Genomic DNA, 72,089 nt, shown 5'->3' on the forward strand with positions numbered 1-72,089 from the left:
AAGCCTTTCCAACTTGAATTCAATATTTACCCTATCTACCCTGGCTTTGGAATTCTTCAAATTAAATCCGGTAATTACCATTCGTTTCTGATAGAATATGTTACAAATTCTTTCAGAATATTCAAAACCATTCTGCAAGAATAGTTTATTCTGTAAGAATATTTTATTGTTGTATTCTATTATAATGCATTAAATCGTTTAATTTTTGAAAATTGATTATCTTTTCTTTGTGGATTTAGGTTTTTGAAGAGGCTAACATTGATGTGGAGAAGGAAGAAAACATATAGAACGAGAGTGTATTATACCAGAATGTGTTATGCTACAATGTTGTTGCTTAAAAATAATATTTTTTCAGAATAGATTACTGTTTTTGTTAGATTTTAATGTTTTTTTTCTTTCAGAATGTTGTTATTATTCAATGAATCACAATCATACAATGTAATTATTGTTATATTATTAGTTCAAGAACTGATTTGTGCATTCTTTCAAAATGTATTTACTAGTTTATGGTTGACATTCTGCCATTCCGACAGAATAAAATCGAAAAATATATTTACTAGTTTATGGTTCACATTCTATCATTCTGACAGAATAAAATCAAATTTTTAAATTTGAATTAATTTAAAATATTCAGATTTTTAAAAAATAAAGGAATTAATCATCCCTAAAAATCCGAAAATTTCATTTTTTAATATAAGTTAATTGACTAAAATGCTCTTATGTTGAAATTTGTGTGATTATACGGTATATGCTATCATATTCTACTATCATAGACCCTCAGATCATGATATTTGATTATATTCCATCCAATGGTCGAGATCTATGCATTTTGGCACACAGTAGTTAGTAAAAACTAAATAACTTAACTATATATATATATATATATATATATATATATATATATATATATATATATATATATATATATATATGGAAAAGTTCAATAGATGTCACACCCCAAAACCGAGAACGGCGGAAACGTTCTGGGGTGGAGGACGTCATGTACAGTATCACGACACAGTATAATAGTAAACAAATAAACAACATCATCCATTGCCTTAGATATATAATTTTAATACAAGTGTTTACTGTAGTATATAAGACACCAAAACATAAATCAAAATATAAGATGAGTCTTGAATGCGCTCCATCTTCTCAAAAGCTGGCATCGGTACCTATCTACTGATGACCTAAGAATACAGGTTATTTTAAAAGAGTTTATCAGCATTAAAACTGGTGAGTTCATAATTTAGTTTCTATTTTTGTATCAAATGTTTGAAACAGTGTTTGAAGTACGAGTTTGTAACCGTTTGTAGTAAAAGTATGTGAATGTTTGTACGTATTTGTAAAAGTTTGAAACTCCTAGAAAATCCTATATTTTCCAGCAAAAGTAGCCTTCTACCAAGGCACAACTGTTTTGTATGTTTGTTTCTTGTAAAAGTGTGTAATTTTCCCAAGTGTAACTATCATTATCAAAATATACTTTGTACATTAATGTTTAAGTGAAATGATCACCAAATAAATGTAAAGGGTAAATTAGTGTAGTACTGTAGTGTTGTATTATAGGAACTACTATTATACTAATTACCTTAAACCAGATTTATGTCAAGGTATTATGTGATTAATTGTACCATACTATCGACGGAAAAACGCGACAATGTAAGTTGTAAAAAGGTATGACGTTTGGCACCCGCAGACCTGCAGGTCCGGCTGTAGGTAGCAGCAAGGTGTAGGATAGTCAATCCAGTATAAATCTATACGCAAACTCACGCTCTCCCTCCACGAGATTCTGGCTACAACTCGGGCCATGACAATGAAGGCATGCTCCGATACAGTGGATCACATTTATGTTAACGTATTCTTGTATATGTAATGTATTGTTACTCATCATAGTATCGTTGTATATGTTCTCATTCTAGTATAGTTGTATATGTTCTCATCCTAGTATAGTTGTATATGTTCTCATTTTAGTATAGTTGTATATGTTCTCATAGTAATAAGTAATGACTCATGAATGAACTAACTCTTTTATGCTTCATTGAACTAGAAGTAGTAAGTAGTATAACTCTAAACTATACCTATTATAGTTTGTTAGTAAACTTGTTAAATGATTAAATGTACTGAACTGAGATAAAAGTCTTTATATCTATACATATATACATAATATATAAGTAAGGATTCAACGACACTCGGACAAACAACCAGGTACTTTAAGACCACAACCAAACAAGGACAGGAAGTAAAGTGGGTTATCTCTCCTAAGTCCTTCAAACCTTATTTATATAACTATATATGTAGTAGACATGGTTTTAACAATATATAAGTTTAAAAACTGTAAAGGAAAGGTTTAGTAAACAAAAGTGAATTTGATAAAGAGTTTGACATGTAAAATGGTTTGATAAACAGTTTGAAGTCATTTGTTTGGTAAAACAGTTTAAAGCATGAAAAATCCATTTGCATGTTAGTTATTAATCACATGTGATTTATATAATAACTAACATGGTTAAACTTGAATCCCCCCCCCCCCAATAAAGTATTTAAAACTTTTAAAAGCATTTCAAAGGTTAATTAAGGGGGTATGAACTCACCTGTAGTGAATGGTTTGGATGAACGGACTGTATAGGATGCTAAGTGTCAAGTGAAGACTTGTACACACTCAATGATCCTAGTTAACATATAATAACACATATATGTATCCAATTAGTCTTTTAAAAAACTAATTAACAAAGTTAAGACATCCTAGGACATGTAAAACACCTTTTATAAGTGCTATAAGTCATAAGGATTGCATCTAAGTGTTGTAGGACATTGCTATTGAGTTTAGGGTTCAAAGAAAACCCCTTATGGGAGTTTACAGTTTTATGACCATCACTCATTGAGTTTACGGTCATAAACTCATGGGTTTATGGACGTAATCTCATTCCCGTTTGACTATGTGTTGTTTTGAAGCTCTACAAGTCCTTAGAAGCATTTCTACTTGAAGTATAAGCCTATGGAGGGGATTAGGGCACCATTTCACTCCTAAATGGAGTTTACGGTCCTTAGACCATTTTCCTTTGGGTTTACGTAAACCCATATGGTTTATGGTCTTTTGATGTTTTCAAGCCCTTAACTCATCAAGGAAGGGATCTAAGCAAGTTTCCAAGGCTTAGGAGGGACTAGGGCACACTTTGGCACCCTAATTAAGGTTTACGGTCCAAGAACATCTTGGACCATAAACACCTTGATCTTGGTGTTTCTTAGGTGATTTCTTGATATATGGAAGTGTAGCAAGCCTTAAGATACTCTAGGATAGAAGTACTTACAAGATAGAGGCTTGAAAAGGTGCTAAAAGTCCAACAACACTAGTGTGTGTTCTTGGTGAAACTTGAAGATCTAACCTTTTGGAATGATTTCACGGTTGGAAGTGTGTTAGATCACTAGATTAAGTAATATATCAACTTATTAGGATTAGAAACACTTACAAGTTGAAGATGTTGAAGAATTGTTGGATGATACTTGAGAGAGTTTTGAGATTTGGATCTTGGTTTTGTGAAAAATGGCAAATAATGATTAAGTGTCATATATATACCCCCACATTAGGGTTTACGACCGTAATAAACTTCGTTTAGGCTGTAAACTCTAAACTCTTGGAGTTTTGGAATAATATTGTTGCACAATAAACCGTAGGGCATCCTCTCTCCTGATATTTCCTGAAGTACTAAACTTAAAACCCTCAAACTTAATCCAAAAAGCTTGAAAGTTAGCAGAAACTGTTGAATTCTATTGAATTGAATGGTTGTACAGAATAGAAATTTCGGGTTGTCACATCATCCCCCTAGAAGGAATTTCATCCCGAAATGAGAAAATAAGCAAATAAGTAGTTACAAATAACTAAGTAAAACGACGAGGATATTTCAGTTTCATCTGATCCTCTCACTCCCAAGTGAATTCAGGTCCTCGCTTGGCGTTCTAGCGAACATTCACTATCGAGATACGACTTTGTTTCGTCTTCTTAACCTCACGGTCTATGATCTCTACAGGTTCTTCCATGAAGTTGAGGTTCTCGTTGATCTCAATCTCGTCGAGTGGGATTACAAGAGTCTCGTCGGACAGACACTTTTTCAAGTTAGAGACGTGGAATGTAGAATGCATGTTACGAAGTTCGTTGGGTAGATTGAGTTTGTAAGCTACAGGGCCGATTCTAGCGAGAATCTTGAAAGGCCCTATGTACCTTGGATTTAGCTTTCCATTCTTTCCGAAGCGTATCAAGCCCTTCCAGGGTGAGACTTTCAAAAGAACATGATCTCCCACCTGGAATTCCAAAGCTTTCCTGCGTTTGTCGGCGTCGCTCTTCTGTCAGTCTCTAGAGGCTTTCAATCGTTCACGAATCTGAACAATCTTCTATTTTGTTTCCCGAATGATTTTCGAACCTGTGAGAGTGCTGTCAGGAACTCGTCCTTTAGCTAACTGGGTGTTACCCACCTCAGCCCAACACAGAGGGGATCTGCACTTCCGACCATATAGTGCTTCGAATGGAGCAACCTTGATACTCGTGTGATAATTGTTATTGTAGGAAAATCCGACAAGGGGTAAGTGAGTATCCCATGCCTTCCCAAAGTCGATCACACAGGCTCTCGACATATCTTCCAGTGTTTGGATGGTTCTCTCACTTTGTCCGTTGGCCTGAGGATGGTAGGCTGTACTCATGTCGAGCCTCGTCCCTAGGGAACTTTGGAGTGACTGCCAGAACCTCGAAGTGAACCTACTATCTCTATCGGAGATAATGGATATAGGAACACCGTGCAGTCGTACAATTTCCCTAATGTATGTTCTCGTAAGCTTCTCCATCTTGTCAGTTTCTTTGATAGGCAGGAAGTGTGCAGACTTGGTCAATCTATCGACGATGACCTATATGGTATCAAGTCCACCCGTTGTCTTGGGCAACTTGGTTATGAAATCCATAGTGATCCGCTCCCACTTTCATTCTAGTATCTCCGGTTGTTACAGCAAACCAGAGGGTTTCTAGCAAGTAAGGCATTTACTTACGAAGGTAGCAATCTCTGCTTTCATGTTAGGCCACCATTATAACTTTTTAAGATCCAGATACATCTTATCTGAACCTTGGTGAACGGAATACCAAGTGTTGTGTGCCTCGGTCATGACCAAATCTCGGAAACCACCATGTTTCGGTGTCTAGATCCGGTCCATGAAATATAAGGCTCCGCCACCCTTGGCTTCTAAATTTTTATCCATTCCTCTAAGAGATTCACCCGTCACGTTTTCAGGCTTCAAGGCTTCAAATTGAGCCTCCTGAATTTGTGTAGATAGGTGTGAATGGATAGTCATCGTCAACGATTTGACCCTTTGACCAGAATATTCTTTCCGACTTAGGGCGTCCGCTACTACGTTGGCTTTACCCGGATGATAACGAATTTCGCATTCGTAGTCATTGAGTAGCTCGAACCACCATCGTTGTCTCATGTTGAGCTCCTTATGATCGAATATGTGTTGTAAGCTCTTATGATCTGTAAAGATCGTGCTCTTCGTACCATACAGGTAGTGTCTCCAGATCTTCAAGGCAAACACAACTTCCCCCAGCTCAAGATCGTGTGTGGTGTAGTTGACTTCGTGTGTCTTCAGCTGTCTCGAGGCATAGGCGATGACCTTACCTCATTGAATCAGAACACAACCGAGTCCTTGGTTGGATGCATCGCAGTATACAACAAAGTCTTCTATCCCTTCGGGGAGGGATAGTATCGGTGCGGTGCATAAGGTTTTTTTCAGCGTTTGAAACGCTCTCTCTTGCTTCTCTTCCCAGTCAAAGGCCACTCATTTCCGGGTCAGTGTAGTAAGAGGCTTCGCAATCCGAGAGAAGTTCTGTATGAACCTGCGGTAGTAGCCAGCGAGATCTAGAAATTGATGAATTTCTGTAGGCGTATTCGGTGCTGACCGGTTCTCAATGGCCTTAATTTTGGATGGGTCCACGTGGATTCCCTCTTCGCTAACCACGTGTCCTAAGAATATAGGATGATGTTATGTTAGCGACACCAATACCAGCCCTTCTCGGATTTGTATCCAGGTTTATTGCATGTTGATATGCTTAGTGACCTGTTAAGTCAGTATCCTGGTATATAGGATGATGGTATGTTAGTGATATGTTAGGTCGGTATCCTGGTATATATGATGATGTTATGATTAGTGATCTGTTAGAATGGTCTGACTATTGTATATGCTAGCATTTGATATTTATGTGTTGATTGTGTGATTGGGGATGGGTTGAGGCGGTCTTTGCTTTGTGCTCTAGGCCAACATACCCAGGGCGGCTCAAATAGACTGCAGACCCGGTAAGGGCGCACTAGTCAGGCCGGAGGCCCGACAAGCGCTCTGGATAGGCTGAAGGCCCGCGAGGCGGTCCACACTTGTCGATGGCTCGGAGAGTAGTCCAGATAGGTTGATGGCCCTGCGAGGCGGTCCAGTCAGGCTGATGGCTCATTATGCGTGTTGTTTATTTATTTTCTATGATATGGCTATGATTTGTATGACGTTAGTATTTTGGAGGAACTCACTAAGCTTTGGGCTTACAATTTTGGATTTTGTTTCAAGTACTTTGGATAAGCGCGGGAAGGCAAATGCATGATCGTGCACCTTCTCACATTTTTATGACTTTGTTTCTGGGATACTCTGATATGAAACTATTTTGAAAACATTTTTGTAATAAATATTGGTTTTTGAATGTTTGAAAAAGTTTTAAATTGGCTTGAATTTTGTGAATGTTACATAAAGCAATACTAAATTCAGCTTAACTTATAAAAATTTCTAGCAAACGGTCGGAAATTCGTGCGCATAAGTTCAACTCCAAATACTCCTTTTTATTGGGCTCTCTGATGTCTTAGCTCTTTGCTAAAGTGGTCAGAAGCGCAAAAAATCGGGGGTTGGGGTTAGTGAAAAGTATCTAGAGGATTTGAAGAAAATGTGTGAAAATGAACAAGATTTTGGTGCTATGTATAGGTTGTTGGGGAGGGAAGCGTGTAGCTCGCTTGACATAGTCGTGTTGTTCCCTTGCCTAGGCGGCAAGTCTTCGATTGTGGTCCTGACACATGGCGTTGTTTGGCTAGTGTTACGTTGCTCATGTCGGGTAAATTCTCGAATCTTCGAAAAGTCACATCTTTCGCAGACAAGCTCTGTTTTTGATGTTCTTTATATCCCTAGTTTCGTATCAACAAGTACTACAACTTTTCTTTAGACTTCTTCAACTAGTATGTGCAGATTACACTGTAAAAACTACTTCATACCAGCTCTTTTATTAACGTCCTTTATAAATGCGGATTTGTATTTACGAGTACTTTAACTCTTGTGTACATTGCTTTGGCTATAAAGAAAACAATCTTCATTCCACTTTTTATGGGATACGTTGTTGTCTCGAGTTGAACGCGAAATTTCGAAAACTATAAATTTCTCATATAAAGTCAAATTTTAATTATTTAGAGTAAATTACCGAAATCGTCCGTGTGGTTTAGTCAAAATTGCACGTTTGGTACCTAACTTCTTTTCTGCACTCGGATCGTCCATGTGGTTTGATTTTGTTGTGTTTTTCGTCCCTATGGTTTGGTAAAAGTTGCATGTTTGGTCCCTAACTTTATGTATGTAAGGGACGAAAAATACAACAAAATCAAACCACAGGGACGATTCGAGTGCAAAAAAAAGTTAGGGATCAAACATGTAATTTTGACTAAACCACTGGAACGATTTCAGTTATTTACTCAATTATTTATTTAGCCCGGTTTGTTAAGTTTTAGGATAAGCTATTTTACAATTATTATATACACATAATATGTGTCTACTCCATACATTATATATATATATATATATATATATATATATATATATATATATATATATATATATATATATATATATATATATATATATATATATATCACGATTATATAAACACATAATATGTTTGAATAATTATTTATTTCACAAGAAAAATTATATTGTCAATTGGCATAAATAATGATTACTCAAATAAATTCTTAGTGAGAAACGTAGACGTTACAATAGATATGTAAATCTCTTTTAAATTCTCTTTCATTAAGAATTACAGAATCATCATTCTAGGGGAAGTAAACCACTCAAGAATTTCATATTTCTTTTATGTCATAATTGAATAAATAATTCATAAAATCTAAATAAAAATAATCAAGGAAGACCGATTCCATGAAATTTTGCTTGGTCTTTACTAGAAACTTGAGTAAGGAGTATATATTTTTGGAGTTTTCTAGAATTTAACAACGAGAACTGCTTTCTGTTTCTTTTTTCGGTGTACCTACTTAAGTTGGATGAGAGGAAACTATCACGTCTGATCTTGAGGGGGGGGGGGGGGGGTATCGTATCCCATTTTTTTTTGCTAGGCCCATAGATAAAGAATGTACTGTTTTACGATTACAAAGTTTATTGGAATATGAAACTCAACCTTGGAAGCACAAGATCCCAATTTTTTTACTACCTGGAGCTTCAATACATTTCGAAATCGAGAGATGTCTACCAGGGTGGTTCTATCATACAACAATTAGCCGATTTAGATTTACAAATCAATATTGACTATTCTTTGGTAGAATGGATAAAATTAGAGGAATAAGAACCCACATGAAATGAATGGGAAGATCGAAAAGTTGGAAGAATAAATGATTTTTTGCTTAGACACATGGAATTAGCTATTACAAAACCGAAAAGGAGGTGACGAAATTGCATATGAAGTAGTCTCGTCTACGGTTTCAATGATTATTTTCTAAAAAATCGAAAATTTTGGCTAATTTTGGTAAAGTTATTTAAACAAAATGGATAGATTTGTAAATGTCTCTAATTTTAAAAGTTTAATTAACAAAAGATATTTAAAACACCATACCCATGAGCTTCACATGCTACACAAGAAACATAATGAAAAGATGGTGGTTGAAGGTTCAAGTAGATAAAATGAAAATAACATCATGTGGTCGTCGATCACATGATGTAGCTCAATGTTTTAAAAATCGGTTAAAACCAATTGATCGAAATGGTTGGATCGGGAGCCAGTTAACAGAGCGGTTCAATTATCACCGGTTATATATATATATATATATATATATATATATATATATATATATATATATATATATATATATATATATATATATATATATATATCTATTTTTGAACCGGAATAAACCGGCTAATTTTTACAAAAAACCAGTTAAACCGATTAAATTGAATAAAAACATATTGAAAAGAAAACCATTTGCATAAAAACATATATATATATATATATATATATATATATATAGCCGTTTTAAACATATTTTTGGCCCAAGACGAGAGAGGAAAAAAAGACGCTTAAAATATCCAAATTTCATTAACTTTTTTATAAAGGAAAACTCCAATAAAATCCCTACATATTGGCCTCATAATCGATTTAGCCCTTATATATATTTTTTATTCAATTAAGCCCCCAATACCGGTAATCGTATTCAATTTAACCCTTTGATCCGGTCAACATGTCATCCAACTTTCAAAAATTACATTTTCAGCTCAGATTTCAAAATTTATTACAAATTTGGTCCAAATTTTATATTTTTGGCCCAACTTTTAATTTTTTTTTTACAAATTTGGTCCAAAATTTACACTTTTTTGCCCCAGGTTTTATTATGAATTCATCCTAACTTTAGTTTTTTTTACAACTTTTTTTTCTCAAAAGTTCGTATCTAATATGTTTTTTTTCTTTAAAACTCATATTTATACAAAAAAAAACATATTTTCACATAAAAATCTTATTTTTTCTATATAAAAACTTTTTTTCAAAATTTTTTTGTATATGAAATATCTAATTATAAAAATAGGTTTGGATTATTTGTGAGATTTCTCTTAAAAAATCAATTAAGAAATTAAAAGTAACCCTAAATTATACTATTAAATTATAGTTTGTCAAAAACTAGTTAAACTAGTTACCCTAAATTAAAAGTAACCCTAAGTTATACTATTAATATAGATATTTTAATATGTATTTTATTTAGTGTGTATTTTTTTCTATGAGATTTTAATATAGTTGTTTATATGTATTTTTCAATATGTTGCATTTTCGTAAATTAAATCATACTTTCGATCATATATATATGACAAAAGGTATGTAAAGTTGTTCTAATCTCATATATATTACAATCCATATTGATTTCAGTAAGAGTTATAACTATCAACGTTTGTAACACTTTTTTACATTTGTTAAATGTCATTTTCTGCCAAAAACCTCCTTATCGACAAATGACAATTGTTCCATTCTGGATAGTTATTTTTTGTTATTACAACAAACAAAATTGACACAAGAATCCAATTTTACAAAGAAGCTTAAATAAAGAAATCCAAAGTGATGATAAACTATATGTATGAACATGTATTCAACGAGAAATAAAAAATATAAAGTTTTCAATATGTAGCTTCTTCTCTTACTTTAACTTTTCCTTAAATGTGATTAAAGAACAAATAAATAATATTAAAACGAGTGTAACTAGTTTTTGACAAACTATAATTTAATAGTATAATTTAGGGTTACTTTTAAGTTCTTAATTGATTTTTTAAGAGAAATCACACAAATAATCCAAACCTATTTTTATAATTAGATATTTCATATACAAAAATGTTTTTATATAGAAAAAAATAAGATTTTTATGTGAAAATATGTTTTTTTTGTAAAAATATGAGTTTTAAAGAAAAAACATATTAGAAACAAATTTTTGAGAAAAAAAGTTGTAAAGAAAACTAAAGTTAGGATGAATTCATAATAAAAATCCTAAAATTTGGGCAAAAAGGGTAAATTTTGGACCAAATTTGTAAAAAAAATTTAAAATCTGGGCCAAAAGTGTAAATTTTGGACCAAATTTATAATAAATTTTGAAATCTGGGCCGAAAATGTAATTTTTGAAAGTTAGATGACCTTTTGACCGGGTCAAAGGGTTAAATTGAATACGATTACCGGTATTTAGGACTTAGTGGAATAAAAAAAAATATAAGGGCTAAATCGATTATGAATTGAATATGTAGGGACTTTATAACAATTTTCCCTTTTTATAACTACTCAATAACTAAAAGAAAATTTATACTATCTTCTAACAATTTTTATAAAAGAAATTCATATATTTAAAGAAAAATATTTATTCTAGTTTTTTGAGATACAAAATTATTAATGAAATCTTCAAGATCGGTCTGTCTACCATTTCATTAATAAATTCCATAAAATTTTTGGGCCCATTTGAAAGATGGGTCCTGAACAATCATCCACATCGCCCACCCATCTGCATGTGCATGTTTAGGAAAATAAGGAAACAAATGAAAATTATAGATACTGATCACCATACCGGTTCAATCAAAAAACACTCTGAGACTGGGATAAACCATAACTGTAGAACAGAATAACGGTTACTATATCGGTTCAACTAAAAAACCGATTTTTAAAACATTGAAAGTTAAATTTGGAAGAATGATATGTATAGTTGACAACTTATATGTTTGGTTGTAATATATAAAGTATTCATTTCCCTTTAACTATATAAAAATGAAAATAACATGTATTACTATATGTGTAAGTAGTTTTTACATCACTAATTCGTACATTCATTAAAATGATGAAATAATATGAACATGATCAATATTGCAAAAGGTTTCCAAGATAACATTTCATGTTAATTGGGGACCGAAAGTAAGTTCCTATAAAACTTAGAGACTAACAGCAAGAAGTTTCATAATTTTCCTTGATCATTCTTGCAATTTCTTCATGCAAAAATGGCAAACGAAGGTATTAACCAAGAAAACTATCCCATCAAAACTATCGTGATACTAGTTCAAGAAAATCATTCATTTGATCACATGCTAGGCTGGATGAAATCTCTCAACCCCGAAATCAACGGTGTTACCGGAAAAGAATCCAACCCACTATCCACCACCGATCCAGACTCGACCCGAATATATTACAGCAATGACTCCGACTTCATCCAGCCTGACCCTGGCCACACATACCAAGAGGTTTACGAACAAATCTTTGGTGTACCATGGACAGAAGAATCATCATCATCTGGAATCCCTCCAACCATGGAGGGTTTTGCACAACAAGCTGAAAGCGTAGAGGTAGGGTTATCCAAGGTTGTAATGTCTGGTTTTAAGCCGGATGATGTTCCGGTTCATCAAGAACTGGTGATGGAGTTTGCGGTTTGTGACCGATGGTTTGCTTCGATTCCCGGTGAGACGCAACCAAATAGGTTATATCTTCACTCAGCCACTTCGAATGGTGCGATAAGTAATGATACCTCGAGGCTCATCCAAGGGTTTCCTCAGAAGACCATATTTGAATCGTTGGAGGAAAGCGGTTTATCTTTCGGAATTTATTATCAATACCCTCCCTCAACACTTTTCTATAGGTTTAAAGTTCTTCAACTCTTTCTGATGCCTTTCAATTTGATTACGTGTTGTAGATAATCGGAAAAGACTGATCTTTTCCATCTTTAACCTGTTTATTCTTTCATAGTTTTGTTTCAAACAATCATTATATACATAAATGAAGCAAGCTCACCGTTTGAAAATTGATTGTAGTTTTGTAAATAACAAAGTAACTATGTTTTTAACCCTTGTTGAATAATTGGCAGGAATCTAAGACAACTGAAGTACATCGACAACTTTCATCAGTTTGATCTCAGTTTTAAACAAGATTGCGAGGATGGAACGTTACCGAATTATGTTGTTATAGAACAAAGATATTTTGACCTTCAAATATTGCCAGGAAACGATGATCACCCTTCTCACGACATCTCAGAAGGCCAAAAGTTAATAAAAGAAGTCTACGAAGCATTGAGATCGAGTCCCCAGTGGAATGAAATCTTGTTTCTAGTGACATATGATGAACATGGTGGTTTTTACGATCATGTCCCCACCCCTGTCACTGATGTCCCGAGCCCTGATGGCATTGCGAGTCCTGCACCGTATAACTTTCAATTCGACCGTCTTGGAGTCAGGGTTCCGACTATTTTGATTTCTCCTTGGATCGAAAGGGGAACCGGTATGTGATTTTTTGTTATCAGAAAATTATTAGCATCTTTTTCATGCAAAGAGGAAACGTTTCTACTTGATTAAGTTGTGTTATTCATTTATCATCCTAGATGATTCTTTTCTTTATTCTAACTTAACATGTAAAGTATTCGTGTGAGAAATAACGGAAGTAAGCAACACTGAAATTTTCAAGAAATCACAACGGATTTAAAAGAAAAAATGAAAATGTTTTAAAGGCTAATAAATAATCTGAAGCTAAATTTGATAGTTATTAACAACTTTCAGAATATTAAAATATAATCAATTTGCTGAATAAGTATCTATTTAATCATGTATTTTACATTTAGGATGTGATTGGCAATGAACTTTTGAGACCTTTAAGGAGTTTGGGCTTTCAGTTTTTTTCTTTTTTTATATATATATATAAAAAACTCCAATTAATGAAAAAGTTTGTTTTACTTAAAGTTTTATATATTAGAAGACAACTACTCGTAATCTAAAAAATATTTCAAGTATTGTTTAGTGAAAAATACTTGTCTATAACGAATGTTTCAAACAGGCCGGTTCTAAAAAAAATTAAATATTTTTAAAGGTTATGGATTAACAAAAAGAAAAAGACTCTTATCTTTATTATAATTATATATTTTTAAATAAAAATATATAAAAAAAAAAAATTAAACCTTGTGCAGCTGCTCACTTTGTCCCTTCAACGCCCTGGTTTCAAATTTGAGTTTTTATTTAGAGGTTCTAATGTAAATTTGCATATTTCCAAACACTTTTATATAAAGGACACCTACGCCTCCTAGCTCCAAATAAAAGGTACAAACTACTAACTATCAATTTTCCCCAAACATACCTTCAAATTAAAACCAAGTATTCAAAATTCGGAAATGGACCATAACTTGAGGAAACTCAAATTTATGGGTTTAAAGTGGCAATCGAGCTGAAAGCTTTCCGTCCATATTAAATGGGCCTAAAATCTTTTGACGAATCAAAATTTATTTTTGTGTAAAGTTGAACTTCTTTCCGGGTCTTTTTTTTATTCTTTCATGCATTTATCCACAAATGCTTTAAAAATAAATTGGAATTTATTTTTGTAAATTAGGCATAAAAATAATGAACCTATCAATTGCTACAATATTTCAACGTACGTAATTAGTAATAAATTTATTTGGACATTGAATACTTGGTAATAAATTTATTACGGACCAATCATTTTAATTTCTCTAATAAAAACCATCAAATGAATATACTTTAAGATAATTATTTATTTTTAACCTCATTAATCTGGTTTTTTTTTTAATAATGGAAGGTGCACCAGTAGGTATCAAACCAAATTTCACAACCAGTGGCGGACGTAGAACATTTTCGTTGGGGTTGCACTAATTTTTTTTTTCCAAATAAATCTATATTAGTAGTGTCACTCGTGTTTTAAGTCGGTGCATCTAATAGAAAAAACATTAAAAAAACATTAAATTTCTTTTTTGGAGCAGTGGCCCGGGACCCCTGGGACACCACTATGATCCGCCACTGTTCACAACCCAATCCCGAAACCACTACCGATGATTTTTGGAATGTTGGAACCAAGTCCAAATCATGAACAAAATGATTTTTTGGATTTTGAACAGGTGATAAAATCAACCAGAGTTAATTCCAATAGTGATTACCTGTTTATAAATTTTAGAACTAATAATTAGTTAAACATTAGCTAGAAAGAAACCTAAGAAATAAGTGTTTAGTATGTCTACAAGGCACCCTTAAATTTATAAAGAGTAACTATTGGCTTTGTTTCCTTAAATTTACAAAGAAAAACTACTTTTGATGTAGGATAAATTGTTTTTGAGACTTCATTTTTTCACACATCCCATATCGGCAAGAGATTTGGAATGAATGAAGTAACAAAACTTATAAAGAAGAGTGAGAGCAAGACTTAACAGTTTACACCCAACACCATTTTAGACTTTTTATCTAAAATGAAGAAACTTGAAAATTTAAAAGATTAAATTACAATTAATGGGTACACAAAAGGTATCAATCCAAAATAACATAGGTCCTATAAAGCTTGTCATCGAGCTTTATATTCAAATGTTCTCAACTCAGCTTAAATCTTAGTTGATATTTACAAACTAATTTGATTTAGATATTTTGGATGACCCAAATTAAATAGAGAATATATTTTAAATGTAAAAAATGTATATAGATGGTTGTTTTCATGATCGGTAAAGTTTCAAAATGTTCATATCATAACAATTTTTTTATATTTCAACAAAACACATCTTTTGTATCACCACATAATTTTAGTATGGCGTATGGATATATATACACCTAACTTCAATACAAGCAAAGTAATAAAAGAAAATACATCGTCATCCATCTACGATTTTTCACATGGTTAAAAACTAAACATCAATTTTGTTGTTAATGGTATGCAGTGTTGCATGGGCCTTCAGGACCTTACCCGAGTTCACAATTTGAACATTCTTCCATTCCAGCGACTGTAAAGAAGCTCTTCAACCTAAAAGATTTTTTGACAAAACGAGACGAGTGGGCAGGAACTTTTGAAGGCATTCTCACTAGAGCCACTCCTAGAACAGATTGTCCAGGTACACTTAAGTGACATGATATTTTAGATTTATTTCACGAATTAAACCTACCAATTCTTGAGTGTCCTATCCATTAATTAGCTATATGACTTAATATATTTCTGTTTTATGTACTGGATATGCCTCTTAGCATAGATCATATTGGACTAGTTAGCCAAATGTTTCAAACACCATATAGTTCAATGTATATGTAAATTTATGTTTCTGATAACAGTTAGCTTACCTGAGCCTGAGAAAATGAGAGATGGTGAAGCAAACGAAGATGCCAAACTAACCGAATTTCAAGTGGAACTTGTACAGTTATGTGCAGTGTTAAAAGGGGACTATAAAGATGGCATTAGTCTTGAGAAGTTAGTAGAGAATATGAAGGTTAAGGATGCAACGGGATATATGGAGGTTGCATTCAAACAATTCTGTGATGACTGTAGAAAAGCTAAGGAAAAGGGGAAAGATGACTCGTATATAGTATGTGATAAAGAGTTATCGTCTTGTCTAATATGCACAAAACAGTTTGTCGGGAAGATATGTTCATGTTTTCTTTGTGAGAATTGAATTATTTGCAATAGTTTACTTTTTCAAAGTGGATATGGATTCTTAATATATATGATATATACAAGTTAATTTGGTGGGCAATTATGTACTCTCAATTCAATTTGGTGGACGTTTATGTCACTTTCTCACGTATGTGTGGGATGGTTTAAAATTCATTTATTCTCTTAAGCAATCATTTCAATCAACTTACTTTTAATGATTAATATTTTCCGTTTTGGACGTTTAATAATATACAAAAACTAAGGTCTCAAGGAGAAGAGCATACATACATTACGTCACAATAGGTATTTTTATATGATTCAAAGAATGTTTTATTTTTCGAAATACTCGTTAACATATTCTTGCAGAATGAACAAATTAAATGAATTATTATTATTTCATAAAATCATTTATTTAAATTAAAAGAATCATTTATCCCTTAAAATTCAGAATTTTCTTTTTTAAGTCTAACTTAATTGACTAAAATGCTCTTACAAGGATATTAGTGTTATTATATTCTATATGCTCTTCTATTGTAATAGTATCACTACAAGAATTTCGGGCTACAGCGGCCACAATAGTCGCCAATAAAGAGTAAGCTAATCGTTGGTAAAGGCAATAGCGGCGACACGTCGCCGGTAAAAAGTTGTTGCTACTGCTCTATCGCTATTGATCATATTGTCACCACTAAAGAGATTTATCGCCGCTAATGATACAATCGCCGATAGTACTTAGTGTCACCGCTAATGATATAGTCGCTGCTAATACTGTCGTCGCTGGAAAGTACCATAACACCTTATGAGCTACTTTCTTACCCTTGATGTTTTTATCGATCCATCGACTCTCTTTACAAACGGGACAAACTTGCATTGAATCATGTTATTTCCAAAAGAGAAAACAATCATTTTGCACATATGTATCGACTCATACCCTGGACCAATTGATTCCAATTTCTTTTTGGCTAGATAATGTGAAATGGAAACCTTGTTGCCTTCGGAAATGCTGATTGCAACAACTCAAGGAGTTGATCAAATGAACTATCATGTCATTTGTTGTTCACCTTGATATGCATTAACTTTGCTAAAACTCAAGGAAAGAAAATGTGCAACCAGGACATAATTTAGTTTCAACTTCTTCTAACAATTATACAAAATCATCATCCACACTGCTACCCCTTGTATTTGAGATTCCTTTATCGAGGTTGGTATCATTTTCTCTCGACTCCCACATCACATCGTCAATTAAATCGGTCATTTCGTTACTTGGCAAGACGAATGGAGGAATTAAAGATTCACCATGATAGATCCAAATTGTATATGACTTACTAAAACCATTTATAAATATATAACATTCCACTGCAGTCGGGTACTTGAAGTAATGGTTATCACATTTTTGACACGTACATCTCGATAAAAGCTTTGAGTCCTGTTTGGAACTTGGGACTGTTTTGTTGTGGATTACTAGTCTAACTTTTATCAAACGACATGATGTTGCTAAAACATAATTTTGTTTAGAGTTTAGCCTATGGAATTAGCATCGTTTCTTTTACAATCCACATTGTTTTTTTTACAAAAATTAACATCCTACTTTATTTGTAACATTGTATTTTTATAGCATCTTACTATTGTACCTTTCTATATATATATTTTTTTATTTATAACATTTTTTTTTCAGTTATAGCATTGTACTTTAAACAATTATATTATGTTGTTGTTTTCTATTGTAGTGGTTTACCTTATATTTTCGAAGACATGCATCTTACAATTATATATATATATATATATATATATATATATATATATATATATATATATATATATATATATATATATATCCAATTATAACATTGTATTTTAAACAATTTTATAACATTTTTTTTTGTTTTTTTTTCCAATTATAGTATCCTACTTAATACCAAAACCATATACTTTCATATTATACATAAGAGCACCAAATACACATACTTTCACATACATATATCATATATACACCAAATACACATACATTCACATACATACATAATAACATCCTACTTATACCAAATACATGTATACTTTCATACATAATAACATCCTACTTATACCAAAATACATATATACTTTTACATATACAGATAATAACATCTTACTTATATCAAATATACAAATTTCACCTTCATACATCACATATACACCAAACACACATAATTCACATACATACATAATAACATCCTACTTATACCAAAATAGACACATACTTTCACATATATAGATAATAACATTCTACTTATACCAAATACACATATTTCACATTCATATACCACATATACACCAAACACACATACATTGACATATATACACCAAATTTACATAGATTCACATACATATATCAAACATATGCCAATTTTCACATAATTTATACAACTACACATAATTTATATTAAACTCAAATTTCACAATAAATAGAAGTAAATAGAACATGTGATGTTGGAAATTACTCAATGTCACCGGAAAAATTGGTCCTCACCGGAAAATACTCTCACGAGCTGGTAGTCTCAGTAAACCTACGAGGGTGACCAAGACAAAATGACCAAAATAAACTAAAATTGAAAATCATTTTGCAATTAATCATCAAATAGAGCTAGAAATCGATGTTATAAGAGAAAGATAAAGAGAAATCAAAAGTTGAAGTTACCTTTTACCTGAGATTTCGTTCGAGTTGAACCTGTTTTCGCCGGAGAAATTAAAGCCCTAAATCCCTTTGATCGGTAATCTCACAATGTTGGGGAGACTCTTTGTCGGAATCGATGATAATACACAGAAAATAGGGGAAGCATGAAGATAGCAAGATGAACACAGGAAGGAAAAGTGAAGTATGCGTCATTTTTTTCTTTTTATATGTGCAGGCCTTTAGTGGCGACACTTAAGGATTTACCGGTGACAACCAGTAACAACGGCAACTATTGGAAGGAAAGGTACCACGTCTTTTTTTATTCCACAATTTCCGGTGACAATTTCGATCTTTAGTGGTGACAAATTGTTGTCGGTATTGGTTTTGTGCGAAATAGAGGCCCCAACCGTTGGATTAGATACTCGATCGGACGACTGAGGTCTACTAGAAGGGGATAATGCGGATTCGGGCAACAATCATTTAGCGTCGACAAAGTGTTGTGTCGCCACTAAAGCCTTGAATTCTTGTAGTGTATAGACATTTATTATTTTCATCCATTGTTTTAGAATTTTTCTTATGACCAAATAGTAGATGTCATCTACATCATAACCTAACCATATATATATATATATATATATATATATATATATATATATATATATATATATATATATATATATATATATATAGAGAGAGAGAGAGAGAGAGAGAAAGAGGTTCATGTGTTTAAAGTAAGTATTGTGTTATTGTATGCATAAATGTGGGTCAATCATTTCAAAAACTTAGATAATGATATATAATCTTACCTATTAATTAATTTTGTTAATTAAATAAAAATTTAATTGATCCCTAAAATATTGGATTGCTTTCCTTTAAATCCCTTGAAAGTATTACTGCTTCTTTATCACCGATCTATCCCTACTTTTTCAACCTAACCGATGCCGATGATTGAAGAAGATAAGAGGCTGGAGCTTTTCCGTTCGCCAACCAACACCATCAACCACCATCACCGCCGAACTCACTAGAATTTGCAAGTTAAGAAGCGAAAGTCAGGGGAAATCGGTTTCGCTTTATAAGACTTTCGTTCGTGTTCAAACTTTATATTCTGATTTCGTTTGTTGATTATGATTTGCACTTGGAATCAAATTCGCACAAGCCACTTTCGTTCGGAGATCAGTAGCACACTTGGAACGATGTCTAATTTTTAGAATCATAGTTCTTGACTCGATTTTGAAATCACATTAACCCTAAAACAGAAATCGATCGTATCAGCCTTCAGCGATTTCGAATATTACTAACTTGGGATTGAATGTTGCAACTAAAATCATTTAGAAGCAAAAATCGGTATTATCGTTCACTGTTCGAGCATCATATGATAGAAAATTGGTTTGTGTATTGCAAGCTTCATTGGAAGTCGATATCATATCTTCAAAATCCGGATCAATCACGATCGGAATTGAATTTAGAACATACATCGGGTTTAATGGATGTCAATAGGAATTCATGATAGATGTGAAGTGGTTCAATTTTTACTTTTCCTAAGTCAAACGGGGTATTCTTGTGTTCCAACTTCAAGGTTGGGATTTCAGTGTTTTTGGAAGATGGTATTTAGATGCTTGTTTATGCTAGGAAATATGATTTTATTTGCAATTGGTTATGTAAGATACGAATTCCAATTCTGTTGGAATGAAATCACGAATTCCAATTCTGTTGGAATTACAGAAGTTGATGCTTGAAGAATAGACCACAAAATTGAAACATACCACATTTATGCATACAATAACACAAAAATGATTGAGCCAAATATATATATATATATTTACTATCTTATAAAAGAAATCATACTATTTTTAAAAATAGATTGAATATAATAATATTATTTTTTAAGATGTTCAACTATTTAAGCTTAAGTACAATAACCCATCATTAAAATAATAATATTTTGAAGTCTTACCATTGATAAAACTACATGTACAATTCCAAAATACACAATCTAACCGGAATATCTCTACTTAGGTGCTATCAGTCAACATTGAATCCGGACACCTCCGAAAAATGAGCCGATTTTGGCCCACCTTCCCCAGCTATCAAATTCAAAGCTTTTCAAAGACGCTCTCATACCTAAAAATCCATTTCAAGTTTTGCTCTCTTATCGTCTTTATAAACCCATCGAGATGCAAGGGGAAGGCATCCTACCCCCGCATCATCCATTTATCTAGGGCGGGCGGCGTGAACTCTAATTCGATACGGGTATTACGCAAACCCAACATCACCCTTCGTAAACCAACACCATAAATCCATTACTACTCCCATCGCATCACCAACTCACCTGTAGAAACCTTATCCTTTACTACTGGCGCACCTCCGGAAATCCTAATAACGAACCACCAAATGCATCGTCTCTATGTCTTCATGTTTGAATTCTGATCAGAGATGCATCACTCCTTCACTCCCTCATCACCAAGGTCTATCTCTCTATCTATCTGTGTGTGTGTGTGTGTGGTGAACTTTAAATCACAGGAAAACGAACTGTAATTTTTTCTATGTATAATCTAAATCATGTGGTTAACAATTTTACACGTGTTCCATTTTTTTGTAGACGAGATTCAATACACCTTTGTAAGAGAAAGGGCTTTCCCTAAATGGGGATCAGAAGCGGCCATCGACAGGTTTAAAGTTTCATGAGACTTTGTTATGGTTCCTTGAAGAGGTTTAAATATTCTTTTGAGATCTGGATTTTTATGTGTATGTTCTTCTAACTATATTTTATAATTTCTTTGTTGATGTTGTATTTGTTTATTGATTCTATACAGATGGTTTAGACGGTTGTATCAATTGGATATTATTTGCAATCCACCATATCAAAATACCAGGTTATTTAAAGGAAGGTATAACATTAATAAATGTTTTGGAATGTAGATAAAATGTTTGATGAAATGTCTGGGTAAAATTAAACCTAATTACATTCAAAGTTTTGTTATGTGCCTGTTATTGATGTTCTCTTCTACCGTTGACAGATAAGGTTTGAAGCTTCTCTTAAATGGGGGAAAAGGACATCATTCATGGTGATTTAAGGGGAGAAGGGTATTGGTTGGAAAAAAACAAACCTTAAATCAACATGCGATTTAGGTAATTTTTTTTAAATTCATTACTTTTTCCCCTTACCGGTGTTGTTTTTTATTCTTACCTGTGATTTTGCATGTTTTTATTTTTTATTTTTTATTTTCAGAGGCTCCAATATCCGCAATCTCACCTTATCTACCTAATCTAGGTAAGATCTCTCATTTGACAACTTCGATTTCAATTATTTGGAAGTTATTCATTTTTCTTGTTTTGCATCTGATTCATTTTGGCTTGTGAATTTTGACTTTTTCATTTCCCCTTACTTCTAAGGTTGAACATGTGACCCTTGACCAAATTATTTAGGCTGCTAATGAGTTTATTGAGCTCTAACAAAGCTACATTTAACTGTTCATTTAGCTGTCTACAAATCTTTCACCCTTGAGTTGTTTATAGTTAGTTTCTCAATAGCATCTTTCTCCCCATCCACATCTGTATCTGAAAGCATTTTTTTACAAGCTAAAATAATGTAAGTTCTAAATTTTGGTTTAAACGTGATGCAGGAATGTACTTATGGTAAAGTATGTTGCTATTATCTAAGTAGTCAAGTTTGGTTTCATCTTATTGTACAATTGGTTGTGGCTAAAAACACAGAAGAAGGTGTAGTTTAGGAAAATTAGAATACTGTTATTGTTCCAGTTAGTTAATGTGCAGGGTGGTGCCAACAACTGTTGATGTACTTCATCCGTTGATGTCCCTTTATTTGTTGTAAGGGTAAATGAGTCCAAATACAATCTTAAGTTATATTATATCCAATGAACTGTAATTGTACACGCAAGCACACCATAAGTCTTGACATTTAAACCCTTATATTATATTCTATATGTTTTCTTTTATATGGATTATTTATGCAGCTACACAAAAAAAATGGTAGTAGACATTACCTGATTCTTAAATTTGGTTATTTAGACCGACAATAAAAATATCACATATTATCTTTTAATACTATGTTTTTACTATAAATAGAGATATTTGATATCTATTGAATGCTAGAAGTGAAAATATTAAATTAGTTTCTAAATGATTTAAGTAGTGGCTATTGTCCAGAAAGACCAGTTGCAAAGTATACTGCCACCAACATTTCCAACGTCATATGAGTTGCCGAATATACCAAGAAATGACGGTGTTTTGAAGGAAATCTCACTGTAAAACCAAATAATAAATATATTGAATATCCTTTGTTTCTATATAATTTGTTATTTATATTGTGTTGTTACGAATATCATAATTTTTATTTTCAAACGTATGAATTTACTATATCTTCAATTCAAAATTTCATTATCATTTAGGAGAAACTTCTATAAATTAATACCATCATTTCTTATGTCATAGCTACTAAATATCTAATGAACCACCAAGATAATATAAGTTATTTGAATTTCTTAAACTCATTTACAAACTTTTTTCAATTCTTAAAATAAACAGAACTTTAATATACTTTACTTTTTAATAAAAATATACTTTACTTTTTAATAACAAATTTTCGTAAAAAGTGTGCTCCAAACATCAAAAACGTACCAAAATAATATACATTTAAATGGGCAGTTTTAAAATAATATTTTAAAAGATAAAGGTTAAGTATTATAATATTAAACAACTATTTTTAGCGATTTTAAGCGATAATCGAATCGGTTACAAACTATAATTAAATGACATGTTGAACAATCAAAGTATAATATATTTGTAAAGTCATTTAAAACTAACGAAGGTAACAAAATTTCCATTTATTGTATAAGCATATACTTCTTATATGTTATATTACATTTGTTTGTCCTAGCTCTTTTGTCAAAGACCTTTAATCATTGTGGTAATGCACTTTCTGATATGGAAGTACGATGTTATTATGTGTTACATATTGCTACTATTAATAAACAATGAAATTATGATGCTAAAAATAATAATATAGATGTCCCACATTTGTCACCACCCTCGCAAAGGGATCATTTAAATGACCGTGTGTATTTCCAGGTGGATAAGTTTGGATAAAGGACTAAGGTTTTACTTCCAGGTCATCAGTGATGACTCATGCGAGGTAAAATGTTTATTAAACAAATCTTAACCCTAAGTTGTAAATCAAAACTATTAATCGCAAACCATAAGGGGCGGAACTTTTGTACACTACAATTTTTTTTCCTTTTTATTGCGAGAATTACAACTATTCGTTGCCACAGAATTGACCAATAACAATATGTATATGCATTGTGTTCCTTATAATACATGTTGCAGAATGAAGCTTATTGCCAAAATAAACTATTCGTCACCACCGCTTTGCGCGGGTAGACTACTAGTGTGTATATATATATATATATATATATATATATATATATATATATATATATATATATATATATATATATATATATATATATATATATATATATATATATATATATATATATATATAAAAGAAATCCCACTATTTCTAAAAATAGATTGAATATAATAATATTATTTTTATAAGACGTTCAAATCATTAAACTAATAGTACAAGTAGTCATCAATAAAATAATATAAAATTTTAACATGTGTTTTGAATCCTTATATTTCTCAATAAATTCTATCTCCTTCCCTGAATTTCGGATAATTCAAAATTTGAAACCATCAGAAAATAAATGTTGATTCAAATATCCCTCCTGCAGATGACTCTTTCTTAATAAGTTTTTATTTTAATCCTTACTTGTAATTGATTTCATAATTTTTAACTTTTTGTATTTTTATCTTATAAATATATTGGATGAAGGTTTTATTATATCAAGTTTGTTCCTAAAAAGGTTTTTACAATATTTCTTTAACGTGTTGGCTTTGCAGGTTCAAAGAACGCAACCAAGAGGGCCAATTAGAGCATTGTATTATCATTAGTTTGAATATTTTGACATCTTACTTTTACAATAAAGAATGGTTAAATATAAGATTTGACATGATTAAGGTAGTTTGCATATTTTTCATCTTGTTTAGTCAAAAAATGAAACATTTTTCATCATTGGTCCTTATAATATCAAGTTTCATCACATGGACTTCCTGATTACGGTGATTATTGTCCTTATTATAAGGTTCTATATAGATTTTGTTCAATATTTTAAGGTTTCGAGAACCTAAATCAATATGAATCCTTGAACTACATACCATCGTTGAAAATGTTTTAATTTGTGACCAAACTTGGTTTAAAATCACAATGAACAAGTTGACACCTGAATATTTTGGCATTCTCAAAGACCTATTTATCGACTTTTGAATCACAAGACCCGATATTCTAAAGGTTTATTTTTATAAACTATTATTTATATATTTTAGCATTTTACTTAGTAGGACATTAAATTAATAAAGGAATTAAGGAAAACGAAAAAAAAAGACGACGATAAATAGTACAAGTGGTTTGGGTATGTATAAATAGAAGTAATAACCATTTAGGGGGTGTTTGTCAAAAAAGCTTATTGCTTATTAGTTTATTAGCTTATAAGTTAAAAAGTAAGTGTAGGGTAACTTATGAAAAAATGACGTATTAGAGGTTCTCCACCGGAATAAGTTATTTTAATCCAAACACTTTTTTAACTTATAGTGATGTGGAACCTAATAAGTTGTTTTAAAAAAAGCTTAGCCAAACACCCCCTTAATATGGTATGATAATGCTCTTGAAAAATAAATGTCATTTAATATTCATTTTTCGAAGTGAACGGAAAATAGTTTTAACTCTAAAGAGATGGGTAGACGGCTACTATATATATATATATATATATATATATATATATATATATATATATATATATATATATATATATAGAGAGAGAGAGAGAGAGAGAGAGAGAGAGAGAGTAAATTATACGAATGGTCCCTATGGTTTTAGGTAATTTGCGCGTTTAGTCCCTAACTTATTTTTTTAACTCGGAAGGTCCCTACTATTTGTTTTTGTTACACTCTTGGTCCCTACTGTTTATTTTTGTTACGTGCTTGGTCCCTATCTTACCTAAAAATACTATTATTTAAATAGGGGAAAATTGTGGGGTAGGTAAGGTAAGGTGACGGAGTGGGGTTGGGAGTGTGTTTGATTAAATAAATGAAAAAAAATCAATGGCAAAATAGTCTTTTTAGGTAAGACAGGGACCAAACGCGTAATAAAAATAGTTACTAGGGACCTTCCGAGTTAAAAAAATAAGTTAGGGATCAAACGTGCAAATTACACCAAACCATAGGGACCATTCGTGTAATTTACTCATATATATATATTACTTAAGGTGATATTTTTTGAATGCGTGGTTCAATGTATCATGTCAAATACAAGTTGTAGAATCATAGCAAGCTTTTTAAAATCACTTCTACCTCATTGAGACACTTGTTAGTATTCGGTAAACTTTATGCCATAAGAGATCCAATACATCGCCACAAGCAAACCCTCTCCCTCGTATCCTCGTAAATCAAGTAAGCCGGAGAACCGGTTTTTAGTGGTGGATTATTTATTTATTTATTTGTTTTTACCTTTCGTTTTTTAGAACGTCTCCGGACCAAATCCATGACGCGTTGGACATGAAAATTTCAACCCATAGTCGGTGTTCTAGTTCGTAATCCCGTCACTATTGCCATCACTTTCAATTACTAATTTTGCGATTTGGAATTTGTGCCTACATTTCAATCATACAATTTAATAAATATATTTTACCATTAATTAATTGATTTTCATTGTCCTCACCAATAGAATAAGTCTCTAGTTGATTTCTATAGATACTCTAGTTGATTTCTATAGATAGTCAATCACGTAGACTAAAAGTGTAGCTTTTTAGTCGACTAAAAGTGTTGCTGTTTTCAAATACTTAAAGAGTTTTATAGATGACAAAATTGCAAAAATTGTCTGTATAATTTGATGATTTTGGTCCAAAATTTTTTATAATGCACCAATGGTTTAAAATTGAATTGTTTATTAGTTTTGATTTTTATCCACTTAAAAATACTCTTATACCCTTTAGATTTGTTTTCTTAATTTTTTATTTTTGATAATATTTTTAATTAAAAAAATTACCCACCAACCCCCTCCTCCCTCCCTCCCCCTCTCTCTCTCTCTCTCTCTCTCTCTCCAAAACACGCACTTATGAACGTACATACTCACAAAAACACACACTCAAGAACATACCACGTCTACCAACCACCATCACCACCGACTTTCACCACTTTCTGTCACCATCACCACTGATTGCTACCACTGTACACCACCATTATCTGTTGCCAACCACCATTATCTGCTGCCAACCACCATCACTCATCATCCACTCACCTACCCACTGATATTGCTATATTTATACATATTTTTAGGCAATATTTAAGTGCATTTTTATATATATATTTTGGTCATTTGCATAGAATAATGGTACTTATAAGGTTAAATTATATTTCGCAGCAAAAAAGAAGACATTTTGAAGAAATGGACTAAAAACGTTAAAGGATGGAACTTTGGAGGTTGAAGGCTTGAAAGATAAGAAAAACACCCAAAAAAGACGTACTCATGACGTGAACAGTTGATGGTTCACGACGTGAGTATAAAAAGTTAGAAGATAAGCATCCGGGGAGAGGAATCATTGGCGATCACGATAACTGCGAGTTCACAACGTGAGTTTTTAATTCTCACGACGTGACCAGTTCCAGAAGATATATATACCCTTCTCCATTACGATTAAAAAGACTTTTGGCTGAAGGAAAAGGTTCCAGGAAGCGATTTACAACAGAAGAAAGGTCCTGGAAAAGGGTTTTCAACACCAAAAGAGTAAAAGTTCATAATTTGTTTACTTGTTTAATACTTATGAGCATGTTTTCTTATTTAAATTGTGTTTATGTGTTAGTTGCTACTATGAGCAGCTGAATCTAGCTACTCTTATCTAGCTAGATGAAGCTTCTAACTTATGAATAACATAATTTTATATGGATTTATTTAGTTGGTGAATTGCTTGTGTTTGGTTTACTGTTACCTAGCATGCTTATGTTATTACTTTAAGTTGTCTTAATTCATGTTGTGGGTAGCATAGTAACCATCAACTGCATGAACGTGATAACCTAGCAATTTAGTGAACATTGAATTGCTAGAGCTAGGATCAACCATAATCTTAGTTAATAATTGAAGTAATTAACTTTGCTGTGCTAGAGAACATAAATGATGACCATAATTGTGTTTGCATGATAAATCTTACATAGCATATTCATAATATAATTGGTTCTGTGTTTAATTGTGTGCGACCATACATAGTTATACATGAATTAATTAACTATTGGTAAATTTAGATCTAAATTACTAATATTATAACAACCAACTTAATAATCCATAATCATTAGCTAGCCATAAGGACGAAGTGGATTCGAACTAGATAGGAGTGTTTTTAATTATTGATTGAGTTTTTGTTAAAGAATCAAGTTCATCTAAACTTGTAAATTTAGATAAAAACCCATTTTAGCTTATTAATAGTTAGATTAATTTAGTAGTGAATAGATTAATTAATAACACCGTTCCCCGTGACTGACACCCGACTAACCTAAGCTATACTGTAATCTGACTAGGTATACTGCCTACAAGTGCATAGTTAGTCTAAGTTTGTTAGGTTATAAATATTAAAATTAGTGGGTACCACCGTGCACATCAAGTTTTCGGCGTTGTTGCCGGGGAACGGATTAATCGATCCTTTTTGTAGTGTAAAACTTGCAAGAAGTTACTTTTCTGTTTTAGTTCTTCTTCTTTTTTTATTCACTGCACTACAAGATTCACTACGTGAACCTTTTAGATTCATGATGTGAATTTTGAAGTCCTTAGTTTTGCTTATTTTAGTCCGTTTTTCTTAGTTCAGTTTTACTTTTTTTTTTTTTTTTTTGTTTTTTTGTTTTGTTTTGTTTTGTTTTGTTTTTTTGTTTTGTTTTGTTTTTTGTTTTGTTTTGTTTTGTTTTGTTTTTTTTTACAGGAGTTCATGACCAGAGGCTCTAACACCTCTTTAGTGATACCACTTGAAGATCCCGAGTCTGCAATTCACAAAAAGAAGGACAAGAGCATGAAAGAAGATCAAACACCAAAGAAGACACCTTTACAATAATTCAAATCAGTGTTCTCAAAGAAATCGGGGGAGTCAAGTTCATCTTCAAAGAACAAGAGCAAGTTTGAACACTTGGATCAAATACTCGTCCAAACCAAATCCGAATATGATACCAAGCCTGAATTTGAAGAACATACAAGTGAACTCGAGAACGAGCCAAGGAACGAGATGGAAAATATTGAAGAAATGTCCATGGGAGCTTACAGAAAGAGAATTCGAGATGATGTTGGTCCAGGCTTAGTACAACCTGCAATCCCTGCCACTGCCACATTCGAGCTGAATGGACATATCCTTTCCGCACTAAAGGATATCCCATTCTATGGAAAAGATCACGAGGATGCGTTCAAGCACTTAGATGAAGTGAACGACATTGCTGATTACTTCAATGTCCCAAATGAAAACCTCTTCTTGAGCATGATTCCCTTGAAACCCATTTTCTATCCCAAAAATTTCATTTTCATTACCAACCCTCAAGGTGAGCTTAGACTCGTATATATCAACAAGGGCTCCAACAATGTTAAGTAACAGGCGACCAAGAATAATTGGTACATTAGGATCTTCTTTCATATCCAATACCACAGTCTATTGGAAAAATGAATTTCCCAATTCAGAATCAATTGACCAAACCACTTTTCTACTCTCACGAAGTGAAGACGGTTCCCTGGTCCCCACTCATCTGATTTTGTCCTTAATCTAACTCAATCTACTCGTGTGCTTATGTAATCTCTCCTTTAAGGTAAACTTCTTGCATTTCTTTTGGTTGGTTTTCACAAGTTTTGTTGAATTTAGGGCTAGGGTTTTTCATATGCTTAAATATCAAAATTTTGCCCAAAATGAGTTATTCATCCATCATATGTTACTTGATTGTGCTTAAAAATGGTTTATGAGTAAATCCTAACAACAAGATTAAGTCCCGAGTTCTGATTTTAAGACCCTTTTTCGCTGTGAATAGCGAACTCACGAGGTGAGTTTTATAGTACTCACGACGTTAGTCCGGGGCATCACCAGAAACTGTTCTGAGAATTAGCTAATATATGGGATGTTTGGCTTTGTTTTTGTTGCTTATTTATTCTTGTAGGAAAATGGCACCTAGACGTGAGGCTAGTAACGTCCAAGGCGGGATTACTAATTTGCATTCGTTTTACATATTCTCGACGAATATATCTAGGGACGTGCTCGCCCGATACAACACTAGATTGGGATGGTTACACAACAGGGATTTTGCTATTGCCCCAATAATTAATTGGCAAAGGCTTCAGGAGGTTGGACTAGTTGAAAGACTAAACCCGTTTCTTACCAAAACTTTTATGGGAAACGGGTATTCATTTACATGCAAGGGATGGAGTAACTTGTTCGCCATCCAGGAAAGGGTTTACAAGGAGTTGTATGTTGAATTCTTTTCTACTGTCGTGTTCCATGAAAATGTCCAAGACCCTAACTACTCACAAGCAGAATTGGTCTTTCGTTTGGGTGGGGAGTATAGATAGTGCAGTTTGGTTGAATTCTCATGGAGGATGGGTTTATACAAGGCCCAAAAGACCATGACCCCCGAGTTTTCTATGTTCTTACGGGAGGCTGCCCGTACTTATTCCTAGGAAATGACGAGATATGAGTTTTGGATCAATATCGCTTTTGGTGTTTTCAACTCTGGTGTGTCACCAGAAAGCAGGATCAAATCACTCGCCGTTTGCTGCACAGGCTAATCACATTCTCCATCCACCATAAGAAATTTGGAGATAAGGTCACAAAGATTAATTTATTTTTCTTGTGGTCTATTTTACAACCGGGGTTTTGTTGCAATCTTCCCTACTTTTTAGCTCGTTACTTGGCAGAGTATGCAGTAAGTTCCCAAACCGGGAGCCCAATCTGTGGTGGCCACTTTGTTACCCGCTTAGCCAAGTCTTATGGTGTGCTTGTCCCCGCGGTTACACGGACACTTACGTGTAAACAAGGGAACGAATTTTCTATGGGCTATCTTGAGACCATGCAAGTTGTGGTTAATTATGGGATGCATTATGGGATACCGCACAACAATAGCGAGGGTGAGGACCAACCGGCCGAAGAGCCCGAGCAACAACCGAGGCCTCGAAAAAGAAACGTGCGAACCCGAGGGAGATGGGACGATCCCAGCCATATGAGGTGGAATACCCACCGACCCGTTCCAAAGTCGGGTGGGTTCTTACTTGGATAATTTATGCGGTGGGATGACTTATAACACCTAAATGATTGAAGCCATGTTCTCTCATATGAATGTGGTGTGACCACCCACCATGCAACCTAGATGTCCTTATATTCCTACGTGGGAAGAATTATGGATGCCAAGGGGCGACGGAGTGGGCACTAGCGAGGTGAACGAGGATGACGAGGATGATTGATCGTTTATTTTATTTTTATTATTTTAGTTTTATTTTGTTTTTATTTTTATTTGTTTGGATTGTAAAACTAGTAAGATATTATGTTACTTTCTTTTCTCTTTCTTGGTTGTTATTTTTCAACATTGCTAGGAGTGCATGCAAAGGATGTCGAGATATAAGTGCATATGTGTTTAGCCGGGAGTGTTTAAAGCCGAGAGTTGAGACCCATAATTTAAATTAAATGTGGTGTGAGTCAAGCGAAGAAATTCAAAAGTTGAAGATACCCAAAAATCAAAGATCAAATATCAAAGAAGTGAAGAATTCCAAAAGAGCTCCATAGTGGTATCAAAAATTGTAATTGTCTAGATTATGTATGCTTGGGTTGCTCAACCAAAAATACCTTGAGGTTAGGAAGTTTTCTACGGATGGATTTGGAGGGATGCATAAAATGAGCATTGTTCGGAAGAAGTGGGCGAGTGTTTATGAAGATGTAAGTGTTTAAAGTATGGGGGGGGGGGTACTTTAGGAAAAATTTAGACACAAATGCATGCGTTGAGGTCTTGCCATAATGACTGAGCTGGAATTGGATTGTTCTACGAAATGCTAGTGATGGAAGTTTGCGTTTAAATAAGTAGTTTGCTTGAGGGCAAGCAAAGCCTAAGTGTGGGGTATTTTGATATTGCCATATTTATACATATTTTTAGGCAATATTTAAGTGCATTTTTATATATATTTTGATCATTTGCATAGAATAATGGTACTTATAAGGTTAAATTATATTTTGCAGCAAAAATTAAGGCATTTTGAAGAAAGGGACTAAAAGCGTTAAAGGATGGAACTTTGGAGGTTGAAGGCTTGAAAGACAAGAAAAACACCCAAAAAAGACGTACTCACGACGTGAACAGTTGATGGTTCACGACGTGAGTATAAAAAGTTAGAAGATAAGCATCCGGGGAGAGGAATCCTTGGCGATCACAATAACTTTGGGTTCACGACGTGAGTTTTTAATTCTCACGACGTGAACAATGATTTTCCAGAAGATATATATACCCTTCTCCATTACGATTAAAAAGACTTTTGGCTGAAGGAAGAGGTTCCGAGAGGCAATTTAAAACAAAAGAAAGGTCCTGAAAAAGGGTTTTCAACACCAAGAGAGTAAAAGTTCATAATTTGTTTACTTGTTTAATACTTATGAACATGTTTTCTTATTTAAATTGTGTTTATGTGTCGGTTGCTACTATGAGCAACTGAATCTAGCTACTCTTATCTAACTAGATGAAGGTTCTAACTTATGAATAACATAATTTTGTATGGATTTATTTAGTTGGTGAATTGCTTGTGTTTGATTTATTGTTACCTAGCATGCTTATGTTATTACTTTAAGTTGCCTTAATTCATGTTGTGTGTAGCATTGTGACCATTAACTGCATGAACATGATAACCTAGTAATTTAATGAACATTGAATTACTAAAGCTAGGATCAACCATAATCTTAGTTAGTAATTGAAGTAATTAACTTTGTTGTGCTAGAGAACATAAATGATGACCATAATTGTGTTTGCATGATACATCTTACATAGCATATTCATAATATAATTGGTTATGTGTTTAATTGTGTGTGACCATACATAGTTATACATGAATTAATTAACTATTGGTAAATGTAGACCTAAATTACTAATATAATAACAACCACCTTAATAATCCATAATCATTAGCTAGCCATAAGGACGAAGTGGATTCGAACTAGATATGAGTGTTTTTAATTATTGATTGAGTTTTTGTTAAAGAATCAAGTTCATCTAAACTTGCAAAATTAGATAAAAACCACTTTTAGCTTATTAATAGTTAGATTAATTTAGTAGTGAATAGATTAATTAATAACACTCTTCCTTGTGACCGACAGCCAACTTACCTAAGCTATACTATAATCTGACTAGGTACACTGCCTACAAGTGCATAGTTAGTCTAAGTTTGTTAGGTTATAAATATTAAAATTAGTGGGTACTACCGTGCACATCACCCACCCACCCACCTCCCCCCCCCCTCTCTCTTTATTTATCTCTCTGTTTCTCTCCGCTTACCATAAAATTCCCATCACCCACTACGCATCTCCCTCATCAGAAAACAAGCTTAGATAGAAATACAATGTCATTAATGTCGGGAACCACCATCGGAAATCATCTTAGCCATCCCTAGACAAACCATATTCACCAGCATCGTCTGAACTCGGATGGTGTTACAAATTTGGACAGTCACAGTCGCCTCCTTTCTCGTCGGAGATAGAATTTTTAGAAGGCTCTTCATCTCAATCATCATCTGAAACCTCCCCCTCTCCTTCGTTGGATATGAAAACCACTTTCATACCACCTTTACCGGAAAAGACGAGTCGATCTATAGAACTGGACCACAAACGCTATGAGTTTCTACGCCTATTTTTCTCCTTTTTCTACCTACACGAATTCAAAGACGAAATGAAGTGCTACCGAAGATGGTGATGGTTTCTGGCTAAAAATGGGCAGATTCGGTGGTGGTGGTAGTTTGCTACAGAGAAAATGAAGACGAAGGGCAAAATTATCGGCGACAGTGGTGATTTATAGCAAAAAAGGACATATCTGAGTGTAGTGGTGGTCCGATGACATGTAGATGGTGGTTGTCTGGTGGCGATGTTGGTCCTGCTGATGGTGGTCTATTAGCGGTGGTGGAGTAAGACAAAATGAAGTGGAAGAGAAATATGGAGGGGAGTGGGAGGTGTAGGAGGTGCGTAGGTGGGATGGGTTTGATTTTTCTTTTTTGTATTTATATTTAATTAAAATATAAAGAAAACAATTAAAAGAAATTAAAAAAGAATTATGTAAGAGTAGATTCGTCATTTCACGTGGGGTATGGACCAAAACCACACTAAAATGCCAAACATAAAAACCATATAAGATATTCAAAATTGGACCACTAATGTACCATCAAACTTTTTCTTGGACTAAAACACATAATTTTGCTAACCATATGAGAGTACTTCTCATATACAAATAAGCTTATTAGCATTAGTAAGGTTTCCTGAAATGTATCTCAATTTACATACCCATGTCTTCAAAAAGACACAAACTCGTAACTTTAGAATTATAAAAGCTAACTAAATCCATGTGAGCAAACTACCCTTTTGATCAGCGTTTAAACTAAAGTACAAACCCTTGCATCTTCAAAGACTTTTCCAGGTCTACATAAATAGCCATTTTGGGGTGCACAATGAATGTCTAGTGAACACACACATAGTCCCTCAAGTGCACATCCATCTTTAAACATGCTTAGCCCACTTTTGAGTCCTAAAATTTGATCTGTCCACTCACTTGAGAACAACCCTAATGAATCGAACTTCTGCTTAACCTTAAGAAACTCTCTACCCTTTCTGTACTTCTTAATAGCCCCTTCGAATGCCACATTTCGATTCTTTCCCCAATGTGGTAGACCACCATACTTAAAAACAGCCATTTGCTCAATCTCTTCAAGAACGTCCTCAAAAAGTCTTGGACTTTTTGGATCTTTACTTCTGTAATAAGTGATGTCAAAATCCAATGAGTCTTCTTGTTTGCCTAAGTAAGCCTTTGAACCCGTAACATATCTCATAAGGATGCCGTTATAGAGATCTACACCACACAAGGATCGTGGTGTTATACTTACGAGCTTCTGTACGTCTTGGATGAAATCTTTGGCTTTCGAAAGGCCGATGCTGAATGTAGTCTGGTGAAAGAATAAACCCTTGACTCGAGGATCCCATGAACATGCTGTGAATTCGGCATCCTTGGGGCCTTTTAAACAACCCCCTGATGCTTGGAGTCGATTTTGATATCCAACCACAGGGTACCCCTTAAAGATAATACCTACATAAAGTATGTACTTGATTATATATAGTAATATATATTTCAGACTAATTGTGGAAAATTTTTGAGGTCTAAACATGCTTACCATCATTGGTTAGCCCATATGCACCCTTTATTAGAGTGTTTATAGTAAGCTTTCCACCAATACACTTTCCAGAAACATCACCTCTCGCTTCTTGACCTTCCTCTACATTTATTAATTATTGAGAATATGATAATATATAATTCCTTTTTACCCTTTTCTAAAAGCCATGGTGTGTGATTAGGAGTTATACAAACTCACTACCACAATATGGCACATACAACCTAGCTTAACAAGTTTTAGAGTAAACCGGCTTATCTTTAGTACGATGTCTTTTGAGAGCATCCACACAATGAATAATTTATTGGAACAGTTGAATGAGATGATATGTTTAACTAACATTCAATGTATTAATATGGATGTCATGCTGACGTTCAATGGCTACAGATCGACCTTAATAGTCATTGAACTCTTCAATGAAAAAAATAAAAGTTTTTTAATAAATGATTTTTTTTTAAATAATTCCTATTAACTCTATATAGTTCAGTGCATTATAGAAATTTTTTGGTAGAATTGTATGATTAGTAGATAGATGATGTGACATTAATCCATTAAACTCTAAAACATTTAACACATTGTGGATGCCAAAAGTTGTGTAACTTTGTTTGCAAACAAACAATAGCTAGAGAAAACTGTATACTGTTGTCCATATGGATGTGTTTGCAGTTGTGTGTATAAGTATGGTCATGCCTGAGTACCTGTAGATCTTAAAATAAGGAGCACAAGTGAAGGAACTGCCCGAAAACCAGGGTGATCCCAGAGGCCATTTCCAGACACATTGGTTGAGACTCGATCATCAATCCGATAAACAACTTGTTTTTGACTTGGGTACCATATCATATCTGCAAACTCATGTTGTCTCCCAAAGGTAACAGCTTGATCCGACAAGTCAGTATCATTTTGGGTTACAAAGGTAATGCTTCTCTTGAACACTGGCTGCATCCTTAGAGTCACCTATAAGTTACGGGTTCAAATTTAGATCAAGTTTGATGTATTTTTCATGTAAAAGGAAACTACAAAATCAAAGCAAATAATATATATATACTTGAGAAATGACTCCGAGTACTCCAAGAGAAACTTTAGCAGCATTCATGTCACTATCAGAGTCGCCATTTTCTTCTAGTGTCCGAACTTTAGCATAACCTTCTTCAGGACGACCTGGGGTGACAATCCGCATTCTAACCACATAGTCATGAATCGCACTACCTTTACCCCAAAGGGTGCTACCATGTGCACCCGTACCTAACATACCTCCTATCGTTAATCCCCACCAATAAGGAGTATAAGGTAAAACCAACCCACTTTTTGCAGCTTCTTCGATGAGTTGCCTTAACGTTACACCACTCTCTAGTGTTATAAGCATGCTATCTTTGTCGATTTTAATAATACGGTTGAGATTTTCTGTACTAATAATGAGCCCATCATTGCCTTCAGGACAAACCAACTTTGGTATGCTGTGCGAATACCGAGTGGCTACTCTCATCTTTTTGTTTGCTTGCGTAGCTTTGGCGACTATTGAGACAAGGTCTTCTTCAGATGAAGGGTATGCGACCTCAGCTGCAAGGCAGATGCTACGATCAGGAAATGCTCCATAAGAGTTAGTGATGGTGCAGTTTGTGAAATTGGTTGAACATCTGATGGGCTCTTCTGGAGGATTACACTGTGCGATTGTGGTTATCATCAAGAAGGCCAATTTCAGTGTTAAAGTTTGTCGTGATAACAACATGCTACACTACATGAAGATATATAAGAAGTGTTAAAATAGAAGAATCATAGAACGTATGCATACATATATAAGCAATATGAAATGTTGGCTTAAAAGGGTATAATAACACACACACACAAGCACATATTATATATTATTTCTTATCATGACTCTGTTTGTCTTTGACGTAAAGCTCATGGCTTCTCATACTTGAAAGCCAAACAAGTCACGACTCATTTGCAACAAGTCGATTCAAGCTGTTTAAAGATACCTTATTGGGATATATTATAATTTAAAAGATAATGAAGCTAAATTTAATAATGATTAATGCACCTTGGTTTAAAAATGAGTTTTATTAGATTACCTTTTATCTATCGAAAGAAACTGTAGAGCAAGTAGAATTATGTAATCATAGTTTATAGTAGTTGGTGGTTGCGGTTTGGAGTGGAGAAAGACTCACTTTGGCAACAAGCTAGTGATCATTTCGTTGCCATTCATAGCATAGACAGATGTCTATCAGAGTCGTTTCATAGTTGCAACAAATATGCTGTGTGTTTCACAGATAGTCAAAATACATTGCCACATCGATGAACTTCAGTTGGATACGTTGGTGATTTGTTACTTTTCTGGAATGACCCGCGGGTGGTGTATTACCATAACGTCTATTTTTTTCTACCTCCCTTTTTTTCCCTTCCTTTTTGAACGGGAAAACACATATATAAAATGCAAAAGAAATTAAGCTACCCACTAGCGAATAGCTAGACGAAGGAGAAGAAATACAAAGAGGTCAAATCCACCTGGACTAGAGTATACCTAAACTATATCGTCATCAATACGTGAATCACCACGCCCCAGCTTTTGAGTCTATGAAATAAAATCACTCATATGTCATATGGGACTGGCCCATGTTGAGGAAGAAGGCCCACGAAGAAAATAATCCGAATAATTTGCCCTAACCACGATCTATTTCCTTGAAATCCTTCCAGTGAAAAATTCCAACGTCTCTACAAAATGAAAAGAAAGAAAATTGACAAAGACTATTTTAAACAAATAATTAAATTAGCTTAAATATGGTGTTTTATATATATATATATATATATATATATATATATATATATATATATATATATATATATATATACTAGCCGTTTACCTGCGTAAAGCGGCGGACGACAAATAGTTTGTTTCGACAATTAATTTGTTTTCGATGGAGAATGATTATTTTCAATTAATCATTAGTTTGTTTTAGGAAACATTTCATATTAAAAATAAAAAAAATTCATGAAATGATCAAATTATAGGGTGTTGAGTATTTATTTTGATGAAAAAAGATCTGGTCAAAACCTTGGAAGAGAAGATTTATAGGAGTTTGTTTAAATTTTAATATTATTTTATTAGTGATTATTTGTAAAATTAGCTTAATGATTTGGACGTTTTAAAAAATATTATTATTTTATTCAATCTATTTTTAGAAATAGTAGGATTTGTTTTTATATATATATATATATATATATATATATATATATATATATATATATATATATATACCCATTTAGCCTAAAATACTGAATTTTAAGAGGTACAACCCTTAAAACAACATATACAATCAATTTATGCATTAAATATTATTTGGTCGAACATAAACTAAATCTCCTTATCTCTCAAAGACTTTGACCCAATCCTTTAATGTTTGATGAAATCTTCTTGAAACCCTCAGATCCTAGCAAAAATCTTTCGATTCAGACAAGCCCTCCCCTTATATTAGGCGATCTTCTCCTTCTCTCATATCATTTTCCGTTTCTTTTTCAATGAAGCTGATTTTCTTCCTCTCTAAGTCAGAGAACCCTAACTATCACACTAGCTCTTTTATATACCAGCCAGATGGACAAAATCATTGCACACTATCATCTTCATCGCTAACATTAAATTTAGTGATTTCATCTCTTTCTAATTTATATTTGTTATTGATTTTCAGGACTCAGGTGATGTCGATTCCACCTTCCCCACCGTCTGTCCCAATCATCATTCTCCAAGTAAGATTTTACATAAACTTTCAATTACTTTCTTTCTCTTCATTTGTTCATATGTTTAAGTTACCATCGTGCACAACTTGAAGCTTGATGCAGTTGTGTTGCTTTTTTCTGCATCATGCTTTCTCTGTTCTTTGGATTTTTTTAGCTATGACAACTCATCCTTTGTGGGTTCTCGCCAGTAACCTCCTTAAGATCGGTAAGTTTGCTTGAAATCTAAAAGGTATCATAATTGGTAAATTAATTCACTTAAATTTAATCTTTCATCTAATATTGATATAAGTCGAATAAATCTTCCGACCTAATATGGAACCTTTTCATTTATATTTGAGTTTAATATTTGAATTTGAGAACAATATTTAAATTTAGCTACTTTTTTTACACACGTTTTGTTTTTATCATCTTTTTGTGTTTGCCTTGATTTGAAGATTATCTAAGCGAAGTTCAGGTATAGAACTCAGATTTGTTAAGAAGTCATAAATGGGTTTCTAACATCTTTTTGACATGTGTACTCCCTTGTCTCTCCATCTTCTTGAAACCGTATCCCACATTTGTGAAAACAACTTCTGCTTCTCTTTATTTATGTCTTGCTCAATATCAATTAATTTTATAGGTCACAAGTATTTTGGTTTAATATGTTCAGATTTTATCTTCTCTACATCTGTCTCCATATTTGTTTTTCTCAAGTTCAGATAGTAAGCTCTAAGCAATTTAGTTTTGAACTAGAAAATCGATTTATATTTTGTCACTTCATAAACTTTTGTCTTTTTTTTTTTTTTTTTTTTTTTCCTGTTTTCTTCAGTTATTTTGTCTTCTAGTGGTTAAAAAATAAATCCATTTGATATAAACAAGTGTCTAAGGTGTTGTTTGTATTTTCTAAAGCAAAAATCCATAAAGTCTGCGGACCACCTCTGCAGTAGAAGACGTAGATCATACGGATGCAACCTATAATAAGAAATGTGTCAGTTTTTTTTTAACATATGCATGTTGCTACATATATTAAAAAATTAAAATAAACTGATTTTATAATCCGAAAATAATTTTTAATACCAAAAATTTAATAATATATGATATTTCAGCAAAAATTTATGATATTTCAGTAAAAAAATAATGATATTATAACAAAAAAAAATAATAATAAAAGATATTTTAGCATAAAATAATGATATTTCATCAACAAATTATTATTATTCAATATAAAAAAAGAAATTCAACAAGAATAAACAAAAAAAAAAACGAAAAAAAAATGTGAAATAAGATTTCAACAATATATAATCAATATTTTAGCAAGAAAAAAAGAAGAAGAAGATGTTGGAAGAGGTAGGAAGAGGCAAAACAATTGATGCGCCAAGAAGAACATGCATAGAGGTTTTTTAATCCGAAAACTTCTGAAAAACAAACAGTTGCGAGATGAAAAGTGTTACGCATGTGCAGTGTTGCGCAACAATAAGAGGTCTGAAGATGTTTTTTTTTCTTCCAAAAAACAAACAACACCTAAGTGGTCATGTTGCTATTGCAGAGGTTGTATAGGGTCACTAGAGGGGTGTTTGGCTTTCATTTTAAATCAACTTTTGGACTTTTAACTTTTCCAAAAAGTTAAAAAAGTCCAGAAAATATTCAGTAAAATAGATAAGTTCTTTTAAATCAACTTTTGCCATGAATAAAAAGTAACTTCTTCAAAAGTCATAAAATCTCACCTTTTCCTAAAATTTGACTTTTAACTCTTAAAAATCATAAAAATCAAGCCAACCACATTTTAAAAGTATCAATTTAAAAAGAAAGTTCTTTTTATAAAAGGACTTTTAAGGTGAAAAAGGAATCTCAAACACACCCTAGATCCAAGCTATGAAGACATTAAGGTAATATTTTATGCTTTTATAAATAAACTTTTAGCGGTATGTGTAACAATGTTTAAGTACTTTAATATTTGATGAGGATAGGTCATAAATGATATATAACTTCTATTATGTGTAAGGATGTCTAAGTACTTTACCATTTGATGCCGATATTAACCACAACAAGATGGGGCTTGGGAAGTTATAGCTAATAACTTTGAGGTAAAGCTTAATTATTATCATTTTTTTTTTCTTGTGGTATAGAATAGTTTTTTATAATTTGATGTAAATAACTATAAGTGTGTTTGTATTATGTCCTTTGTATTGTTTTCTGACATGTAAATTTAGTAGTACATTATAAGGGTTTCCTGTTTATATAATCCAATATGAAATGGTGATGAAATTGTGTATTGTTTGATTTAAACAAAAACTCAATCTTAGATTAAATTTTTAGTTGTTATTTCATTTTTAATTGTTTTTTTTACATGAGATAGGCAAAAAAATGATACTTTTAACCATGTCGAAAAAAGTAACATTGCACAGGAACCAAAGCTGTAAATTACTCATATTTTTGTAATGTTAATAGGTTGTCATGAAGTAAGATCACGTTCAATGTGAGATATGAGAATGGAAATGATACCAATTTCAAGTCTAGAGCCTTTGATGGAAGAATGAGGTAATCGTACTTTCATCTTTTCTGGAAAACAATCCAAATATAACATTATACCTATATTGTTTTTTTTTTAAATCTATTCATGTATAGCATTGCACTTTCATTTTTTATAAAACTAGCCAAATATAGCATTGTACTTTCATTTATTTGTGTTTAATGAAAAAAAATCCTATTTTTTGTATATCTATTTCAATATTTTTAGGAGGTTGAAATGCAAGGACAACATCGTCAATGGTTTGTTCACATGATTTTCACGTGAATGGAGATGTTTGCTAGGAAAAAGCAAAAAATAAAGCATCACCAATTACTCATGTCCCTTCAAGTGTTGGTAAGGCTTTTGAGTTATATTTATTTTAATTATTTGTTTATATAAATTATTGTCATAAAGTGCGTGCTTTGATTTTATTTGCATAAAATCATTAAATGACATTTTGTTTGTAGAAATAAGCATTGATTTAACTTGCATAAGATTATTAAAATTACCATTCGAGGCTATTTTCTTCCATTTAGAGCAGTATACTTCCATTTGATTTCTAGAAATTTAATTAAAATGATCATATGGGGTGAATTTTGGCATTTATAGCAATATACTTACATTTTATTTGCATAAATTAATAAAATCACCCTTAATTGGGTTATTTTGTCATATAGGGGTCGTTTTGACATTTCAATATTGCGGTAGTGGTCAGGGTTTAGCAATATCGAAGTGGTGGTGAATATTGGTTGTTGAGACATTGACATCTCTAAAAGTGTAACTCAAGCTACATTAAATGCCCTTTTAAGCAGTTAATTTTTCCAGACAAAAGTTTCCGGTTATCTATTTGATATTTTTTTTGTCATATTTCATATGAACTTTGAAGGTTAAATTTAGTGACAATATATGATGAATTCTAAATGCTTCGACATGGAGTAAAGTAATTTTGACTTGTAGATGATCCATGCTTTTGGTATTTTTCAAATCAAAAACTTCAAATTTCACCATGTCATCTATTGTAACGTGGAGTCGTATTACCTGTAATTATTATATCATGGGGTAGTTTTGGAGTGGTTTGGACAACTTTACCCATGGTCTTACTTTGGTTAGGATTTGTTATATTATAGAGTATTGGAGTAACGGTGATGAAGATTATTGGGTTTTGAATAAGGTTGAGGTGCTTAAATAACGTGCACGTCCAAAAGGAATTGTATAGAGAGAATGAATGGTTTTACCCTTGGTAATTGTATGGGTTAATGCTAATTGTAGATTCAAGAAATTTCTTATGGATTACTGCATAATGGAGAGGTATTGGCAAAACATTTTTTGATTTCTTTATATTTTTGACCATTTTACCCCAACTGTGATTTTTTCCCATTTTTAATGGTTATCGGATGGGCTATTACGGGAACATTGGTTTTTCTGAGGGCTATCACACTCACTCAATATTGGATAGGTGTTGTTTATTTATTTTATCCTTGTAAACGTGGAAAATTCATAAATTTGTTGTCCACTAAGAGTAAAAAGTGTCTAATTTGCATAGATTCCAAATTATGAACCTATAGTTATTTATTTTGGATTTTATTTATATAAAAAATATCCATAGAATATATTTAATTCATATAATTTTCCTTTAATTATAAACTAGTGTAGGGACCCATGCTTCACATGGGTTGGAAATCATTTTTATTGCTATAACTGGCCAGATATTTTGAAATACAATACTCTGATAAGCAAAGTTAAAAGTATGGTTATGTAATAGACAAATAAGTAAAATTAGCAGCAATTAGAAATGAATTACAGTAGTGCCTTCCAATTCCAAAGCCTCTTGGATCAGCAAACACATTTTATAGCAGTTGACTTCTTGAGAAGTAAGGCTTTCATATGCCAATGTAAACAGTTTTACATAGATCTAATTCACTTCTGACTTCTCATGGCTTTGAATTACAATAAACAAAAATGCATACATTTTTCCAATTTCTTCTTTTACAACATTCTACTTTGGAGAATCTTACCTAATTATGGCGATGTCATCGAAAAACAATTTTCATGATTTGAACTGGAATATTAGCAACCAACTTTGGAAAAATATCAAATGTTTTTGACAATTTTTCAAAGTAGGCTGCTATTAAGAAAGACTTTCTAGTTTTGAAAAACTTTGCTATAATGCGCTTTATTTATATTTAGATAACACATAAATACAAAAAAGTAAAAAAAAAAAAGGGGGGGGGGGGGGGGGGGGGGTAAATTGATTAGTTTACGTTGACCATGAAAAAAAATGATTATATTACTCTTCATCTAAGTGTGCCAAGTGAATGAATATATTAACCTTAGTTTCGGATCGACCCTCTTTTTAAGCAAACATACTTCATCTCTCAAGGATGTAATGGAACTATCAATGTCAAAAATGTCCTCAAACTAACTGAAAATTAAGAATCGGAACAAAGACCAATTAGACTCGAGAAATATGAATTTCAATATATAGGGAAGATGTATAGAGTAAACATAAAAATTAAAGTATCTAGAAATTGGAACCATATCAAAAATCTGCATTATGATTAATCCACCTGAATTCCATGATGAAACTGCAGATCATTTAACAATATGCACTGGAAAAAAAGTTAGGAATCAATAAACATATGACAACTACAAGTGTAATGAAACCACTCTTCACCTTGAGACTATTAAAAAAAATCTTTATTGTTTTATTTTTATTCCCTAGAAATGACATGGAAAATAGAAGAAACTAAAAAAAGATGAAAAACAGTAACATACCATGATTTTATGAGATTAGTTATTTAGGAATAACTCTCCTCTAATTCTGTTAGTCTTATCATCCAACCAAAATTTAACATTTATGGCCTTAATAATAATAATTTCTTAAATGATGATGTAAAAAGAAAACAATAGCAAGGTACATTTTCATTGTAACATGTAATCATATCACCAAAGGAAAGTAAGTTGTCTACACAAAACTCTTTCTTCGGAGTCGTTGATGGTAAAACCTTAAGTTTCATTGCCAAAGTTGCTAGAACAATCTTTTTTGAAAAAATAACCTATTCATTATGAGTTTGTAAGTGATTGGAGAGGGAGAAAAAAGGGGTTCCTTATCATAATCCATCACGTTAGCATGCTTACCTGTGCTTCTGGTTGGATCTAAAATAGTCAGATATGTCACCCACTTTCAGTTTGCACCGACGTCAATATATCGTCCTAATCAGTCAACATTAAATTAATTACACACTATAACCATCAATTAATTGTACAGTTCCAAAAATAACCTTGCCACTTGAACCAAATATTACTAACCTGGAAGCCTTTCAATTAGATATGACCTTGTACATGCATTCCAAACCTGAGAAAAAGCAACTACAATATTGTCAACTGCATTGACATCACCTGCAGTTAATAGAAAACAAACAATCTTTTTGCTTTTTTATTCTCTTCTCACAAAAAAAGCAGCATGAACATTAAAATGGCAAAAGAAATTAGTCATTAAACTGTAAGTGATCCCAAAACTAAGTTTACCTTAATAAAACATTGTAGAAAAAAAACATTCAGAAACATGGTTGAAGCATTTTATCGAGCAGTTGGTGTGCATCAGGAAAGTTTCTTTTAAATCTCAGCGTCAATTCTTGGTGTTCTTGGGTTCAAAACACAGGTCAAATGAGTAAATTTCCCAAATATTCCAAACATGAACAACAAACCATTGCTTGTCACTTAGTAGGAATGTTATAGCCATAATGTTTATAAAAATAGAACAGATGACTTCATGAGCTAATGAATCTTGCAAAAACTTAAAAACAAAAAGAAGTAGTAAATAAGTGGAAGTTGTTAATAGTTTCAACAGACTATTAGATAAAAATCATGTATAACAAAATGACCTGATGACTATCAGATGATGGATGTATGAGCATCCAGGTGGCCCTACTTCTTTAAGCCCCAAAAAAGAGGCATCTGCGAAGAAATAAGTAAGAGATAACCCTTTATCATCCCATATACCAACTATGCTGGTATCTGTGGCTCCATCTTTCTATACAATTACAAATTAGATCATATCAATCACACAAACATTCCAGTACAATCATTAAGAGAAGCAAAACCCCAAATTTTTTACACTTAGACAAACCTGAGAAGAATCGACTGCCCTCTGAATCACTTTCTATTTTTATAGGAGTTTTTCTGATTTGAAGAGGGTACAAGTTATAGAAAAGATTTTTTCTGTAGTATGTTACCAACACAAAGAATCTTATCTATGTGTTTATGGATTTTACGCTCGAGAGAAAGATCTGAATAGGCAAAAGCCGCAAAACCACAAACATGTGCCAACCTCGCAGATGATTGAAAGTGTCTGTGAAATACGAACAGAAGGCAACCTCCAAAAAAGACGAACAGAAGGTGAAATACGATGATGTATCAACCCTATAGTGCAGGTCGATCGGTGATGTTGTTGTGGTGACGACTATGGGTAATAGGGCAGCAAAAATCATCTTCAACCTCTAGTGGACCAGACGGTAAGAGAAGGAGCAGGACTTTTTATTGGGTGCAACTGCATAATCCAATAAGAAGAAGATTAACACCCCAGACTTTTTATTGGGTGCAACTGCATAATCCAATAATAAGAAGATTAACACCCCGCTCCCGAGTTATAGCAAAGAAAAATAAAGAAGAGAAAAGAAAGGAAAAAAGAATTGTCATTTGTGTTCCTGAGTTGGAGAGAAATGGAAGGAAAGTTAAACATTTTGTTCTTTCTTTTTAAATCCTCCCAAATCGAGAGGAAAGGTAGGAGGGAAAGTTTTCCTTCCACTTCCTTCCTTTAATGAAACTCGGGAGCACCATTCTCTCTTGCTTTCCTCTCATTTCCTCCCATTTCTTTTCTTTTCTCTCTTTAAGTTGAACTCGGGAGCGGGGTGTAATGGAATGGATCGATTTGAGGCGGTGGGGTAAGACGAGAGACGGTGGGAGTAATAGAAGCCTTAAACTAACCTCAGTTAAACAAACCTAATGAACAGTACCCGGGTTAGGTTCTGTTCATAAGGATGTTGTGATTTAATTATATATATAATTCTTTTGTATTATTTACTTTGTACTTGGTTTTAATAAAAAATCCATAAATATTAGGTACTTATTTTAGGCTTTAAATCCAGGAAAAAAAAACTAATAAATTATATATTGATTTTGTTTAAGATTGCAAATCTAAAATAAAATCATGTTGTATAATATTCGTCCAATCATTTGTAATTTTTATTTAACAACTTTGTTGCTGTAACTACAGTCTTTTTGGAATTTGAATGATTTCTTTTGATTTTTGAAAATTAGATAATTTATATGAAACTATTTTACAAACTTCAATAGTATATGAGTAGTCTAGAATAAGAGCAACTAAATACCAATGTGTTGTGGACTGTGTTAATGCTGGTGATGTTCGACAGAATATGAGTAGTCCAAATATAGGTAATTAGGTTATTATCTTCCAGGATCGTTTTATTCGCATGACCAACTCTATGTGGTATTATCAGGGTGTCATGTCACTAATTCCGCATCTTGTAGCACTGATAACTCATATGTTTTAAAATATAAGGGAGAATTCATAAACCAATTTAGGTAATTAGTATATGAGCAGTCCAAATGTAGGTAATTAGAAACAAAATTTTGAATTCTTACCTGTTGTTTGGCACGAATAAACGGCTAGTGTGTGTGTGTATATAGGAGGCTTTCAATTGAGAAAAAAAAAGATTGAGAATGAGGGAATCATTTAATTAGCATCTTAGCATAAAATACATGGTGGAAAGCGTATAAATATGATGTAATAACTTTCAATCATAGATATATAACTGTTGATAAGTAGAGAATTGTTCAAATTCATTACTAGTTGATCATTCACCATCCAAATTTCTTCTCCAACATTCAACGATCATCCAGATTTCTTCAACTAAATCCATGATCAACATCATCCAGTGTTAATTAATCACTGATCTTCGTCAATAACACGTTTATCAACACCATTCAACACTAAACACCAAAAATTCATTTTTGGTTCTTTCAATCCAACCTTCAATTCTGTTTGAATACGAGCATATCTTCAACATCTATGATTAACTATACTTTCAGCATCATTAAATCAACATCATCAATAATCAATAGCATATCCTCTCCATATCATTCATTCACTATTGACCATCAAACAAAACTTCAAAATTAAGGTTAGAAAAACATTAAATTATTATTTTTTTTTTGAAAAATTTCATATAATTCTCTATCAATCTACTATTTTGTATGTTTTAAATAGTTAAAATATAATGTTTTTAATATTTAAAAAAAAAAAAGCTAACTTGTATGCACTCCAACTGATTAATGAAATACATAAACTAAATTACCATGTTATCTTCACATATAAATATGTTTTCACATCTGAATCAGTATATGATTATTAAAACACAAAACAAACATGCAAGTCTGTATGTTATTCATATGTGAATAACATATAAAAATTATATATTTGTGAATATACCTTGTAGTATTCATATGTGAATATATTGTGTAATATTCACATATGAATATATCAACTAATATTCATAAATGAATATACCATCTAATATTTACAAGTGAATATACTATGTAATATTCACATGTAATATACCATGTAATACTATGTAATATTCACATCTGAAGATACAATCTAATATTCATAAGTGAGTATACCATCTAATTTTCATAAGTGATTATACTATGTAATATTCACATGTGAAGGCATCGTCTAATATTTAAATATGAATATATAGTATCATATTCACAAGTGAATATGCTATATAATATTCATATGTGAATATACTCTGTAATATTCATGAATGAATATACCATGCAATATTTAGATGTAACTAGAATGTGTAATATTCACAAGTAAATATACCATGTGATATTCACATGTGAATCTACCATATAATATTCATATGTAAATATACCATATAATATCCATATGTGAATATATCATGTAATAGCACATGTGAATATACAATATAAACAACATATATCATATAATATTAACATATGAACCTTCATGTGTGAATATACCATGTGCTAATTAGAATGTGATAAATTGTTGTTATTATGAAGTAACAATATATTGTTAACATTTTTGATGTGTATATACATGTTTTTCAGGAATGGTTATAACTCAATAAATGAATAACATTTCAATCAATGGTTGGTTTAAATCCCAATGGTTGACGATTGGTTGACTGATGTAATTTAGAAGATATCATTGACGGAGACAATATATTTTTTTTATTCATGTGTAAATATTATACAATTTAATATATATTCTTCATTTTGATCGTGTTAAATTTAAATGCAAATGATATTCATTAACCAATACAATGTTGTTTCTCTTAGTATAATGTTGAATTTACATGTAAAATAATATTGTTACAATATAAAAAAAAAAAAAAAAACTTTTCACAAACCAATTTTTATGGTGTATTATTTATTTTTACATAGAAAGTTTGTATTCACAAAATAAATAAATCAACATGTATAGTTTATTCACATAAATAAAACTAACCGATTATAATCATGTTTTTACCAGTGGGATTGAAGTTAGTAACAATAACAGTAAATATATCATAATGATTTCTAACTTTATTCATATATGAATAAATAACATGTAATGATAATGTCATCACTAATAGGAATGAAAATTTACTGACATCATCAAAAAAAAATTATTGCAATGAAGCTTAGTCTCAGAATTGGACGAAATTCGCATATTTGATGTAAAATGGTGCAATTTACAAAACGCATAGGTTCTCCGTGGCGTACGGTGTTTTTTGGCCATTCAGGACTGTTTAGGGCCTCAAAATGATGCTTTTTATTTTTATAATCTTCCGAAAAAAAGTTATTATTTATTTAAAAATGAATATAACATTAATAAAAAAAATATGCTTATATAGCTATTTTATTAACCTAAAAAGATTAGTTGTATGTGAATAAATACATATTCTTATCAAATATTATATTTGATCTGTAATTTTATATATTTTGTAGTTTTCAGTTTTAATGATAGTTTTATTCATTTATGAATAATACATGCATATTCACATATGATTATTACATATATTCATTTGTGAATATTACATATGTTCACATGTAGATATAATTCTTATAAGTTATTCACATATGAATTACAAACTTGCTTAAAACCTTAAAACGATGTTTTTTTTTTTTTTTATTTTCTGAAAAAATACGTTAGCATTTATGAATATTACATGTATTCATTTGTGAATATTACATGTATTCACATGTGAATATAATTTTTATATGTTATTCACATATGAATTATATACTTGCTCTGTGTTTTTAAAAGACATACATTGTTTCAGGTGTAAAGACATATTCACTTGTGAATATTACATGATATATTTAGTTTATGAATTTCATCGAACAGTTGGCGTGCAAATAAATTAACTTATATAATTATGGTAAAAAATTAACAATTGAAGCCAATAATTACAATACAAATCAAATCCTATCAAAATTGATCAATAATGAGTAGGTTTAGATCAAAATTTGTGAAAAAAATGTATGAAAAACGAAGTTTTTCAAACCTGAAAAACGATTTTTTAAAAATTCTTCAATTATATAGTTATGTTGATGAACTTTTGATTGCTATCTGCTATTTGATATTGGTGCAGGTTCTTTTGGTGAAGTTTCAATAACTGGTGATCACTAAATGATGTGACATCAATAAATATGGATTATTTTAAACGATTTAGCTTGATGTCAACGAAACTGGACAAGATTGAATCACGATTTATATTTAATAGTATGAATAAATGTTTTTGATGACGAATCACAATATTTTGATGAATAAAAGAAGATTTTTTTAATGAAGAATTGATGTTTTTATGAAGTGTTAATGTTTTTTTTTATGAAGAAGAGGTGACGCTGATAACGAATAAGTAGTAGAACATATGACGTTGATGAAGAACAGAGGAAAAATCTAGATAAATGAATAATAGATGATGTTGATGAAGAACATATGAATGATCCAGAATAACATCGTATCCTTAATGACTTAATCTAAATGTGTTTTACACATATAAAAATGATTGACTGAGAATGATTCTTCCATTCTTAACTTTTATTTTTTCTCAAATGAACTTATATATATATATATATATATATATATATATATATATATATATATACACACACACATATATATATATATATATATATATATATATATATACACACACACACATATATATATATATATATACATATAATCATTTTATATTCAATGAATATTTTCATAAAGTAGCTTTTTAAATTCAGTAAAACTGATAATAGTTAAAAATAAATAAAGTTATATAATATATTATCTTGGTTAATATTTACTGGTTCTAAAAAAGGTTACTAGTGGATTTGACGACAATGTCAAGTCTCGGTATTTTATGAACCATGGAAAGGCATATCGTTTGTATTTCATTACTTAAAACTATAATTGTGTGTGTGTGTGTGTGTATATATATATATATATATATATATATATATATATATATATATATATATATATATAAAGTATTTTCAATCGAAAACATTTGTTATTATGAGAACATTTTAGAACAAATTTTGACTACTATTTTTTAAATGTTGAAATTTTCATGATATGTTAAAAAATACTTTAATTTTATTAAAACATAATTAGAGCTTTATTTTTATTTTTATAGACACTCTTTCTCCTCTTTCTCTTTCTATGTATCTCTTTTATCTTTCTCTCTATACGTATCTCTCTTCTATTTCTCTTTGTACATATATTTTTGTCTCTATGTATCTCTTTTCTATTTCTCTCTACATATTCTTTGGGTAATTTGAGCCACCATCACCATCGACGGAGCTCATCGTTAACTATTTCTTCCGCAAGTCCCAATCGATAGTGAAGTTGATCTACGAGAGCTTCCAGGTAGTGTTTTTTCAAGTCTATACACCTGCATTTTTTCAACCTAAATTAACTCGATTTATCATGAAATTCATGAAATTAAGATTATAATGAAGAACTAATTGAGTGTCTAATACTTGATTTCACATCATAGAAGACGTTATATTTGAAAAATTCGCTTATGTTTTCCTATTGTTGATGAATTACAAACTTGCTTGTTCATTCACTTGCTTTTGTGAGGAATTATGAGTATAGTTGGATTGTTTTTATTAAAAATAATAATCTCTAAGGGTTGGATTGGAGTCTCTTAGAGAGTTGATGATCAATGTATGATTTTATGCACGCAAGGTGTTTGTCATATTGTCTGAAAGAACCTAACAAGGGTGAAAGGGACATTTTATGTGAAAATCCTTAACTTTGAACCCTCATTAAACCAAGCATTAAGGCCCTTAGTTTAAATTGAATTTCACATATCTATAGCATAATTACTAACCAACAATCATGTAAAAATTGATAAACTTAAGGCTTAACCATTAATTCCTTAATAGAACACCAAAAGTGATTTAGTAGCTATTATGATCAATTTTCCCAAATCTGTCCTACAACTTCTAAAATTCGTGCAAGTCAATAAGTACATATAAAAATCATGAGACTTATTTTTATGGAAATCTTAGTATGTCTAGTTTCTTCAAACTTTGAATCACATTTCTAAATTCCAACTCCTTTAGGGGTAAAATTGGCAATCTTCTCAGGGTGGTCCATGCTGTCACTGATTTCATGCATTGTCTTTAGAAAAATCATAATAAATTCATCAGAACTCCAAATTCCAATATTCCAAAGCATATAGTTAGATATGGATGTATTATTTCCCTTATATAAAGGGAATGATGTAATTCTTAGTAGATTGGTACAGTTTATTCTAAGAGTATTAAGTGGTCGAGAAAGTGACAACTTAAAGTTAATAACTTGTAAATTTAATATAAAATCAACCAAAAAGTGTTAGAATGAGATCTTTATATTTATGAAAAGATAAAAGGGGGAAATTTACCAATATTATTATATAGAAATTTAAGAATGGGTTGAAAGGTAAGAAAACAGGTCTCAAAAAAAGCACTGCAATCAAAGAGAAAACAAGGAAATATGTACATAAGCTTTATAAGAGTAATACAACAAAGCACAACCTGAATAATATTATAATTGTTGCGTAGGTTATCGAAAAGGAAATGATCCATCTAGCTCAAGATGGCTAATTTTCAAATTTAAGGAGGTGTGTTACACTAACTCTCCTATTATGTAGGCATTACTGGTTTTATGTTATTGTTCATGGATACCCTAATCCGGTAGAGTGAACAAAGAAAGACATGTAGTTTGTTGTCTACTGACAAACATATAAAATTTATTTTTTTCATTCTCGATTCATTAATTGTTCTCGTGTATTAACTCACATGTGATTATATGATCTAATCACAGATCACTTGTATGCACAAGATTCATTTTTGTGTTTTCAATTCAATAGTTGTTCTTTGTCCATATTAATCGTATGTAATTAAATACATAAAATGATATATTATTAAATACATGATAGAAACTAGATTAAATACATGATAACTACTTCTGAATTGAGAATGAGAATTTGAATCTTATTTACATAAATCATATGTGATTAGATATGTATAATCACATGTGATTAAATACACAAGAACAATTATTGAATTAATAACATGAATATGAATGTTTTCCACATAACTAATATGTGACTAGATACATATAATCACATATGCTTATGTATCTAATCACATATGATTTATGTGGCTAAGATTCATCTTTGCGTTCTCAATTCAATAACTGTTTTTTTTTTTTCACTTTAATCATATGTGATTAAATACATTTAATTAGATTTGATTATATGTTTCTAATTACATATGATTTTATTCAGAAAAAATAAATATTGACTATATAAATCATATGTGATTAGATACATATAACCACATGTGATTATATACTCGATAACAAATATTGAACCAAGAACACGAAAACAAATATTTATCCACATTAAACCTCTATGATTAAATACATCTAATCACATTTGATTATATGGATCTAATCACATATGATTTATGTGGTAGAATTCATTTTTGCTTTGTCGGTTCAATAGTTGTTCTTGTGTATTTTATCACATGTGATTATATGTATAACAACATGTGATTAAGTACAGGAGCACAACTATTGAATCGAGAAGTTAAAAATAAATCCTTTCCCCCTCAAATCATATGTGATTATTTATAAATATTATCAAATGTGATTAAATACACAAAACCAATTATTTAATCGAAACTGCAAAAATAAATATTGTCTACATAAATAATATCTGATTAAATAGATATAATCACATGTGATTATATGTATCCAATCACATATGATTTATATGGATAAGATTCATTATCACATTCTCGATTTAGTAATTTTTATTTGTCAACTTTAATCATATGAGATTAAATACATCTAATCACATGTGATTATATGTATCTAATCACATGGGGTTTATATGGACAAAAAAGAATGATGTCTATATCTATCATATGTGATTAGATACATATAATAATGTATGCTTATATACATGAGAAAAACTATTGAATCAAGAGCACACAGATAAATATTGTCCACATATAATCAGATATGATTATATGTATCTAATCACTTAGAATTTATGAGGAAAATATTCATTTTCGTGTTCTCGATATTCAGTTGTTGTTCTTGTGTATGTAATTACATGAGATTATATGTATCTAACATGATATGATTTTTATGGACAATATTCATTTTCACAATATCATTTAATAGTTGTTGTTTTCAATTTAGTCACATATGATTTATGTACACAAGATTCATTTTCATGTTTTTGATTCAATAGTTTTTCTTTTTCTGTATTGATCATATGTGATTAAATACATACAATCACATATGATTAAATAAATGAGAAAACATATTGAATCTAAAATGCAAAAACGAATATTATCAATATATATCATATATGATTTGATACATATAATCACATGTGATTATGTACATGAGTACAACTATTGAATCAAGAAAGAAATAATGAATATTGTCTACATAAATAATATGTGATTAGGTACATATAATCACATGTGATTATATGTATTTAATAACATATGATTTATGTGGACAATACTTATTTTTGTATTTTTAGTTCATTAGTTGGTCTTATGTATTTAATCACATATGATTATATGTATTTAAACATACATGCTTTATGTGAAAAGGATTTGTTTTCACGTTCTTGATTCAATATGTGTTCTCGTGTATATAATCACATATGCTTAACATCGATAAGATTTGTTTCTGTGTTTTTTATTCAATAGTTATTCTCATATAATGAATCACATGTGACTACATGTATTTAATCACATATGATTAATGTGCACAAGATTCATTTTATTACCCATATAAATCATATGTTATTACATACATATAATAACATGGTGGATTATAGGTGGTGGTGGTAGGTTATAGGATGGGGATGGTGGTGGCGGTGGTGAGTTATGGGGTGTAGTGATGGGTGGTGATAGGTGATAAGTGACAGTGGTGTTTGGTGGGTGTTTGTAGATGGTGGGTAGAGGTGGTGGTAGGGTGGTATTGGCGGTAGTGTGTAGTGATGTTTGATGGTGGAGGTGGTAAAGGGTGGCGGGGGAGACATGCGAGGTGGTAGGTGGTGGTAATTATAGTGGGTAGTGGGTGACGGTCGTAGGTGGTGGTGGTGCGTGGTAGTGGGTGGGTGGTGGTGGTGATGAGTGGTGGTGGTTTTGGTGGGTGATCGATAGCATGGTGGTGTTAGGTGGTGGAGGTGGGTAGTGGTCAGTGGTAATGATGGTAGGTGGTGGTGCTCTTAGTGGGTGGTGGGCTGGGTGGTTGTAGCGGGTGGTGGTGATTCGTGGTGGAAACGGGTGGTGGTGGTGTGTAGGTGAGGTATTCGTGGGTGGTGGAGGTGGGTGGTGGTTATAATTGTGGCTGATGGGTAGGTGATTGTAACACCCGTAGATCCGGGCTAGTCAATTTAGAGATAATAGGGGTCGAAAACAACTTTTCGACAAAAGATTGTTTAAAATAAATAATCTTAACCAAGTTGTAGAATATGTCTCAAGGGTCCCGTACATATAAAGAGCGTCGAAATCCGAGTTATAACGAAGAAGTTATGACTCGTCGAAGTTTTGCGACGGAACCGGCACGACACCGGGAAGACGTAAATAGTGAATTTATGATAGAGCAACTTTTAGACTTAGTGATCTAAATGAATGTCATAGAATATGTTAACCTGAGAGCGTCCATAAAAAGAACGCCCCAAATCTGACCTCGTATGAGGAAGTTATGATTTTTCGAAGTTTCAGCTTAGCAATGCACAACCCGAAACTCGAATTTTAGTTCAAAAATTTTTTGGCTTACGCGACCTAAACGAGAGTTGAAGATCTCATTAATAGGAACTCAATAGTAAAAAGACAGACGAAAATGGAGTATGTGTGAATGAGTTACGAATTCTTCGCGGTTATTTAACAACCTAAACTCCTCCTACTGTTAAATTTAAGATAGGTCAAGAATTTGCCGACATAGTCAAAATGAAAGTTGTAGATATTATTTTTACCTATGCGTGGATATAAAGAACGTCGAAAACGGAGCTCGTATGCGAAAGTTATGAATTTTTGAAAATCGGTTGATTTCCATCCTGTGTGCGATGCCACGTGTCAGCACTAGGCTGTGCCTGGCTGTACCCAGCTGGCCACGATGTGGGCATCAAATGGCCACGGCATGGGAGCCTCTTCAGCCTCCTATAAATAGAGACGCCCCTCTCTTTCATTCTTCACACCTTAACCCTTCATTCCTCTTTCTATACTCTCTCTCTAAGCCCTAAAACCCCACGAAAAGCCTAGGGAACCCCCCTTACACGAGGCGGAAGCCACGGAGTGCCCAACGGCCCCAAGAAAAAGAGCCTTTCGGCTCAGGAACACTGCTCCAGCGAAGTTCGATTTTCGAGAAAACCCGCTTTAAGTGAGCTATGCCTACCCTACCTTTAGTATAGCTTATGTTTGAATATAGTAATGTTATTAGGACCTTATAATAATTATTTTGGCTATTATTATGAGTTATATAAGACAGTTGTTTAACGCTTATATAATAGTAATAATAGCTAGACTATTAATTAGTCTCGGTGAATATTAGACTAAACTCTAGTGGTAATGATACTAGGTTTTGTCCGTTGGAAATTGTTTTGAGATAGCGAAGTCTCGTCCAAGTGCCGAGTCACCACCTTCTCAGGTGAGTGCATAGTTACTTTTATCTTACGCATAGATATGAAGTATTTTATACATGTTTTAAATGATTTAAACTGTATATGTATTTTATATCTACAAATATGTTGGGTATCGCATGGATAGATGAATAACGAGAGATAAAAGATGATGTGAGTAAACATTGGCAACTATAGACTTAGTGCCTAATAAATAACATCGGTAGCTATTGTGCTTATTGGATAAACACGGGTAGCTATGGACTTAGTACCTATTAGGTAAACACAGGTGGCTATGGAATTAGTACCTATTAGGTGTTGGTAGCTATGGACTTAGTACCTGGTAGCTATGGACTTAGTGCCTGTTAGATAAACATTGGTAGCTAAGGACTTAGTATCTACACTGGTAGCTATGGATTTAGTACCTAATAAATTAACTTTAGCAACTATGGATTGAGTGCATTGGTAGATACGAAATTAGTGCCTGTCTTATAAACCCTGGAAGCAAGGGACTTTGAAATGAACGAATACATGATAGATGACTCTTAGGGTGGACCCTTAAGAGTAAGGAAGATAATGGGGATGTGTAATTGGGTTGATTGTTTGATGTTTAAACATAATAATTATATTATTTTGGGTTGAAAACCCTATTTACTCACCAGATTTCCCAACATGACCCACTCAGTTTATTTATATCACAGGTGTTGATATGAAGTCACATTACACTGAGAGATTAAGGAGATATAAATAACTAGTGATAATGAATGTAAGTTCTGTTTATGCTTATGTTTCTGTATTAACGATGACATCCCAAATGTTTTAAAATGAATAAAAATATTTTTCTTCGGAAATTATTTGATAACGTATTTATCATGTTTTACTAGGAACAAATTCCGCAACATTTTTATTAAAAGATGTACTCTGATTTTTATAAAGCATAAACAAAATTGATCTTTTCTGGCCGTGAAAATAGGGATGTCACAGTGGTAGTGATGGGTTGTGGAGGTAGGTACATAGTGGGGGTGGTGGTGATGATTGTTATGGTGGGTGGTGGGTGGGAGTGATGATGGCGAGTGGTGTTGGTTGCTGGTGATAGGTGGTGGGGTTTGTGCATGGTGGATGGTGGTGATGGGTGGTGGAGGTTAGTGGTGGTGGTGATGGTGGTGGCGGGCGGTGGTAATAGGTGGTAGTGGTGGTGGTGGCTGGTAGTGACGGGTGGTGGTGATGGTGTTGGGTGCTGGTTTGCGTGGATGGTAGACGGGGGTGGTGGTGGAGGTGGGTGGTGATGATGGGTGGTGGTCGTGCGTGGTGGTGGATGATGTTGTTTGGGTAGTGAGTGGTGTTGGTTATTGGTTTTTAATTTTTTTAATTTATTTTTTATTTATATTAAAATTATTTGATGTTAATTTTAAAAAAAATTATGGAACAAATTTGTTTTCAAATGTTCTCGCAATAAAAAATGTTATCGGTTGAATGCTTCCTTATATATATATATATATATATATATATATATATATATATATATATATATATATATATATATATATATATATATATATATATATATATATATATATATATATATATAGGGCTAGGTTATAATGTGGATGATAAATATTGTGTGCATGTAGGGATGAATGTGAACTAAGAATTTAAAATACATATCCTAATAGAATAAATATTTTGATTGAATACAAATTCTGATAGAATACATATTCTGATTGAATGAAAATTTTAAAGAATAACAAATTTTTAAGCCATGAGTTGAAAAATAACAACATTCATTGTGACAAGCAACAATACACATTCTTCAATGAATTATAACAAACATGGAAAATATAAATACATTCTTAAAGAATAATACTAACTTCCATTCATTCTCTAGCTCATGTCAACCATGCTTAGGAAAATATATATATATATATACAATTCTTGAAAGTACAAAAACTGATATGAAATTTAAGAATGCATTCTTTCAGATTTCTCCTTAAAGAAAGAATGGTGTTGTTTTTGTAAGGTGATGTTTTTGTAAGGTAAGGCCTTCTATTCCGAAAGAATGATGTTGCTTTTGTAAAATGAACCTTGATATTCTGAAAGAATGATGCTACTTTTGTAAGGTGGACCAATTCTCTTTACAAAAGCCTGCAACAACAATGGAAAATAAGCCAATGAGAAACTATTTAAAGATATTACAATCAAATCGCATCCAAAATTTCATTTTTCTATGCACCTTCAACTTCTACTTTATTCACTCAAGAAGCTCTTGATAATCCTATCAGATTTGAAATTGCAACTCTTTATGCACTCACGAAGCCCTTGATAAACTGTATCTGATTTGAAATTGCAACACCTGGAAGGGTAGAAACTCCCAACAACATATCTGATGAAGCACATGGCCTAATATGATAAATACCAGAGATAACTTTAAATAATTATGAATGAACCATTCAACTCAGTAATCATGAACTCAATCAAACTGAGTTCCACTAAATTGATGATAGAAAATTGAACTTTCTAGAGTAATTCCTTTGGCAACCAAAGTACAATATACAAATGAACTAATCAAACTATAAGGGCTTTGAGTTCATAATTAATATCTAAAATAATCATTAAATTCAACAGTTAAGAAAATAAACATTCGATTAAGTGGAGTTATAAGAATTGAAGCGTCAATGAAATTGACAGAATATTTCGTTCAACCATTTTAACGAACAGTTGGCGGGCAAAATTAAGCACACATAGAAGAAAAACAATACGTTGGGGATGGAAGTAAATAGAGAAGTAGGGTAGAAGACGCCAAGGACAAGGAAAGAAGGATTTTATGTTAAAAAAAGATTAAAGAACATCATGTACCTTAATATTATAAATATGGAAAAGGATTAATTGTTGTAGAGTGAGGGGAACAAGAGAGGTATTGTGAAATGCATATGAAATCATTATCTGGATGATCTAGAAAAAAATATAGAAACTGAATCAAACCGTAGAAGAGTTGAAATTTTGGTTGGTTTAAATTTAACCAAAATCTAACATGAAAGGGGAGGATGGATGCTCACCAAGAAAAGTGAAAGACTTGAGGAGCGTTTCTATTTACCCGATTCAGAAGAGATGATGATAGATGTGGCTTGAAGTCCCATGGAATGATGGTTTGGCCTGTAGAGGGAAAAATGGTAGGAATGGATAGTGAGGGGCTTCTATCAGGAAATGCCTTTGCTAATTGTGATGGTCCGATCTTTGATGGAACTAGGAGGCTTACATATTTGGAGGTGGTGTACGACAGATGTGGGGGTTTAGGGTTGTCCAACGGTTGTTTTATTAGCGTACAACAACAACAACGAACCAATTACTCTCGTCTTTGTTGCTAACAACTCGGCGGAAAGGAAACCTAGCAACCAATCTTCACCTCTCCAAGTTCTCAGAAGATACGATGGAGGTTCAATTGCTGGATGCACCATCCTTTGCCTCTTCCCCTCTCAGTCATCAATCTTCCTCATTCGACAGTCATTCTCCACAAACAAACATTATGAACGCTCAGTTCTTCGATGGAAGCAAAGAGTCTGCATCAGTTTCCAACTGATGGCGAGAGATAAGAGAAAAGATGGTGGTGATGTGAGGTCTTCTGGAGTCGAACATCGATGAAGGCAGAAGGGATACGGTTTTGTGGGTGTCGATGGAAGAGGCAATAGGGTTTTAAATAAAGCAATTTGCCTAAATTAAAGGTTAAATGATTTAATTATTTATTTATTAAAATTAAATAATACTTGATCCATATTAATCCCTACATCCACACAATATTTGTTCACCCACATTTGAACCTACCTCTCTCTCTCTCTCTATATATATATATATATATATATATATATATATATATATATATATATATATATATATATATATAGAACAAGATTCTATGGAAAATATACATTTAGGGCATAAATTATAAGCCAATAAAAAATTGACACATATACATTTCTTTATTGATACGTAAGAAATTATAGTTTCAAAAACCATCCTTATGATTTGGTGAAAATTACACATTTAATCTACATGGTTTTCTTAAAATTACTTGTTTAGTCCCCCTGAACTCGAAAAGAAATTCACATATCCCCTTTGTGTATGGATTTTTCCCTAGCCACCGTCTCCTTCACGCTCTTGCAAACGCTAAATGGATGAAGCATCGATCTCTAACCGACGATCCTGAAACCATCTCCAGCGTATGCACCGACTTCTTTGCCTTCAACTACAGCGCACACATCTCCGCCTCTCCGGCTACAACGCATCAACTTCATTTTTTGCATCTGATCGTCGATTTCCAGAAAATGTAAAACGAATTTTATCATCGATTTAGTTTTCTTATTCAATCGATTTTTTTCTTTCATCTCTAAATCATCTGTTAATTTCAAAATCAGTTCCAGTTTGTTCTTGATTTACGAATTGATCATCTGTTTAAATTAGGTGAAGATTTGGAGATGGTGTTTGAGACTAGAGGGGAAGAAGAGATTTTGCATGTTGTGCAAGCAATTATTCGCATATGATTATTCAAATTGACCACTTGCATCTCCCTCTTTACATCAGTACATCAGTTCAACACAATTCTTGAAGAATTATTGAAAGAATTACAACATATATAATACGAGAAAGAATTATTGAAAGAATTACGACATATATAATACATCAGTAGATCAGTTCAACACAATTCATGAAATAACTATTATATATGTTGTAATTCTTTCAATAATTCTTGTATTCTTTCAATTCATGTTTGATTTTCTTTAATCTTCACCCATTTTGTGCATTAGAGTTTCTTTCGACTATATTTTTGATATTGGTTATCTGTGTAATTGATTTTTTTTTCTATATGTATTTTAGAGTTTTATTTATGAGATCTAAATTGAATGTTAGTATAATCGAATTTTGCATTTGGCTTTTGGTTTTGTATGATTGGCTTTTGGTTTATGATGGTTTACAGATAATATACGAATAATAACAAAATAAATCACCCGTTCTTATAATATCGAGTTGTTGAGAATACAAATAAATAAATAAATAAATAAATAAATTCAAAATGCTCCTGAAACCTATTGGAATAGGATACGTCTATTTGGATAAACAAAATTGTTGAAAATAATAATACGTCTTTTTGTTCATAATTCTCAATATTCAACTTTCAAGATTTGTTCTTCCTTAAAATAATCTGCAATCTGTGATTTAAGATTTTGTTCTTATTTCTTGATGTTGGTGATTTTAAATCACTAATGTTATTTAAGTGTAATGGGGTTAATTTGTTGATCAATATCCCTTTGACAATTATTGAACAAATCGGTATGGTGAGGAGTGTACATTTGTTTAATTTTGTCGTTGTTGAAAGTATACTGCTATTTAGGGGTGAATCCCCTGGCGGGGTCCAAGGGGCAGAGCCCCTGGGAGTGGGGTCCAAGGGGTGGCAGCCCCTGGCTGGGATTGAGTTGACCTGGTTTTGTGATCCATATTCTAGATCCGGATTTAAGGTTGTTTATGACCGTTTGTGGACAGTTTTAGGACATAAAACTATCATGTGGCAGTTTTAAGACATGAAGTTTTTTGTTATATGATCATATCCAAATCTGTTGTTGGTACACTTCTTCTTCATAACGTCAAAACATTCTCTCTTCTATTTTCTCTCATTTCTGAGTCTTATCGGATTAAAGATTGGGAGTACCACCGAAATACTTTAATCTGAAAGTGAAAGCCACAATTCTCAGAATTTCCAAGTTTTTCCTATACCCCAATTCTAACAAAGATTAAAGTATTTCTGTGATCATGAAAAGTGGTGATTCTGTGAAGGAAATGACAAGCAAGTTTGAAAAACTGAACAAGTTTGAAGGGCAAGATTTGCATAGATGGCAAAAGAAGATGAAGTTTCTCCTTACCACTCTGAAAGTAGTGTATGTTCTGAGTACACCCATGCCAGTCTTACCAGAATCTGTTGAAGATGAACCTTTGGAGGCAATAAGAAGAAGATCAAATTAGGAAAATGATGATTACATATGTCATGGTCATATTCTCAATGGTTTGTCTGACTCTCTTTTTGATGTCTATTAAAATTTCGAATCTGCAAAAGAACTATGGGATTCTCTTGAATCCAAGTATTTGGCTGAAGATGCTTCTAGCAAGAAGTTTCTTGTCAGTAACTTTATGGGTTACAAGATGATTGACTCCATGCCTGTTGTGGAACAATACCATGAAATGTGTGACAATAGTCAATTTCGGGTCAAGTCAAAGTCAAACAAAGTCAACGAGTCAAACCGAACGACTCAATTAACCCTTGTATATTAGCGTTTACGTTATGTAATTACCGTACAACTCGCTATTTTAATGAGAAAACATCATTTGGAAATTTCGTGTGTTAAATTTTCATTAGTCGTGATAGTGCTAAACAGTGAACCAAAGAGATAAAACACTATTGCACACTCATCGGGAGTATGTAGGATACTAAAACATGGCTTAACAGGGTTTACGAACCTTGCATTGCGAAGCCAGATGCTCAAAAAGGTCATAAATGGAACCTCTCTAAATCTCTTTCACTCTATCTCTCTCTCTCTCTCTCTATTCAAAATCTCTCCCAAATCTCTCTCAAAAGTTCCTGTAACTTTTCGTAATCATTTGGGCCATCCCGACCCTTAACCGGGTCAAAAATCGCTTAAAACGGGGCTAGAACGGGTAAAATACCCTAAAAGACTCGAAACCGCTTTATAGGGCCAAAGCCTCTTAGGGCCGAACCCTCTTGGACCGAAAGCAGCATGAACCGAAACCCTTGGGTAGCCACAGCCATCCGGTCGTAGCCACCGAGCCGAAGCCCAGAGCCGCAGCCACCAAGCCCGGAGCCGCCGAACCCGGAAACCAAGCCCCCGCTTCGATCTCGCCTTCGGACTGCAGGTCTGAGGTGACAAACATCATAACATTTCTGACGCTTGAGGAACGTCGTTTCATGCCAACTAGGTCATAGCATGGTTATAATAACTCACAGAAAGTATTAACAAACATAGGAATTTGCGGGAATTTCATTGAAATTAAAAGAGTTTATGTCGATTTAAACTTGCATTATTTACTATAAGTAAGAAAGGTTACTTATACATTTCGGTCTCTGGACATAAGACTACATTACACATTGTAAGGAAAATATCGGATTTTTTTGAACAAACATTACTTTACAAGAGAAAGGCTTTTATCAATTCAAAACAAAATCTTATGAACTCACCAACCTTTGTGTTGACACTTTTTCAAACAACTTGTATTCTCAGGAAATCACTAAACAAGTAACCAAGTGCATTTTGAGGATGGGACGTTAGGCGTCAAACATTTCACATTTTTGTCAACATATTGTAATTGATTTCGAAACATGTAATTCATACAATGATGTAACTCTTTCAATTATATATATATATATATATATATATATATATATATATATATATATATATATATATATATATATATATATATGTTTGTTGTGTTTGCTTGAATTACTATTGCAATTATGGTTATGATACTATACATGAAGTCCTCCACCCCCAAACGTTTCCGCTAACCTTGGTTTGGGGGTGTGACAAAATGTTAAGGATCCTGGGACAGTTTTCTCAACACAATCTGAAAATGGATGAAGCCATTGTTGTCGTTGTGATCATTGGCAAACTGCCCCCTTCCTGGAAGGATTTTAAACACAATCTGAAACATAACAAGGAGGAATTGACTTTAACTCAAATTGGAAGCCATTTACGGATTAAAGAGTCCTTAAGGACTCAAGAACTTGATAACAATCCCAAAGGCAAGAACCAAGTTGGTTCCTCTTCTGTGAACATGGTGGATGGAGAAGAATCAAAGAATCAAAAGAAGTCTAATGGAAAAAGGAAGTTTAAAGGAAAGGATGACAAGTCTTCCAACAAGAAGGCTAAAGTGGTGTGTTGGAATTGTAACAAACCGGTCACTTCAAGAAAGATTGTCGTTTGCGTAAAGTGAACAAGGATGGTGCAGGACCAAGTGGATCCAAGAATCCAGAAAAGCAACAAGGCCAGAATTCTGTTTTCATGCAGAAGTCTAACTATATTCAGAATTATATTTCTGTGATTTCTGAAGCATTTTATGTGCAGGATGATAATGTTGCATGGTGGGTTGATTCGGGAGCAACAAGTCATGTTTGCAAAGATCAATATTGGTTCAAGGACTTTCAACCAATTAATGATGGATCTGTTGTGAAAATGGGAAATGTTGCAACGGAACCAATTAAGGGCATAGGATCTGTTTTACTTACTTTTACTTCTGGGAAATCTTTGTGTTTGAACAATGTTTTATATGTACCATGGATTCATAAGAATCGCGTGTCTGAAGTTGTATTAAATAATTGTGGTTACAAACAAGTATTAGACAGTGACAAGTATAAATTGTCAAGACATGATTCTTTTATGGGATTTGGATATGTATGTAATGGAATGATTAGGCTTAATATTAATTATCCTTCTAGTGATAATTCTATTTGCATGGCTTCTAGTAGTTTTAGCAATAATTTTCATAAATCTGAATTATAGCATGCTAGACTGGGACACATTCATTACAAGAGATTAAAAGACATGTCTAAAATGAGTTTAATTCCTGCTTTTGATATGCAAAATAATGAAAAATGTAAAACATGCATGCTAACTAAAGTCACTAGACAACCTTTCAAAGATGTTGTTAGGGAAAGCAAGGTGTTGGATCTTATACATAGTGATTTATGTGATTTCCATGCAACACCTTCCCTTGGAAACAAGAAGTATGTTATCACTTTTATTGATGATGCATCTAGATATTGTTATATCTATTTGCTACATTCTAAGGATGAAGCACTTGATAAATTTAAAATTTATAAACAACAAGTTGAGCTTCATAAAAATGAATTAATAAAAGTATTGCGTACTGATAGAGGTAGTGAGTATTATGATCCAATTTATTTTTAATCAACTGGAATAATACATCAAACAACAGCTCCATATACACCACAAAAAATGGTGTGGCTGAAAGGAAGAATAGGACTTTGAAAGAAATGGTTAATTCCATGTTGTCATATTCTGGTTTACGTGAAGGGTTTGGGGTGAGGCAATGTTAACTGCATGTTACATCTTGAATAGAACTCTAAATAAAAGGAGTAAGAATACTCCTTATGAAATTTGGTGTAAAAAGGTACCAAATTTGAGTTATCTTAAAGTTTGGGGTTGTAGAGCAGTTGTAAGGCTCACTGAACCCAAAAGGAAAACATTGGATGAGAGAGGTATAGATTGTATCTTTATTGGATATGCTGAGCATTCCAAAGCATATAGATTCTATGTTTTAGAATCTAATGACTCTATGTCTGTAAACACAGTGATAGAGTCAAGAGATGCTATCTTTTATGAAGAAAGATTTACATCTACACCTAGACCAAGGGACATGGTTCTTCAATCTTCCAGCAAGAGTACTACTCAAGCTGAAGATGTTTTTGGTGGTGCAAGTTCTGAACCTAGGAAAAGCACCAGAGCTAGAAAAGCTAAGTCTATTGGATCTGATTTTCAACTATATTTATTTGAAGGAACAAGGAATGAGACTATTTCTCAACATCAATATTGTTTTAATATTGAAGAGGATCCAAAGACTTTTAGTGAAGCTATGGCTTCTAGGGATGTTCATTTCTGGAAAGAGGCAATTCATGATGAGATTGATTCTATCATGCATAACAATACTTAGGTATTGGCTGATTTACCTCCTGGTTGCAAGGCATTAGGATGTAAATGGATCCTCAAAATAAAAATGAAGGTGGATGGCACTATTGATAAGTATAAATCCAGATTGGTTATCCAAGGCTTTAAACAAAAGGAAGGCATTGATTTCTTTGATACTTATGCTCATGTTGCCAGAATTTCTACTATTAGATTATTATTAGCTCTTGCAGCTATACATAATCTTGTGATTCACCAAATGGATGTGAAAATTGCATTCTTGAATGGTGACTTGGATGAGGAAATATAAATGAAACAACCTGAAGGGTTTGTGATGCCTGGAAATGAACACAAAGTGTGCAAGTTGAAAAAATCATTATATGGTTTAAAACAAGCACCAAAACAATGGCATCAAAAGTTTGATGTTGTCTTGTCTAATGGTTTTGCATTAAACCAAGCTGACAAGTGTGTATATAGCAAATTTGATACTTCTGGTAAAGGAGTCATGATTTGCTTATATGTAGATGATATGTTGATTTTTGGTACTGATTTAGAAGAAGTTGATAAAACCAAGAAATTATTATCATCTAGTTTTGATATGAAAGACATGGGGGAGGCTGAGGTAATTCTTGGTATAAGAATTAGAAAAGGAAACAATGGGATTTCAATTTCTCAATCTCATTATATTGAGAAGATATTGAAAAAGTTTAACTTTGAGAATTGTTTTCCTGTTAGCACTCTTATAGATCCTAGTCTTAAGCTTCCACCTAATAAAGGATCTCCAGTGTCTCAACTTGAATACTCAAGGGCTATTGGTTGTCTAATGTATGCCATGATTAGTACTAGGCCTGATATAGCATATGCTGTGGGAAGGCTTAGTAGATATACTAGTAATCCTAATTCACATCATTGGCATGCTGTGAGTAGAGTATTCAAGTACTTGAAAGGGACCATTAATTATGGTTTAACTTATAGTGGATATCCTTCTATTTTGGAAGGTTATTCAGATGCCAGCTGGATTAACAACTTAGAGGATCACTCATCTACAAGTGGTTGGGTGTTTCTTCTTGGAGGAGGTGCCATTTCTTGGGCATCTAAGAAACAGACTTGTATTACTAACTCAACCATGGAATCTGAGTTTGTTGCATTGTCTGCTGCTGGTAAAGAAGCTGAGTGGCTAAGGAATTTGATTTATGAAATTCCATTATGGTCCAAACCGATATCTACCATTTTTATCAGATGTGATAGTGCTGCAACAATGGCTAAGGCTTATAGTCAAGTGTACAATGGAAAGTCTAGACATTTAGGTGTTAGACATAGCATGATTTGTGAGCTCATCATGACTGGTGTGATATCTGTGGAGTTTGTAAGAACTTAGTTGAATTTAGCCGATCATCTAACCAAAGGGTTAGCAAGAGATCTTGTGCACAAGGCGGCTGTAGGGACGGGTTTAAAGTCCACTTAAAATCTTTCATATTGAGATACCCAATTCCCATCTTATGTAATATTAGATGTTGAATTCAATGTGGAAAGCTTGATATTTGAAGATTGGAACACATTATTATTATCATCCCAAGGTATGTGTCCAGTACTGCAAGTTAAGGAGGTTGAATTTATATGCTTAATAGTTCTTTTGAAAAATTGCTTTTGCAGGTGCAAGAATAAAAGGACTACCTATATAAGCATGGAGTTTAGCTGCTTCAAGAAGTTAGGACTTGGCTTCGATATGCTTATTGAAGGATGGGACACAAGCTAGTAAAATATAGTGTCAAGTTAGAACTTTGAGAATGTGAACTCTTGTGTATATTATCTTCATGTATTCACCTAGAATAGAAAGGGTTCAATCCTCAGTGATACCCTGATATTCGAATATTTGGAATGAGTAATATACTAATGTGAAATTCAGTCGTCACGATATTTCATTTATGCACCAGTTTGTTGTTGTTATGATTTTAATGTTAAGTTAATCAAGATTACACTTAAATGGGGGAGGTTTGTTGGTGATTTTATATCACTAATGTTATTTAAGTGTAATTGGGTTAATTTGTTGATCAATGTCACTTTGACAATTATTGAACAAATCGGTATGGTGTGGAGTGCATATTTGTTTGATTTTGTCTTTATTGAAAGTATACTGCTGTTTCGGGGCGAAGCCCCTAAACCGACAGGTGTCCGCGACAGCACCCCTGGGAGCGGGGTCCAAGGTGTGGCAGCCCCTGGCGGGGTCCAAGGGGTAGAACCCCTGGCTGGGATCAAGCTGACCTGGTTTTGTGATCCATATTTTAGACCCGAATTTAAGGTTGTTTATGACCGTTTGTGGACAGTTTTAGGACATAAAATTGGCATGTGACAGTTTTAAGACAGGAAGTTTTATGTTATATGATCATATCTGAATCTGTGGTTGGTACACTTCTTCTTCATAACATCAAAACATTCTCTTTTCTATTTTCTTTCATTTCTGAGTCTTATCCAATTAAAGATTGGAAGTACCACCCAAATACTTTAATCTGAAAGTGAAAGCCACAATTCTCATAACTTCCAAGTTTTTTCTATACCCCAATTCTAACACTTGATTTGTTTAATTCTTAATTTTCAAGCTCAAATTCTCTATTTCTTTGAGAATTCATCATCATCCTTGTTATTGGACCGATGCAGTTGACAATATGATATGAATTTTGACCTTTTAGTTAAACAAAATAAATTTATTTGCATCTTTTAGTGGTTGAACTCACTAGTGGCAAAATGGTTTGTATTGCAAGTTGCCAGTTCGTAGCGATCTTAAAATGTCCTACCCAAATGATGTAATTCTCTCGGTTACTAATATGATGTTGTATTTTTGATATAAATCTTATATTACCTATAATAACACAACATCATTTAGCCTAAAGATATGAACTTTTAGGAAAATGATGGAAATTAATATCCAGTTGCAGTTGTGGTGGCTATGCTCTTTCCTTTAGAGAGTTCTCACAAATTTCAAACACGTGTCTTCAGTGATAACAAGAATAATTGTATTATTTTTAATAACCATTAATATATATATATATATATATATATATATATATATATATATATATATATATATATATATATAGGTTCAAGTTTATTTGAGATCATGCTAATTTTGTGAGACCGTGAGACCAAATCTAAAAATAATTTTAAAATGCAAAATAAAAAGAAAAATCCAAAAATTCTTTTTTTAAATATTATTTTCGGAATTTGAATTAACTAAAAAAAATTTTAAAAATAAATAAATAAATAAATAAAAACAAAAAAAAAATCCCGTATTTTTTTTGAAAAATACATGAAATATTCTAAATAGAATATTACACAAACATATTCTAAAAAATAATTTTAAAATGCAAAATAAATGGAAAAATCTAAAAATTCTTTTTTTAAATATTATTTTCGGAACTTGAATTAACTAAAAAAAATAAAAATAAATAAAAAAAATCCTATTTTTTTGAAAAATACGTGAAATATTCTAAATAGAATATTACACTGTACATATTCTAAAAATAATTTTAAAATACAAAATAAATGGAAAAATCAAAAAATTCTTTTTTTAAATATTATTTTCGGAACTTGAATTAATTAAAAAAAAATTAAAAAAAATAAAAAATAAATAAAAAAAATAAAAAAATGCATCTCACGGTCTCACAAAATTAAATCGTCTCACATGAACCTATATATATATATATATATATATATATATATATATATATATATATATATATATATATATATATATATATATATATATATATATATATATATATATATACTACTTAAGATGGTATTTTTTTTTTAAAGTTTTGCTTCAAATACAACCGTTAGAGCTATGGTGCATCATATATATGATGAGGTCAAGACGAAACTTTTAGAAGCTTGATATTTAAAATAAGAATCGTAGTCAAAATTAATAAACCGTAACTAAATAATTTTCAGATGAGTTAAGCATAAACATAATTAAAAATAAAAAGAATTTAGAAATTATTTTTAGTTTAATTTACATGCAATATACGGGTAAATATCATTATAACGTGGTTATCATAAATGTTTATCTTATGATATAATTAAAAATAATTACAATCTTTTATATCAACTTCATAGGGCAATTATTATTTCCCAAATATTGACAACGACGATCACTTTTAAAAACATATGCATATTAATATTATAACTATATATTTATACTGTCCATGCGTTGACATTCATCATTTTCAATTATAATCGAGACCAATATTTTACTTTCATCATATTGATTTTAATATTTTTGAACTATTCAACCTCCGATTTTATATAATTTATTAATTATAAAATATTGTCAAATTTTAGAATATTTGAATAACTAATGTTATATAATTAATTATTAATTTTAATATGATGTTAAATCTAAAATCTAAGTTAAAATTTTGATTATGATTATAATATATTTTCAATTTGTTAATTTAAAAAGGGTATTAAATGTAAAATCTAGATCAAAATATTAAATGAATTTTGAAAAATATTTAAAAATTTGAATTATCAATATATCATATTAAAGTCAAAACCTCACCAATAGAATATATACTGATGTTTTTGAATGCAGTAAGAAGTTCATTTTTTATTTCTTTTTCATTCCATTTCTTCTTTTTTTAATAATATGGCATTACTGCAAGAATTTAGATTGTACTATCACTCTTGAATTACTTTTACGGTCTTAATTTTGGTTTGTAATTCATGCATGGACTGTTTCAAAGGGTTACAACCATGCGACATCGCAATCGCCATCCCTAACCTTGACTTTTGTGGAACTATGGAGATTATTTTCCAGCCTTACCGAGATCCGATCAAAACCATCATCTTACCTGAATGCTCCGATTACGAGCTCTATAACCGAAACAATATCAATCGGATCTTAGATCCTAAACCCATGAGCCTTTCGTTCAAGACTCCACTTGTTGCTGCTCCATTCTCCTCTCTAAGAAAAAAATACATAGGACGAATGCTCTGTAAGATCTAACTATCGATCTACAAATATTTTTCTTACAAGTCTTTTTAACTATGTGTGTCTATGTGCATAGTTGTATCATTCCTGTACAAAAATGTATATGCAACTAAACCTAATGAACCTAACCTATGTATCCCATCTTTTCTTGTTTACTTTTTCATTCTTTTTCTTTTAATTGTATGTATAATTATTTTATTGTTTTAATCTTGTAGATGTAAGCTATCAATTTTGTGTTTATCTATTAATATCTTACTTATTTCAAGGGTTTATAAACGAAAATTTCTTGCTTTCCATTTGAATGAAAGAGATTAAATTTTTTGGTTTATATGATTATTAAGGAAAAAAAAAATTGTGATGTGATTATTTAGAGCTTTGTCATGTGGATAAATTTATTTTTTTTGAATTTGTCTTTACTACATACACTAGTTTCATATTCTACATCCAACACTAAACGTAAGCCCCCTTTATTATAAGATTCTGGCTCCGCCTCCGAGCATATCATTATAGAATTAGATTATATCACGTTCATTTAGGCTGTATTTGGCGCACCACAACTAGCTTATTTTTTGAGCTTTTTTATGTTGTCGTGTTTGGTAAGCCAAAAAGTAGCTTATAAGTTAGCT

The 72,089-nt window shown here is 32.2% G+C and overlaps 2 protein-coding genes and 2 long non-coding RNA genes across 4 annotated transcripts; 2 read left to right on the forward strand and 2 right to left on the reverse strand.

The window, feature by feature from the left end:
- The first annotated feature begins 11,666 nt into the window (after positions 1-11,666).
- On the forward strand, positions 11,667-16,283 carry LOC145041844 (non-specific phospholipase C3-like). The gene is made up of 4 exons (XM_078990051.1): positions 11,667-12,422; positions 12,648-13,057; positions 15,480-15,650; positions 15,865-16,283. The coding sequence occupies exons 1-4, from the start codon at positions 11,791-11,793 to the stop codon at positions 16,200-16,202; spliced, it is 1,551 nt and encodes a 516-aa protein (XP_078846177.1). The 5' UTR covers positions 11,667-11,790; the 3' UTR covers positions 16,203-16,283.
- Positions 16,284-20,868: 4,585 nt separating this feature from the next.
- LOC145041845 (uncharacterized) lies at positions 20,869-22,786 on the forward strand. Its single transcript, XR_013680438.1, has 6 exons — positions 20,869-21,295; positions 21,430-21,540; positions 21,644-21,718; positions 21,848-21,959; positions 22,060-22,101; positions 22,454-22,786. It is a non-coding gene; the product is annotated as an uncharacterized LOC145041845 (long non-coding RNA).
- Positions 22,787-34,349: 11,563 nt separating this feature from the next.
- LOC145041846 (putative L-gulonolactone oxidase 6) lies at positions 34,350-37,109 on the reverse strand. The gene is made up of 4 exons (XM_078990052.1): positions 36,362-37,109; positions 36,015-36,270; positions 35,320-35,421; positions 34,350-35,234 (listed from the first exon to the last, which is right to left on the reverse strand). The coding sequence occupies exons 1-4, from the start codon at positions 37,040-37,042 to the stop codon at positions 34,528-34,530; spliced, it is 1,746 nt and encodes a 581-aa protein (XP_078846178.1). The 5' UTR covers positions 37,043-37,109; the 3' UTR covers positions 34,350-34,527.
- A 6,710-nt stretch (positions 37,110-43,819) lies between these two features.
- LOC145038503 (uncharacterized) lies at positions 43,820-46,071 on the reverse strand. The gene is made up of 4 exons (XR_013679406.1): positions 45,663-46,071; positions 45,062-45,566; positions 44,843-44,888; positions 43,820-44,746 (listed from the first exon to the last, which is right to left on the reverse strand). It is a non-coding gene; the product is annotated as an uncharacterized LOC145038503 (long non-coding RNA).
- Between the last annotated feature and the right edge of the window lie 26,018 nt (positions 46,072-72,089).

The sequence above is a fragment of the Lactuca saligna genome, chromosome 4, assembly GCF_052625555.1.
Source record: "Lactuca saligna cultivar CGN05327 chromosome 4, ASM5262555v1, whole genome shotgun sequence".
Lineage (NCBI taxonomy): Eukaryota > Viridiplantae > Streptophyta > Magnoliopsida > Asterales > Asteraceae > Lactuca > Lactuca saligna.

What these genes read in the sequence shown, in the direction of transcription:
- LOC145041846 (XM_078990052.1), bottom strand. Translation starts at nt 37,042, where the DNA reads ATGTTGTTATCACGACAAACTTTAACACTGAAATTGGCCTTCTTGATG. An exon ending in CCTTATTTTAAGATCTACAG is followed by an intron (nt 35,422 to 36,014) that starts GTACTCAGGCAT and finishes TAATAAATGTAG; the next exon opens with AGGAAGGTCAAGAAGCGAGA. An exon ending in ATATGGGCTAACCAATGATG is followed by an intron (nt 35,235 to 35,319) that starts GTAAGCATGTTT and finishes TACTTTATGTAG; the next exon opens with GTATTATCTTTAAGGGGTAC.
- LOC145041844 (XM_078990051.1), top strand. Translation starts at nt 11,791, where the DNA reads ATGGCAAACGAAGGTATTAACCAAGAAAACTATCCCATCAAAACTATC. An exon ending in CCCTCAACACTTTTCTATAG is followed by an intron (nt 12,423 to 12,647) that starts GTTTAAAGTTCT and finishes AATAATTGGCAG; the next exon opens with GAATCTAAGACAACTGAAGT. An exon ending in TCCTAGAACAGATTGTCCAG is followed by an intron (nt 15,651 to 15,864) that starts GTACACTTAAGT and finishes TTCTGATAACAG; the next exon opens with TTAGCTTACCTGAGCCTGAG.